The 72,089-nt window shown below is 41.7% G+C and overlaps 2 protein-coding genes across 3 annotated transcripts in view; both read left to right on the top strand.

The window, feature by feature from the left end:
- LOC117442435 (histidine N-acetyltransferase-like) overlaps window positions 1-19,804 on the top strand; it is a 36,239-nt gene extending 16,435 nt beyond the window's left edge. For both annotated transcript variants that reach the window (XM_034078431.2, XM_071202418.1), the window contains 3 exons: window positions 17,177-17,398; window positions 17,534-17,871; window positions 18,533-19,804. In XM_034078431.2, coding sequence (XP_033934322.1) covers window positions 17,177-17,398; window positions 17,534-17,871; window positions 18,533-18,809 — 837 coding nt within the window. In that variant the 3' untranslated portion in view covers window positions 18,810-19,804. The remainder of the gene's footprint in view (window positions 1-17,176; window positions 17,399-17,533; window positions 17,872-18,532) is intronic.
- A 17,492-nt stretch (window positions 19,805-37,296) lies between these two features.
- On the top strand, window positions 37,297-69,946 carry LOC117442436 (histidine N-acetyltransferase-like). The gene is made up of 6 exons (XM_034078432.2): window positions 37,297-37,419; window positions 38,940-39,023; window positions 64,516-64,741; window positions 66,864-67,085; window positions 67,221-67,558; window positions 69,670-69,946. Exons 3-6 carry the CDS (start codon window positions 64,550-64,552, stop codon window positions 69,944-69,946), a joined length of 1,029 nt encoding a protein of 342 aa, XP_033934323.1. The 5' UTR covers window positions 37,297-37,419; window positions 38,940-39,023; window positions 64,516-64,549.
- Window positions 69,947-72,089: the final 2,143 nt, after the last annotated feature.

Below are 72,089 nucleotides of genomic sequence, written 5' to 3'. Positions count from 1 at the left end.
GTTGGCATTGATATTACAGGATGGTTGAATATGCCTCAACCTCCATCTACTCCACCCGAGTCTCCAGGGGAATCAACAGTAGTAGGCGTTGATATGCCATGCTCTACTTGTGTTCCAGAGATTGGCGTTGATATGCCATGCTTTCCTTGTGCTCCCGAGGGTGATGCTACAGAACGTGCTAGGACATCGGCATTCCTGAATACGGTAAAAGCAGTTGTAGTTCATCTGTTGGATAGAGTCGTATACCTTTACAGAAAGGGAACATGTAACGGATGTCAAGTCAATCACCCCAGTCAGATGCAGCACGAGTGTTTATTCCCTACCGGTGAATACTATCTGGATCGAAACTATGATGAAGTGGTAAAGAGACTATGGACCGTTCGTTTCATTCCAGCCATTCGGGACACTCTGCACCAGAACCACCTTCATGTGTCGGAGAGGAGAGTCTTTGGAGCTACCGAGGCGATTCTGTACAACCTCAGAAACACCAGACTCTTTGAGGCTAAAATCGAGAAGCTATACGAACAGCTTGTAGAGAACGACGAGACCCTACTGAAGATTACAAGAGCAGCTTGGGCCTTCTGGCAGCATTAGGAAGAGTTTTTATTTATTTTTGATACTTTTTCATTGAAGTATGTTTTATTTTAATTTTACTTGATATAGTGTGTCCTTCCTTTTATTATTCTCTGCTTGGAGAAATGTTGTATATACATATCAATAAAATGCATTGTAAGAAAAACTGTTGTACTCATTACCTCATCGGGCTGTAACAGGAAACATGTCTGAGAAACGTGTTATGCATAGGGTGTATTACACTCCATCTAATCCAGGGAGTTTAGGAGGTGTGGATAAACTCCATAGAGCTGTACAGAATGAAATGGGTAAACAAGTAAATGTAGAGAAAGTCAGAGATTATTTATCGGAGCAGGATGCATATACTTTGCATAAGCCGGCACGGGTGCATTTTGTAAGAAACAGAGTTTTTGTACTCAGACCGCTACAACAATTTCAAGCAGATCTCTGCGATATGCAGTCGCTGTCCGAATATAATGATGGTTTTAATTATTTGTTAACAGTCGTAGACGTATTTTCGAAAAAAGCCTATGCTCAAGCATTAAAGAAAAAGACGGGTATTGAGGTTGCCAAAGCCTTTGATACCATTTTAACACACAGTGAGATCCCTAAAAAGTTACAAACAGATGCGGGGAAAGAATTCTTTAATAAAGTTTTTCAAAACTTATTGAAGAAAAGAGGTATACAACATTATGCAACCGCCAGTGATATGAAGGCATGTGTGGCAGAGAGATTTAACCGTACGCTGAAAACTAAAATGTGGAGGTATTTTACAGCTAAAAACACTCATAGATATATAGACGTCTTACCCGAACTACTTGAAAGTTACAATAATAGTTATCACCGAAGTATTAAAATGAACCCACTGCAGGTAACCAAGGAAAATGAGGCTCAAGTGTTTCGGAATCTATATAACCCCTCCAGCCTTCGTAAAAAAGCTGCTGTCAAAATGAGCTTTAAGGAGGGGGAGCTTGTAAGGATATCCAAATTGAGAGGAGTATTCGGAAAAAAATATGAGCAGAGTTATACGGACGAATTATTTACGGTGTCTGAAGGCTTACCTCGGCAGCCACCTGTTTACAAGCTCAAAGATTATGATGGAGAAGAGATCAAGGGGACTTTTTATGAGAAAAAGTTACAAAAAGTGAAGATAGCCAATGACAAGGCTTTTCAAGTCGAGAAAATTCTAAAAAGGCGTGTGGTGAGAGGGAAAAAACAAATGTTTGTATCGTGGCATAATTGGCCCGAAAAAGTCAACAGCTGGGTTGATGCAGACAAAATCAAAGATGTATAAAAGCAAACAGAATCAACGCTCAGTCCTTCATTACAGCCATGGCAAAATTATTTCAGGTGACTCTGGCTTTATTAGGAAAACAAACATGGGTTAGGGGTTAAATGTAATCATCGTGGACTTAATAGTCTAACAAAATACTTTTATCTGAATACATTTGTTGTTTTTAAGAGCACTTTTTGAAATTATTTATTAATTATTTCAGTGGACCAATCCAGTTTTTGTTAACATTAACGCTTTCTTCTCTTTTTCTTGTGTTACTAAGATACTTTTAAACACACTTTGGTGTATGCAACACTTGTTCAGATAAACAAGGTTTTTTCTTTTCTGATAAACTTACATATTTTAGTTATTTTATGTTACCAAGATACTTTGAGATACACCCTGATGTACGCAACACTTAACAAAGGGTATAATATGAAGTAGTTGGTAAGGAAGGGTTTTTCTTTAAGGGTGCAAAACTTTAGAACAGGGTAAAATATTCATTAATTTGTATTGAATTGAGTTTTCTTTTTTTTGATTTTCAACATACTATATGACTTTTCCATATTTCTGACATACTATACTTTTTTGACTTTTTTCTGTAGAATCTTGACAAAACTATTACTTGTTCTTAAATGATGACCTATTGCTGGAGATGAGATGAAAAAGCTACAACGCTTAAAGAACTTTTTTCTAAAAACTCTCAATTCTATAATTGACTACCACCATTCAACGCAATAAGCCCCACCCTCCACTCAGCAAATCATCTAAAACGAAGGACCTCGCTAAGACGACCGTTGTAAACTAGCCATGGAGCAGAGAAAAGCCAAGACTCCCCCCGCGAGTTGCAGCCAGGAACAGACTACTGGACTACCATCATCACCACCAAGGGGGAAACCCAAATCTTGCAATACTACTGATGCTGATTTTGCTCCTTGGGCCAAAACGTCTCTGTTTATAGACACAGTGAAAGCGGTGTTGGTTGATATTGTGGAGAGGGTGATACATCGGTACAGAGAAGAAATATGCAACGGGTGCCGAGTCAGTCACCCCGGCCAGAGGCAACACGATTTTCTGAATGACATGTCCGATTTTTACTTCAGAAACAATTACAACGTGTTAATGAAAAGACTCTGGCTCACCGACTTCATTACTGAAATCGACCAGACTCTTAAGGATAAAGACATTTTCACGGATGATTGGAGGATCCAAGGCGCTTCGGAGGCTTTTCTTCACAATCTCAAAAATTGCAGACGCCTCAAGGAGAGACTTGAAAAGATCCATGCCGAGTTGGATGGAGAAGAAGAAGACTAACAACCAGCAGTTGGATGGAGAAGCCAGGGACTTGTTCGATACATTGACTTTTTTCTTTAAGTAAAATAAAAATGGGAAACTACTATGCAAAACGCTCTGTATATATTGATCATAATGTAGTCATTACCCTTTTAATAAGTGTGGTGATGGGGACGATTGAAAACAGAACGAGTAGTGACCCCTGTGTAAAAAGAATGGCCGAAGTTTGTAAACTGGAAGACATTTTGGATATCGTTCGTTCTGGCAGTACTATTCCGGGTCATTGGGAAACGATTGTAAACGAAACATTTAAAGTGGTCCTGGAATCTTCATTTTCCGAAACATTCTGTAACATCAGCTTTTAAATACAAAAGTGTATCTTTCGGTAACCTTCTTGAGAGAATTAAGCATAAATCTGTCAAAGATTCTTAACGAAATCTACTGACACAAAGTAATTCATCATCTACTTTTCAGCTTTTATACACAAGAAACACATAGAAACAGTATCTCATACCACTCGCCAAGATCGCAAACGACAATTAGCAGAAAAGAATAGAAAAAGTAAAGAAAAACGAAGAAAAAGAAAAAGCAACATGAAAAGGAGAAGAACAATTAAAAGCAAACGCAGAATGCGAATGAAAAGAAAAGGGACCATAGGACGGAAAACTAAAAAGACAAAAAGAAGGAAGGTGAAAAGAAAAAGAAACAAAGTGAAGACATTTAAACTAGAGGATGGTGTTGTAGAGCCATTACCGGATCATAATAATCTTATAGATCATCTCCCGCTAACCGACTGCTGCGAATGTGTTGAACAAATACCAAAAGCAATGTCAAAAAACAGAGCATTCACACAGCCCAAGTAGATGTTTAGGGGTCTCTTGGAAGTATACGAATGCATTTTTTATATCAGATAAATGCATTAACATCACATGCAAATTCTCTATCCTTTCACCCGCAACGATTATAATCTGCTTTGCTTCTTCTTCGGTTTCTCCATTATTAGCTCTGAATGTAATCCTTTCTGGGACTTTTTGTGCTTCTTGTGGTCTGTTGAATACCTGGCGTAGGATTTGTTTAGCTGTAAGGACAGGTACCATATAATTGTCTTCAAAAAGCTTTGTCTATGTCGTCACACGTTTTGGCGTATCCTTCGCTGTAATGACAACCGACACTATAATAGACCGACACTACCAACAGTCTTTTAATACATATTCTGGCACTGTCGCCAATTTGGGCAATTCCACAGTATCGCGCTTTTTCTCTCATTATACTGAAGCAAAGCTCTGCCATTGCTTTTGGTATTTGTTCAACACATTCGCAGCAGTCGGTTAGCGGGAGATGATCTATACGATTATTATGATATGATCTCTGGTAAAGTTACTGAAAGATACACTTTGTGTATAAAAGCTGAAAAGTAGATAATGAAGTACTTTGTGTCAGTAGATTTGGTTAAGAATCTGACTCTTAATGGCAGTTTGTCATTTTGAGGGTATTTCAGTGAAACAAGGCTGTTTTGAACATTTGACAGATTTATGCTTAAATTCTCTGAGAAAGTTACCGAAAGATACACTTTTCTTTTTAAAAAAGCTGGAAAGTAGATAATGAAGTGTGCTTTGTGTGTACAGACACACAGAAAATACTGAAAAACACAACAAGAAGGACTGTAATACACATGTATCAGTACGCTCCCCTTGCTATGATGATGACAACAGTTTTTAGATGTAAAAAAAACACTTTTTTTATTTTTTTCACACACAAAATCAGTAGTTATACTGATTGTAGCATCCCCAGGACAGTCTCCAGCTTAGAATTCCCCATATTACTGGAGATATCGTGATGGAGTTTTTTCACTTCAGTCAAAATATTCACGTGTATGCTGTTTTCGACGCAAAGATGCATTACATCTACAAACAGAGCATACAATGAGAGCACATGATACACTTTTGATGTTTGTTTCATTTCTGAGATAATGTTACAGAATGTTTCGGAAAATGAAGATTCCAGGACCACTTTAAATGTTTCGTTTACAATCGTTTCCCAATGACCCGGAATAGTACTGCCAGAACAAACGATATCCAAAATGTCTTCCAGTTTACAAACTTCGGCCATTCTTTTTACACAGGGGTCACTACTCGTTCTGTTTTCAATCGTCCCCATCACCACACTTATTAAAAGGGTAATGACTACATTATGATCAATATATACAGAGCGTTTTGCATAGTAGTTTCCCATTTTTATTTTACTTAAAGAAAAAAGTCAATGTATCGAACAAGTCCCTGGCTTCTCCATCCAACTGCTGGTTGTTAGTCTTCTTCTTCTCCATCCAACTCGGCATGGATCTTTTCAAGTCTCTCCTTGAGGCGTCTGCAATTTTTGAGATTGTGAAGAAAAGCCTCCGAAGCGCCTTGGATCCTCCAATCATCCGTGAAAATGTCTTTATCATTAAGAGTCTGGTCGATCTCAGTAATGAAGTCGGTGAGCCAGAGTCTTTTCATTAACGCGTTGTAATTGTTTCTGAAGTAAAAATCGGACATGTCATTAAGAAAATCGTGTTGCCTCTGGCCGGGGTGACTGACTCGGCACCCGTTGCATATTTCTTCTCTGTACCGATGTATCACCCTCTCCACAATATCAACCAACACCGCTTTCACTGTGTCTATAAACAGAGACGTTTTGGCCCAAGGAGCAAAATCAGCATCAGTAGTATTGCAAGATTCGGGTTTCCCCCTTGGTGGTGATGATGGTAGTCCAGTAGTCTGTTCCTGGCTGCAACTCGCGGGGGGAGTCTTGGCTTTTCTCTGCTCCATGGCTAGTTTACAACGGTCGTCTTAGCGAGGTCCTTCGTTTTAGATGATTTGCTGAGTGGACGGTGGGGCTTATTGCGTTGAATGGTGGTAGTCAATTATAGAATTGAGAGTTTTTAGAAAAAAGTTCTTTAAGCGTTGTAGCTTTTTCATCTCATCTCCAGCAATAGGTCATCATTTAAGAACAAGTAATAGTTTTGTCAAGATTCTACAGAAAAAAGTCAAAAAAGTATAGTATGTCAGAAATATGGAAAAGTCATATAGTATGTTGAAAATCAAAAAAAAGAAAACTCAATTCAATACAAATTAATGAATATTTTACCCTGTTCTAAAGTTTTGCACCCTTAAAGAAAAACCCTTCCTTACCAACTACTTCATATTATACCCTTTGTTAAGTGTTGCGTACATCAGGGTGTATCTCAAAGTATCTTGGTAACATAAAATAACTAAAATATGTAAGTTTATCAGAAAAGAAAAAACCTTGTTTATCTGAACAAGTGTTGCATACACCAAAGTGTGTCTAAAAGTATCTTAGTAACACAAGAAAAAGAGAAGAAAGCGTTAATGTTAACAAAAACTGGATTGGTCCACTGAAATAATTAATAAATAATTTCAAAAAGTGCTCTTAAAAACAACAAATGTATTCAGATAAAAGTATTTTGTTAGACTATTAAGTCCACGATGATTACATTGAACCCCTAACCCATTTGTATTATATGTTTGTTTTCCTAATAAAGCCAGAGTCACCTGAAATAATTTTGCCATGGCTGTAATGAAGGACTGAGCATTGATTCTGTTTGCTTTTATACATCTTTGATTTCGTCTGCATCAACCCAGCTGTTGAATTTTTAGGGCCAATTATGCCAAGATACAAACATTTGTTTTTTCCCTCTCACCACACGCCTTTTTAGAATTTTCTCGACTTGAAAAGCCTTGTCATTGGCTATTTTCACTTTTTGTAACTTTTTCTCATAAAAAGTCCCCTTGATCTCTTCTCCATCATAATCTTTGAGCTTGTAAACAGGTGGCTGCCGAGGTAAGCCTTCAGACACCGTAAATAATTCGTCCGTATAACTCTGCTGATATTTTTTTCCGAATACTCCTCTCAATTTGGATATCCTTACAAGCTCCCCCTCCTTAAAGTTCATTTTGACAGCAGCTTTTTTACGAAGGCTGGAGGGGTTATATAGATTCCGAAACACTTGAGCCTCATTTTCCTTGGTTACCTGCAGTGGGTTCATTTTAATACTTCGGTGATAACTATTATTGTAACTTTCAAGTAGTTCGGGTAAGACGTCTATATATCTATGAGTGTTTTTAGCTGTAAAATACCTCCACATTTTAGTTTTCAGCGTACGGTTAAATCTCTCTGCCACACATGCCTTCATATCACTGGCGGTTGCATAATGTTGTATACCTCTTTTCTTCAATAAGTTTTGAAAAACTTTATTAAAGAATTCTTTCCCCGCATCTGTTTGTAACTTTTTAGGGATCTCACTGTGTGTTAAAATTGTATCAAAGGCTTTAGCAACCTCAATACCCATCTTTTTCTTTAATGCTTGAGCATAGGCTTTTTTTTCGAAAATACGTCTACGACTGTTAACAAATAATTAAAACCATCATTATATTCGGACAGCGACTGCATATCGCAGAGATCTGCTTGAAATTGTTGTAGCGGTCTGAGTACAAAAACTCTGTTTCTTACAAAATGCACCCGTGCCGGATTATGCAAGGTATATGCATCCTGCTCCGATAAATATTCTCTGACTTTCTCTACATTTACTTGTTTACCCATTTCATTCTGTACAGCTCTATGGAGTTTATCCACACCTCCTAAACTCCCTGGATTAGATGGAGTGTAATACACCCTATGCATAACACGTTTCTCAGACATGTTTCCTTTTACAGCCCGATGAGGTAATGAGTACAACAGTTTTTCTTACAATGCATTTTATTGATATGTATATACAACATTTCTCCAAGCAGAGAATAATAAAAGGAAGGACACACTATATCAAGTAAAATTAAAATAAAACATACTTTAATGAAAAAGTATCAAAAATAAATAAAAACTCTTCCTAATGCTGCCAGAAGGCGCAAGCTGCTCTTGTAATCTTCAGTAGGGTCTCGTCGTTCTCTACAAGCTGTTTGTATAGCTTCTCGATTTTAGCCTCAAAGAGTCTGGTGTTTCTGAGGTTGTACAGAATCGCCTCGGTAGCTCCAAAGACTCTCCTCTCCGACACATGAATGGGGCGAAGCCTGCGAGCTAGTTCAGGCAGTCAACTCGAGCACTTATGCTGCATTCATACATAACGCCCCCTTGCCGCTCTACAACCAACCAAACAGAGTCTCCTTAATATGCCGCTCTATTTAACCTGCCAGATCTCTCTCCATGCATTGCTTGCTGCTGCTATTGCTGCAGCTACGTCGCTGCTGCTTGCTGCGTTCACTTGCTATTGCTGCGTTCATTTGCTATTGCTGCGTTCATGTTCGTGCTGCTGTGTTTCATGTTGCTGCTGCTTGCCTGCCGGTGCTGTCCTTGCAAATGTCTATTGCAATCTCCGACTCCGGAACCGAATCATCATACGCAAGAAGCCGTAAGAAATGCCTCATTCACGAAACACAGGCTAGCTCAGAGCATGGTTCAGACGCCGCTGGAACGAGCCACAGCTCCCGCACGACACACATTCAGGTGTCCCTTCCGTCCTGATCTGGAGTAACTTTTAATATCCTTTGGGCCAGAGGAAGTCCCGAGTTCTACGCCAGCTCTGGTAACAACCCTTCTCTTGTGTGTCAGCTAAGAGTCGCACTGTCTCTCGGTCGGTGGGTATTTAAACACCAAAAAAGGCAGGAGCAAGCTGACTCCTGCATTCCCAAAGTACCTGCCATCCTGTCCTACCTTCTCGAAGTAAAATCAGCGCTTGAAGCCTTTAATTGCACGATATATTCCCGTGAACAAACTCGATTTCCCCTACCTGCAATGTAAACAAATGTTTCTACTTCCGCGTTCAACCACGTTGTGCCGCTGACGTCACACTCCCGGGGAGGCTGGGAATTGGAGTCCCAGATCCAGCCACGAGTTCTTGCCTCCTGACAGGTATATAATACTATTCTGCATAAGCAATGTTTTATTATGGAAATATTTGGCCTGCAGTAAGTCATATTTGAGGCAATTATACAGAAATTCATTGTATATAAGTATTTATACTAGGCCTACTATAAATCAATGAAATTAAAAACGGAAATAAATTAATAATTTCCATCACGTGAATATGAAGGGAAGCTCGATACATTTTTGACCATCATTTTAGACTTCAATCTCCTACAGTGTATTTTCTATGAATACCATGAATCATTCTCTGCCAAGCGGCCATGTACATTTAATCACCTACCAAAGAAGAGTTTTTCCTCACAGGAATTAAGCTCTACCTGCAATATCTGCCCCTCGCTGGGTGTGCCTCAGGAGGCGTCATGCTGCAAATCGTTTCCAAGCTCTTCCTAATCACAGATGTTCGTCAAATTACCTTATCACAGGCTTAAATCAAGGTTTCTTAGCAAGTTATGCTGGCTCCCAGGGACCCATGTCTGTTGAAACCTGCACTCAAGACTGAAGTTTGCACTGAAGGAGCCAGGAGTATTACACGTGCTGCTATTTAAACGTTTAAAAACACAACAGGCCCCTAGCCTAGTGCTAGGAGGAATTATTCTAGCAACGTTTCTTTATTGAGCCGTTAGTTCCTCACAATTATTCTGTTAAGAGTATTAACTACTAAAATTGTTCCCGTTTCTTTGCTCTGTAGATGACATGGCAGGGAAAGCAGACATCCCATATGCCTTCTGTGGCATATATATTTTAAGGTTTTACAATCAAATGTGCATTTGGTTGCCATAGTAGCCCACGTTTCTTTGACACCAGAAGCATTATGCTGGATTCTCTACGACACATATACATTGTCATCTCATTTAGAAACACCGGAAAAGTCTGCGAGAGTGTGATTTGAGCTTAAGAAGCAGTCCTGAAGAACCATCATCGCAGGGGAAAAAAAAAAAAACATATTTCGTCGAGCAGATTGTCTGTGTCAAGGTAACCGGTAATTGTTTGAGCAACACATCCGAACCTTTGCAGGGGATGCCCACCGCGGGTGGCAGAACAGACCTGAATCCAGTAGACTTCTCAGAATGACTAGAGATCTTCTCATAGTCCAAAACAGTTAACAGGCACAGCAGAATCCCGATATGGGCCATTTTCCCAGACCAGCAGACAGTATCCGTGATGTTCCTGGAGCAAATCAGCACAGCAGCAAAGGACAGGCGAAAACAGCAGCGTGGAAGCGCTCCGGTCCCTCCGTGGTATCCCCGGGGTGAAAGCAGGCCTCTGCAACAGCAGAACCAGGACAGGTGGAAAGCAGGCCCCAGCGGTGGTAAAATCCTCCTCCGCACAGCAGCACACGCCCGGTGGAAGCAGGCCAAGCCCGAAGCGTGGATCCACTCCGTCTCTCCGCGACGACTCCGAGGTAAAAACCTCTCCAGTACAGCCGTATTCTACAGGTGGGAACAGGCTTCCGTAGATCGCAGATCGCAGGCAGCAACAGGTGGAGCCGCTCCGTCTCTTCGCTCCGTCTCCGGAGGTAAAACACCTCAGTACAGCCGGCCTCGGCAGATCGCAGACAACTAAAACTACTTGTATAAGCAGGGATGGCTAAAAGTTTGTAAGCAGGAGAGCTAGATGCTAACAGATGCCAGATGCTAACGGGTAGTGCGAGCCTGTAGAAATTGCGACTGCCTCCAATGACGTGATGACCTTAAGGCACCATAGTCTTAGGTCACGTTCACACCTGCTTGGTTAGTACTATTGAATCGGTCCCTGTAGCGTTAACCCCTTGATGCGGTTCGTTGGATTGGTGTGGAAGCAGTCCGATACCTCTGCTCCGCCTAAAAGAGGTGGTCTCGGGTCGCTCGCTAGTAAACTCTGGAGAGGTTCATTGCTGGTGTGACGTAGTCCGCATCAAAACATGGGAAACAACTATTTGCGCGTCATCGCTTGTTTTGCTATCTATGCTGTGAACATACAGTAACCTTTAGGGTCATGCATGCTTTCTGGTGACTGCTTACCTCACTGGTCCCCTGTGTACAGAGAAAAGGCAGTGGTACAATTTCATCAGAGCCACCTGTCATCGGTGAAACCTCCTCACTGCATAACGTCTCATTATGTGTTATAATGTTTTTAATGCACGTTGTCTGATTTATAATCCTATGCGCCGGCCGCAGAGTCTGTTGATGTGCTCTCCAGATTAACAGCAGTATGAAAATAACCTGCCAATGCTCCATGATGCAGGCTACTGTATGAATTGCTGGCATCTGCATTTTATCCGCTTAATGTCCCGCCAATTGTTGAAAAAGCATCTCCGTACAATGACTTTAGTTTACAGTTCATAGTCTGTTTGAGGTTGCCTGGGTGAACGCAAACCCAACCTTCTGCAAATGAAACGATGTAATACACTTGCGTCTGGTGTAAAGACGCGGACTATTCGGCATGAATGCAATCTTAGAGATGGCTATTGCTCAGATCTTTGGTCTTAGCCCCTCTGCGACGAGTGGAAGGTTATGTTCCTTCTTTTATAATGACCTTGCGGTGTCCTCAGATCCTCTCTAGTTACTTACAGATGATGCGCCTTCTGCTGGTTCGGGGGATTTCACAATGCAGTGGTTTGCCCCACCAGCTTGCCATGCCCTCGTTCAACCAAACGACTCTGGATCTACACGTCAAGCCCTCAAGGATTTCCCATATTCTGCCTCCAACCAAGAGCATGATTCAAAGCATACAATCAGCTTGGTACTTTATCTTCTGTCCCAACCTCCTCTGTGTACTTATACAATAGATATAATAGTTGTTCATGCATTAATTGTATTTTCATTCGAATCCTACAATCTTCAAGTGCTAAGTATTAAGCCACGCTAGAGTTAATTAATTTGCTCCTCAAGGGCCTTAAGAAGGCACGTCCTCCACGCAATGATAAAGACTGCCTCTTAACTTTGCACCCGTGCAAAGGTTAATGTATAAATTCAGGCTAAGTGGTTTCACTATACATTGATAAACGTCAGATGCAGTTGTTACAGCTTTCTATTGGTTTCTCAGGTGGCGAATACACAGACCTCTCACCTTTTAATCCTCAGCATAATCTCTCCCTTACTGAATTAACTTTGGAGATCAAATATACACACTTTTTTGAAACATTCAATGTCTGACATTTCTGATTGGGGAGTCAAGGAACCCCGAATAATCATTGCTAAAACTAACACCGTTTTCTTTGTCCTTTATCTTCCATGCTGAACTTCTCGCATCATTGCCCTCTGACACATGCGTCGGCACCCATGTGTATTCGATGGCTGCAAACCCAACGACGAGGGTTCTCCTCCAAGCTGCGTGATCTCTGCCTAAGCTGCGACCTGCCCCCAGATCGCTATTCCCACTGTTTAAGAATCTGCACAGCCACAACCGCAGCTCTATATCCGCCTACCTCAACCCTGAGTGTCCTGGGCCGTCGGTCATCTTCTGCCCACCAGCGCTATATCATGCCTCACATGAATGAGATCCTTTCAGCACAAACAACCATGAGCTCTTGCACTACTCGATGATGAGTAACGTTCAAAGATGTATATCTGTAGAATCTTGTTATTGCATACCAGGTGGTTGCTGGGTTAGATTATATTTATTTCATTATAGTATATTCCCCTCATAGCTGCATGCTTGGGGGGGAAAGCTCATTGTCGCTGCCTCAAAGACCTAGACACAGCAGTCTTGATAGGTAGTATATTCCCCTCAAAGCCGCGGTGCTGGGGGGGGGTCGGCACTGGTCACTTCCAGGCCTACACATAGCAGTCTCGCTAGGTAGTATATTCCCCTCAAAGCCGCGGTGCTTAAGGGGGGTGGCTTTTCGGGCTGTTCCCGGGCCTTCACATAGCAGTCACTAGGTAGTATATTCCCCTGAAAGCCGCGGTGCTTAAGGGGGATGGCTTTTCGGGCTGTTCCCGGGCCTTCACATAGCAGTTTCATTAGGTAGCATATATAGGTAGTATTCCTCTCAAAGCCGCTGTGCTCAGGGAAGAATCGGCTCTGGGCTATCCCTCAGGCCTACACATAGCAGTCTCACTCGGTAGTATATTCCCCTTAAAGCCGCTGTGCTTAGGGGGAATGGCCACATGGCAGCTCGCCAGGCCCTCTACTTATCAGTCTCACATCACCAGCGTCAGGCTCGGGCTACGCAGTTTTGGGGGATAGTATCTAATCTCCACGCAGTTTTGGGGGTTAGTTATTTAATCATCACTCATCGTGCTATGTATATCTATGGAGTGATGATGCCCGAGCCTAGTCGCCAAACTCAACTATATGCTGCTTCTAATAAACATGTTAAAAGAACACGTGAGTTGTCTGACTGAAATGGGGCGAAGCCTGCGAGCTAGTTCAGGCAGTCAACTCGAGCACTTATGCTGCATTCATACATAACGCCCCCTTGCCGCTCTACAACCAACCAAACAGAGTCTCCTTAATATGCCGCTCTATTTAACCTGCCAGATCTCTCTCCATGCATTGCTTGCTGCTGCTATTGCTGCAGCTACGTCGCTGCTGCTTGCTGCGTTCATTTGCTATTGCTGCGTTCATTTGCTATTGCTGCGTTCATGTTCGTGCTGCTGTGTTTCATGTTGCTGCTGCTTGCCTGCCCCACCACCACCCCAGCTTCCACCTGTAGGCTCGGGGGTTAGTTATTTAATCATCACTCACCGTGCTATGTATATCTATGGAGTGATGATGCCCGAGCCTAGTCGCCAAACTCAACTATATGCTGCTTCTAATAAACATGTTAAAGGAACACGTGAGTTGTCTGACTGAAAGGTGGTTCTGGTGCAGAGCGTCCCGAATGGCTGGAATGAAACGAACGGTCCATAGTCTCTTTACCACTTCATCATAGTTTCGATCCAGATAGTATTCACCGGTAGGGAATACACACTCGTGCTGCATCTGACTGGGGTGATCGACTTGACATCCGTTACATGTTTCCTTTCTGTAAAGGTATACAACTCTATCCAACAGATGAACTACAACTGCTTTTACCGTATTCAGGAATGCCGATGTCCTAGCACGTTCTGTAGCATCACCCTCTGGAGCACAAGGAAAGCATGGCATATCAACGCCAATCTCTGGAACACAAGTAGAGCATGGCATATCAACGCCTACTACTGTTGATTCCCCTGGAGACTCGGGTGGAGTAGATGGAGGTTGAGGCATATTCAACCATCCTGTAATATCAATGCCAGCCATAGCGCTGTCCAGATCTGGTGTCCAAATTGTAGGTGAGGATGGAGGTCCTCCAGACGTTTGCTCCAGGCTGCAGATCGTGGGGAGAGACTTGGTTTTTCTCAGATCCATGCTGCTCTCTAAAATGTCCTTGAAGGGTTCTCATTTTTAAATGATCTGGTGAGGAAAGGTGGGGCTTGTTATGTTGAGTGGTAGGCGGAGCCCATTGGAGAAAAGTCAGAGTCGTTTGCAGTCAAACTATGTAGCTTTTAAAACTCAGTGATGCATAATACAGAAAACTCCTTCATTTTACTTGAGGGCTTCAACATGTATTTTGTACTTAGAAGGATACTTCATTAAAAGCTTCTAAATAATTACAATCTAGGGCTGTTATATAATAGAAAAAACAACAGATGCATAGAGGTTCTTTAACACACATCAAGCAGCATTAAGTAACTACATGATATTATAACATAAAAAAATAAAAGTACTTACCAGATATCTGTGCCTGATGGGGGAAAAGCAAAGAGAGGCTGTCTAGATGGTTCGGATCTTACTTATAGGCAACGCAATATGTAAATGACTCTAAAAAGCAGCCAATAGGGTTATTCCTGTCTGTTTAACAAATTAGCATTATATTGTACTTGGTTTTTATGGCAGAGCAAATACTTGTTTAGGTCTATATATCTATGAGTGTTTTTAGCTGTAAAATACCTCCACATTTTAGTTTTCAGTGTACGGTTAAATCTCTCTGCCACACATGCCTTCATATCACTGGCGGTTGCATAATGTTGTATACCTCTTTTCTTCAATACGTTTTGAAAAACTTTATTAAAGAATTCTTTCCCCGCATCTGTTTGTAACTTTTTAGGGATCTCACTGTGTGTTAAAATTGTATCAAAGGCTTTGGCAACCTCAATACCCGTCTTTTTCTTTAATGCTTGAGCATAGGCTTTTTTCGAAAATACATCTACGACTGTTAACAAATAATTAAAACCATCATTATACTTGGACAACGACTGCATATCGCAGAGATCTGCTTGAAATTGCTGCAGCGGTCTGAGTATGAAAACTCTGTTTCTTACAAAATGCACCCTAGCAGGCTTGTGCAAAGTATATGCGTCCTGCTCAGATAAATATTCTCTGACTTTCTCTACATGAGTACGTATATTACCCCTCTCCTTTCGGCCACCATATGGTCATCTCCATAGGGGGTTTATGGTTTCTCCCCCCCCCTGTCCTGACTTGTCTCAGACTACTCGCAAAAAAAGGCTGACTTTTTTTAAATATATGTTTTTTAGATGCTTTACTTTGATTGGAGCACCCAACGGATGGCTGTAAGTTGTCACCGGTGTCTCGCTGATTAAACTCATATCAAGACGTCTCTTGGCCATTTTCTCTCGACTTGAAAAATATTGAAGAGTGACCAAAAGACGCTGGCTTTTATTTAGCCAACCTCTAACGGGAGAGGGGTGAGGGGCGGGGAAAGTGTGTGTGTGTGTGTTCCCCCCTCCCCTCGGTCGCCATATGGTCTCTCCCCTCATGTCCTGACTTGTCTCAGACTGTTCGCAAAAACAGAGAGGCTGACTTTTTTTTAAATATATGGTTTTTTAGATGCTTTACTTTGATTAATTTCATGTTATTTGCAAGTATTTGTAAGTTACATTCAATACTGTATACAGGATTAGGGGCACAGGAAGTGGTTAGGAGGCGGGACATATATCCTATGCATACTAATTGATTGAAACAACGGCATTTTATTTTTCTCATTTTTTTAATTTTAATTTAATTTAAATATATTTTTTTATTTTGTAAACCGGAAGCGGGGGCGGGACATCCGCCGGAAGTGGGGGCGGGGCTTCCGATCAAATGGGCGGGACTTCCGGTCAAAAGGGGCGGGGCGACCTGTCACATTCCATGCATACTAATGTGATGAAAGTGGCATTTGTATACTACTCATATAATTAAAGGTGGGGTAGGTAAGTTTCAGAAACCGGCTCGAGATAACCTTTTTGTTATATTCCATGGAATGCTCTTAATATCCCGATAGCAATGAATATCTTAAGTGCTTTGACAAAAAATCCATAAAAAAATTTCATCTGTAGAAGCCGTAATACTGTAAAAAGTACAACCAATCCGTTTAGCCGGGCCGGATTGCGCCCATTGAGAAATAAAGGAGACGGAACGAGGGCCTGTCAGCCTTCCATCGGGGCACAAACTTATCTCGTGCCCTCATTGGTTATGTGCGCGTTCGTGTGTGTTGGAGGAGGGGCTCTGTAAGGAAGTGGCAGATTTTCTCCGGTTGTGTATTTTCAAATTCTAGCGATCTCGAGCCGGTTTCTCAAACTTACCTACCCCACCTTTAATGCTACTGAAAATATGCTATTAATGACCAGAAACACATTATCTACAGTTTTTATATCCCACATGCAGTTCACTGTAAAGCCACTTGGTGGAGGTGTTGGTTCATCAAACACAGTTTTAAGAAAGAAAAAAACAAAGACCAGTTCTGAGAATACAAATTCCTGGTACAGTGGTAGATATCCAGGTTGATACATAATATTATTTTCCACACTGAAGATTACGGAGGTATTGATCAGTCTTCTCATATTTTTAGGCCTCAATTTCTCCCCCCCCCCCCCAGAAGTCATCATTTAAGGGGTCATTTCTCCAAAAAAGATTCCACCCTTTTTTGGTTTGGTCACTGTCAACAGCCGCACCTAAAAAAATCCACCAGCGGCCACTGTCTGCTGCCATTGCCACACAGAACTTGGCTCATGTTTCATGCTCTGATTAGCATGTTCTTGTTTCCCAAATCTCTTAGACATTTAAGATCATTCATCATTTGTCAGTTATGCTGCTCCAGACCAGCTTCAGAAATGGTTCTAAAAAGGACATGTCAATGATTTTCTTCACATTTTTTCTTTTTCTACTCAACAGATTGCTATGGAGTCAGTGTTTGTGATTGACGATGGGGAGACTATGCTGGTGCAAGCACTACGTGTCGCCCCTCAGGAAAGGGGTAAGGGTGTGGTTGGGGTTCTGCAGCGCTTTTGCTCTGATCTGGTCAAATCCAAGTTCCCTGATGTCAAAGTAACCCGCTTGACCCGTGATCTGCTCTTACCAAAGGATTTCCAGAAATATCGCCTCATAACCAAGCAGGTACAAGCAACAAGCCTTTCTATGTATCGGCTTGTGCTTTATAAGCCTCCATTTAAGTCCGTTGGTTACAATATTGATGTAAATATGTACGATATAGTCCATGGTCAGCTCATGCATTGGCTCTCTTCTCTATAGGGTATTCTCCTGGTGCGCTTCAGGGCTGAAGAACTCAAGCTGCGTCTGTCCGATCTTGGTCTTGGAGATATTCAATCTTCTTTGTCCACCTCCTTCAAACCTCCTCCAGTGCGTCTCGACAATACAGCCGTCCGCCAGCTGTATCTGACCTCTGATCGGATGCATGGGGTCCTTCCTAACGCCACCATCATTCAAGATTCTCAGCCATTCAAGCTTCTACCCAGTAACATGGCTATTCTACTGAAGAAGGACATCGACTGGATGGTCGACGATGTGGCCAACCCTACTGTGACCAGCCTCTGTACATTCCCTTACAGGGTGCCCATTGGAGATGACTGGTAACTCTTCTTTCTTTCTTTCTTTCTTCTTATAATAATTTCAATTCAGGGACAACTAGTGTGCAGACAAATATGCAATAATGTTGTCTTACAATAATACCATTGGTGCCAGATTTGATCATTTGTTATATACATAGTGGTTTTAACCCTCCTGTCATGTTCGGATCAAATTGGAATGATTACTTCTTTCCTCAATCATAAATATTGTGTTTTATATTTGATTGCATCAAGACCTTAGGATATCCTCCACAGTCGGCATTTGAACATATAAAGTTGCTGATCACCACTTTCTTTCAATTTTAAGTGGTTTAGTTAACTTTGTAACAATGATGGTGTTCCCAGTCAAAAATGACCACCATAGGAGATGAATGGGTAACTCTAGAGTCTGTTCATCCATCAGATAGACACACCCATTGATGTAAACCAGAAGTCTGAGACATTGGTTGCATCTTAACAGGGTGTTAAATAAAATGTGATGATTTCTAATGGTTTTTGTTTCAATGTAAGATAAGTTAAAGTTACAGAACGGTAACACATTCCCCCGGGAACACCAAAGTAAGGGGGAGAAACAGACACGACAGGAAGGTTAACATTTCCAGAAGTTAATTTAGAACAAGAAAGTATGTTCACTGAATTGACCAGTACACTTCTTTTCAACCAGGTATTCCCTGAACATTAACATGTTCGGTACGGAGCTGGATCCTATCCGGCAGCAGTTCCTGTGCCACCTGCAGCGCCACACTGCCACTCTGAAGGGTCACGTGATGTGCCAGGTGTTCCTGGACCCCCCACTCTGGAAGCCCATGGTGGAATTCTGCCGCAACACCCTGAACGTGGAGCTGGTGAAGGAGTACACCCAGCAATGCGTGGTGGAGTCAGACGTCATCTCGGGAGGTGGAAGGAGAGGAGTAGGAGACGTTGGAGCCAGAAAGGAATAAGGACAAGGGGCAAAACAACAAGGAGTGGACACAACTCAATGACACCAAAAACACAACCGTTTGTAATGAGGAGGTAGAAACCAGGCAAACAAAATGTAGGTTCTACAAAACAAAACTGGTAGCGCAGTTTCATTTAACGATACCTAAATTCTGATCGGATATGATAATAATTCATTGTCAAGCCAAAAAGGCAACCCGATATCACAGCAAGACGTGAACATGTGACGATTTACCATGCTGGGAGACGTGAAGATGTCACGATTTCGTCCCTTCAAACGTGACAGTTACACGGTATAGTTAACCCATGTTAAGGCAGTGGAGAAATAACTGGAAATGCCAAGCAAATGCTACCCCGACCCAATGATTTATTTTTTAATAGTCACACTCGATTAGGCCAATATTCTTGTTGCCCCAGCTGGTCGACACCTCTTTTAGCAGAAACAAAGGCTACATTAATGTATTCAATCGATGTTAATCCATGCGTGTGGATGTGGAACCGGAAACAGACATAGGCAAGACCCTCTGCTCGTTGATTGGATGGTGAATGCATGCTGGGATTTGGTGTTTATGTGATGTGAAATCTGAAAACGTTTTTTAAAAATAAAATAATACTTTATTCCGAGTGTGCTTGCTTTTCTCTTTGAAAGTCATCACATAACGGCATTGTAATACACGGTTCGGCTGCATTAAATATTACATATCTGCCGTAGTTCTCTATTTAGAGAGCCCTGCTGAGAAGACTTCTAGACAAACATGAGGAACTGAAAACGTGACGTGGATCATAAATATATCAGCAATTAAACGACATCTTACATTTCTTTTCACACAATACGTCTCCTTGCAGTATCAACACTAATTCGGCTGATTTTTATATTTGATCCAATTGGTAGATAGGCTGTATTTACACCATAACGGTGCACAGCTGATAGAAAGGGACACCTGGTGGTTAAAGCACCTTATTGAATTGTATTATTTTATTATTAATAAGGCAGATGTGAAGCACACCTTCAATAAAAACTGAATTTTTCTTTGTACTTGTGTATTGTATGTTTTTGATTGTATATTGGTACTGGTACATGTTCTGTATTCTACGCACATTGGCATTTTATACAGATATAGACCATACTTATTTCTGAAATCTTCCAGTTGCTTCTTTTTTGTTGGCCGTTAACATTTTACTTTTGGTGATATTACTTTGATATTATATCAACAATACTTTGGATAACTAATAATAATAATAATTCCTTACAATTATTATAGCGCTTTTCCAGTGCTCAAAGCGCTTTACAGATACACATTACACATATTTTGTTGATACATGCACTGTGGACAATACCCACAGGAGCAAGTTCAGGTGAAGTGTCTTGCCCAAGGACACACCGGCTTTACAGACGCAGCAGCGGCGGGTTTCACCCCTTGATCTGATGATCATTGCACAGCACACTGCGCCACACCGTCCATGTGTTTCCACACCGTGTCTCTCCTCTCGCTTAGCTTCTGTTCGTTCAGGCCCAGAGTGCAGAGTCTATAAAACCTTTCCCATTCAGCATGTGGAAGTCTGCATGGAGTCTGTGTTTGAGTCCATCCTGGTCTGCTAAAACCCCAATGTCCGGAAAAGGGTCCCCTTCGTCAGGGGTTTCCTTCCTGTTGGAATACTCCCGCAGCATCTCCATCTCATCATCAGATAGCCTTTGAACCCACTCGTTCAGGATGGTTCTGGTGTGGCGGGCCGACTTCAGGCCGAGCAGAGAGGCCACGGCCTCGGTGCTGTGGAGTCCAGGACCTGCAGCATCCACGATGTTCCTCAGCTTCACGACCCCAACTTCCAGCCGGGCCCCCCACACCAGAGGCTCTTCCAGGAGCCAGAACAGAGATGCTGCGGGACCCACTCTGGCCCATTTAAAAAGTGTCCATACTTTAAAGGGTCCTTTGTAAAACGGAGGCAAAACACACACACGAGTAAAATCACAGTTTGTTAAAAACAATGACGCATCCAAACCCAGGCCTGCTACCCCCCTTAAAATGGTGCTGGCTCCCGGCCCCCAGACGACATCATCGCTTCCTGTCAGGTATCTTTGTAAAAACTGGAGTTTAAAAGCAGCTGCTCGACTCTCCAGGTGCACCAACCCTTGCCCCCTTCTTCCTTTGGCAGGTACAGTGTGCACTGAGGAACCCAGTGCAACGTGCACTGAGGAACCCAGTGCAACGTGCACTGAGGAACCCAGTACAGCGTGCACTGAGGAACCCAGTGCAACTTATCCCAAAAGACATTTAAAATAATGCCTTGCAGCTTTTTTAAAAGACCAGCAGGGGGCTCTACACACCTTAACTTATGCCAGAGGCTGGATGCTACCAGGTTGTTGATGACTAGCACCCTGCCTCTGTAGGACATGTGGGGAAGCAACCAGCGCCACTTGTTGAGCTTCCCCTCCACCTTTTCTAAAACCCCTTCCCAGTTTTTCTCCAGTGTGACCTCATCTCCAAGATGGACCCCCAGATACTTTAGACCCCCCCCTCTTCCATGTCAACCCACCTGGGAGTTGAGGGAGGCCACCAGTCCACTCCCCCACTGCTAGGGCCTCACTCTCAGCCCAGTTGACCTTTGCAGAGGAGATCTTTTGGAAAGTATCCACCACCTGCCCTAGCTTTAAAACATCCTGTTGATTTTTTATAAAAACAATGATGTCGTCTGCATAGGCCGATAAAATAAAACGTGCATTAAAACCAGGTAAAACCAGGCCCTCATTAAAAGAACGGATATTATAACGGACAGGGCCCTGGACAGCAGCTTGTAGTCAGGGCACAGCAGAGAGACGGGCCTCCAGTTCTTTATTTCCTGTAAGTCACCTTTTTTCGGAAGGAGTGTTAAAACGGCTCTTGGCGATAAAGCCCGGGCTGAGGCCGAACCTCTCCAGCACCTTCCACAGGTAACGGTGCTCAACCCGGTCGAAAGTCTTTTCCTGGTCTAATGAAACCAGACCAGTGTCGAAACCCAAAGAACCAGAGACTTCCAAAATATCTCGAATTAGTGACACATTGTCAACAATTGACCTGCCGGGCACACAGTAGGTCTGGGTCCGGTCTACCACCTGGTCCATCACCTTCCTCAGCCTGGAGGACAAGGCCCTGGACAGCAGCTTGTAGTCGGTGCACAGCAGAGAGACGGGCCTCCAGTTCTTTATTTCCTGGACGTCACCTTTTTTCGGAAGGAGTGTTAAAACGGCTCTTCTGCAGCTCAGAGGGAGGAAAGAGTCATTCAAACTTTCATTAAAAAGGTCCATTAGATCCTCTTTTAGAAAGTCCCAAAATGTATTGTAGAACTCTGGGGGGAGGCCATCTATTCCAGGGGCCTTCCCCCCCTGCATGCTCTTGAGTGCTGCACACAGTTCCTCCTCCCGTCCAGCTCTTTGTTCGTCTCCTCAGACACTGTTGGTAGGCCCCTGCAGAACAGATGAAACCCTCCATCGTCTTCAGTGTACTCACTGGTAAAGAGGTCGCAGTAGAAGTCCACCGCTCTCTGCCGGATCTGGCTGTTCTCCGTCAGCTGCTGTCCTCCTGCTGGCCTCAGAGTGTGGATCAGCCTGCCCTGCCCGTTCTTCTTCTCCAGACTGAAGAAGTACTTTGTGGGCGAATCCATCATGGAAGCGCTCTGGAATCGGGACCGGACCAGCGCCCCCTGTGCTCTAGAACCCAGCAGGTCTGCCAAAATGGCTTTTTTAGATTTGAGGTCTTCAATACAACCTGGATTTCCTGTGGACTCTGCAAAGCTCTGCAGTTCCACTATTTCCATCTCCAGATCTCTCATAGACTTGGTGATGTCACGAGAAACATTGAGAGTGTACTGAAGACAAAGCTGCTTGATGTCGGCTTTCCCACAATCCCACCACTGCTTCAAAGAGTTAAAATCCCCCTTCCTTTCTCTAAGACCTTTCCAAAAATAAATAAAAACCTCTCTGAGATGTGTGTCTAAAAGCAGAGCAGTGTTAAAATGCCAATACGCGGGTTCCGGTTATGGCGTTGGAGTGATCGGTCGCATTGGCGTTTGCTCCCTAATCCTTTTTCGCTTTTACACATATACAACCAGACATCTGCTACTTTTCTTACTTGATTAGTCATTAGTAGTGCCTCAGTAACTTTTTCGTTGTTGAAATGAGTAAAACTCAAGGCAGTCGTGGCAAAAGTCAGCAACAAACTAAACTCTTCAGCTCGCAAGATAAAGAGGCCATGAACACCATGAACACCGCCCTGGCCCCAATCCAAGCCTCTCTAGATCACAGACACCGTGGCTACACATACTGCCACCATCACCGGAATGGAAACGGCTCTCAGCGCTCATTCAGATGGAATCACTACTCTGGAGCGAGAGGTGGCCGTATTGAAATCCAAGTTGGAGACCACTAATCAGGTGAATGACAGATTGCAGCTGGCGGTGGAAGACCTGGTTTCACGTTCCAAACGACAGAATCTCCGTGTGATTGGCATTCCAGAAGGAATGGAGGGGGATGATGCTCGTCTCTTCATGACTACACTGTTCAAGAAGATGGTCGGAGACCCTCAGCTGGATACCTTGGAGCTAGACCGTGCACATCGCAGTCTGGCTCCGAAACCACCGCAAGGTTCCCGGCCCCTCATTGTCCACTTCCATAAATATGCCCTGAAGGAACGTGTGCTGCTGTCGGCTAGGAAATCCCGGGATGTCTCGTACCAAGGTCATCCCATCAGGATCTTTGAAGATTTCAGCGCCACACTCGCCAAGAAGCGGGCCGCCTTTAACAAAGTGAAGTCGCAGCTCTACAAGGAGGGAATACGCTTCGGCTTACTCTACCCAGCCCGCCTGCGTGTTACTATTAACGGACAGACTCGCATTTTTGACTCCGCGGAAGAGGCAGAGCGTTTCTACCAGGTTCATAGCAGTAAGTGAATGATCAGGACTCTGTCCACATACCCCCTCTGAATCTTGTTTTTCACTTAAGTTATTTTTATTTCTATAACCGAGCTGAAGCTACACGGACATGAACGTTAAATTAGACATTGCTTGCAGCTCCCTGCTAGGCCAATAGAGGTCACTGCTGTCTCGTTTATGGGGGTGTGGACTGGGGAATGACTGCAAATCAGATGGGGTTGTATGTGATAATTATACATTTTGAAGGGAAGCCAACTACACCGTAGTTAACCGGAGGTGTGCAGAACATTTCCTGCGTGCTCATCTACGTTACAGGATGAGTTTAGGACAAGGTTGTAGGGATTTGTTAGAGATTCAGACATCTGATCTCGTTGGGTTGTGTTTTTTGTGTGTGTTTTTTCTTTCTCTTTCTTTCTCTTTCTTCTCAATACGGGAGGAACTTTTTTCTTTGGTGCCCATCTTTATAACACATTTGAAGTTCTTACCTTACTCTGTGTTGTAGCCTACTGGCTAATTCATAATTTCATCATATTATTCCAAAGGCTGATATTGTGGCTCATGCTCTATGGATGATATAAGACAGAGAGCAATGCAAGGATCAATCAGGTTTACAAGCTGGAATGTCAGAGGACTTGGCGGGCCTACTAAAAGAGCCAGAGTATTCTCACATCTTAAGGATATGACGACGGACATTGCTTTTCTGCAGGAGACCCACCTGCGTGTCTGTGACCACACCAGACTGCGGAAACCCTGGGTCGGACAAGTGTTCCACTCCAGCTTCAATAGCCGTTCCAGAGGTACAGCAATTTTACTACACAAACGACTGCAGTTCTCTTTAGAAAAGTGTATTTCTGATACAAATGGGCGTTACATTATAGTCGTGGGTGTATTGCTCCAAATTCCTGTTATTATGGTTTGCGTCTATGCCCCTAATTGGAGTTGTCCTAATTTTATGACATCCTTATTCTCATTAATCCCATGCCTGGATTCACACCACCTTATTTTGGGGGGAGATCTTAATTTGGTTGTTAATCCTGCCCTTGATTTATCCAAGCCAAAAAACCTAACCCCATCTAGTACGGCTAGAGCTCTTATGTCACTTGTGGACCAAATCGGTTGTGTGGATACGTGCAGATTCAGCCACCCAACAGCAAAAGAGTTTTCATTCTACTCCCATGTTCATCAAACATATTCTCGCATTGATTATTTTTTTTTAGACAAAATACTCATTCCTTCAGTGAAATTATGTGAATATTCAGCAATAGTCATATCAGACCATGCCCCCCTTTTATTAGACTTGGAATTGCTTCCTAAAAGTAGACTGCGCTCAAATTGGAGATTGAACACTGGGTTATTATCTTCTAATAAATTCTGCGAATTTATTTCTGAGAAAATTAGACTCTTTATCCTAAATAACAAATCTGACTCGACTTCTCCTTCCCTCCTGTGGGAAACCTGTAAAGCGGTAATTCGTGGTGAGATTATCTCTTACAGTGCCAGGGAACAGAAGCAGCAAATACAGAGACAACTTGAGCTGATGGAAGCAATTCGACAAATTGGCAGACAGAACCCCTCTTCTCCTAGTCCCGCTCTTCAGACGGAGAGACTCAAGCTCCAAACTGAATTTGATCTTATTTCCACAAACAAAGCAGAGTTTGTTTTAAGGCGCACAAAGAGTACCTATTATGAATATGGGGACAAGGCCAGCCGACTGCTAGCGTTACAACTAAAGCGTCAATCTGCCTCACAAATTCGCAAATCCCCCCATACAATAGTTACAGACCCAAAGGAGATAAATAATGTTTTCGCTTCGTACTATTCTAATCTTTACCAATCAGAGGCTCCACCTGACAACATCTTAATGAAACCATTTTTGGATAATTTGGACTTCCCTACGATCAACGAAACAAGTAAAAGGAATCTAGATGCTCCACTCAGTTTAAAGGAGGTTACAGACAGTCTCAGATTAATACAGAATGGCAAGGCACCGGGCCCGGACGGCTTCCCAGCTGGCTTTTTAAAGAAATTCTCTGATCAACTGGCTCCCTTGCTATTGGACATGTTCAACGACTCCTTAGAGCGTGGGTCCCTTCCTCCATCCGTAACTCAAGCATCAATTTCACTCATTCCAAAAAAAAACAAAGATCCAGCAGAATGTAGCAGCTGGAGAGCTGTTGGTTTGCTCAACTCTGACATAAAGCTATTAGCTAAGACCCTGGCTAGCCGTCTGGACCCCTGTCTACCAAACATTATTTCGGGTAATCAAACTGGCTTCATAAGGGGTAGACAATTGTCCTCAAATATTCGTCGCCTCCTTAATATTATAATGTCTAAGTCTAGCACACAAGAGGCTGAAATGGTAATCTCTATGGATGCGGAGAAGGCTTTTGACCGAGTGGAGTGGGGTTATTTATTTTCAGCTCTTGACAAGTTTGGTTTTGGTCAAAGATATATTTCATGGATTCAATTATTGTATAGTGCTCCTACAGCTAGTGTGACTACCAACTCCACTCAATCCAAATTGTTCCCCTTACAACGCGGTTGCCGCCAAGGCTGTCCCCTGTCGCCTTTACTGTTTGCAATTGCAATCGAGCCACTTTCCATCGTTCTCAGAAACTCACCAGCTTTTACAGGTATCTATAGGAATGGGGATGAACACAGGGTTTCGCTGTACGCAGATGATTTGCTGCTCTATGTCTCGAACCCTACGGCCAGTATTAACGGGATTCTTGACGTTTTACAAACGTTTGGTTCCTTTTCGGGATACAAGTTGAACATCAGTAAGAGCGAATGTTTCCCTCTTAATCTTGCGGCAAAACAGATTCCGGCCCAGAGTCTGCCTTTTCATTTGGCCTCCTCTGGTTTCCGGTACCTGGGCATTAATATTTCACATAGTCTCCCCTCACTTCATCAGCATAACGTTTTGAAGTTGGTGAAGGAGGTTAAATCTGACCTACAGCGCTGGAACTCTCTCCCTCTGTCGATTGTAGGTAGAATCAATTCAATCAAAATGAATGTGCTTCCAAGATTCTCATTCCTTTTTCAATGTTTACCATTATTCCTCCCCAAATCATTTTTTAAGGACTTAGACAAGACTATTTCATCTTTTATTTGGGCAGGAAAGACCCCAAGGGTAAAATATTCTGTCCTACAAAGGGCTAAAGAAGATGGTGGCCTTGCTCTACCTAACCTTCTGGCATACTATTGGGCGGCCAATATTCAAAGGATTCACACTTGGCACAACTCCCCCGTTACAGACTGGTGCCAGATGGAAGCGCGGACTTGTGGCTCTATCTCTTTATCGTCGTTAATTTGTGCCCCCCTAAAATCATATCCTGCTAAATGCGTATCCAACCCAATTGTACAATCTACTGTAAAGATTTGGAGGCAATTTAGACGCCACTTTAAAATGGTTTTCCTTTCCCTGCTAATGCCCATTTGTAATAATCATATTTGTCTTCCTTCATCTCTTGACCCAGTTTTCTCTTTGTGGAAGGAGAAAGGGTTGGTTTATTTCAAACAACTTTTTGTTGATAACATTTTTGTCTCCTTCGATATTCTCAAGACTAAATTTGACCTTCCAAACTCTCAGTTATTTAGATATTTTCAAATCCGAGACTTTGCTCGTTGTAACTTCCCCAATTTTCCTCATCAACCACCTAATTCTCTCGTTGATACAATTCTATTGACCCCTGTACGTGGAGTAATTTCAGCCGTGGGGAAGTTAATCTTATCAGCACTATCATCTCCTTTAGCGACTAGGAACATCTGGGAGAAGGAGCTTGGGGCTACCTTTTCAGATGAATGGTGGCAGGGGGCCCTAGACAGAGTCAACTCTACTTCATCCTGCGCCAGACTGACACTGATACAGTTTAAGGTCCTACACAGATCACACCTGACCAAGTTAGACTCAGCAAACTGTTTGACACAAGTGAGATGTGTGATAGATGCTCTCTCTCTCCGGCCAACCACACACGCATGTTTTTCTCCTGTCCAAAGCTGGGTTCATTCTGGTCCTCTTTTTATGATACACTCTCAAAGGCCTTCAATAAGCCGGTGGTTCCTAGCCCTTTAATTTCTATTTTTGGTGTCCCTGAGGAATTCTCTAGTTTCACTAACAAGGAGAGAAATGTTATTGCTTTTGCTTCACTTGTAGCCCGCAGACGTATTTCACTGCAGTGGAAGGACCAGAAACCTCCATCTTCTCAGTCGTGGTTGAAGGACTTAATGTCTTTCTTATACTTAGAGAAGATTAAGTATAGTATAAGGGGATGCTCTGATAAATTTAGTAAAACCTGGGATCCTATTCTCTCTTTTGTCAATTCGATTCCTTCTTTAGGGGATTAGACAATTCTATTACTCATTAATGTACGTCGTAGCTACTATTGAGACTGGACAGTTATAATGCAATGATAAGTGATTGTCTCCTTTAGCGTGTGAATGGTCATGCAGCCCAATGTGCACGGTGCAACACAGTGTTTCTTTGTATTTCTGTGCTTTTGTGATATCCTTTTTTTTTTGTATTTACTTATTTTTGCTCCTCTTTTATATCGTATTGTGACGCTTTTCGGTTTTGTTTTGTAGGGGGGTGGGGGGATGGTTACTATGCCATGTTTGTTGTAAAAAAAAAAGTAAAATCGGGTGATCTTATGTCAACAATGTGTATGTTTTAAGATTGATGGCCCAATATAAATACTTGTGAAAAAAAAAAAAGTACAATATAAGTAGTAGTAACCTTATAGGTTTACATTAATGCTGCTGTTAAATGTTTCTAGGAGATTAACCCTTAATTATCATGCACAGCAGAGCAGTACATTGATTTAGCTCATTTGAATTTACCACTTGTAGAATAATCCCAAGAAGAGACAGGATAAGAAAAGAAAAACAAAGAGACAGCAAGCAGCCCGGGGAAGCAGCTCTCTGCTCTCCTGGGTAAAGCAGCCTGAGCCTAGCAGCAAGGAAGATGAGGATGCAGATGTGCCTGATGAACCCTTACCCATCATCAATGATGAAGATGAAGAAGAAAGGTCAGAGTCATGTTAAAGGAATGCTCCACTCATTAGATAATTAATCAAAACGTCAGTATTTAGTGAAACGTTATGTTTAAACCATACCCTGAAGAAATCAGCGATATTCCCCGGTAAATAATGATTTTATAGCTCTTTTTTATCAAGACCTGTATATTCCGTCTGGCCGCCGCCATTTTTGCCATTTTCAGTAGTCACGTGATGGTCGTGACGTCATCCATGCGTTCACTTTGTCAACACACGGAAACATGGTGGAGTATTTGAGTTCGGACTCGTCAGCAGAGGAAGAAGTTTTGACCAATGTGAAGAGATTGGATGGGGGAATTCAGCCATACATATCAGTATGACAATACGACACCCTCTGTCCTTAGACCCTCTGTCCTTAGACCCTCTGTCCTCAGACCCTCTGTCCTCAGACCCTCTGTCCTTAGACCCTCTGTCCTTAGACCCTCACATCGTACAAGGAAAAACCTCCGAAGAAAACCCCCAGTTTAAAGGGAACATGGGAGAAACCTCAGGGAGAGCAACAGAGGAGGGATCCCTCTCCCAGGACGGACAGACTTGCAATAGATGCCGTGTATAAATTGAAAAGATAATACATTTGCAACATAGGTAGTCCAAATGTTTGGAAATGCATGTGTGTATAATGGGAAGATGATATAAGATACTATATGTATGCATGTAGTACCACCCTTGCTAGCGATTCCCTCTCTAGTTTAGCATACTCAGCTTCGTTGTCCCTGGCCATAGAATCACGATTTTATGGGGCCGGAAAAAACTGGGGTAAAATACACACTAGCCGGTACTACGCTATATGGAAAGGCCACCAAAAACTGTCCTGGCCTGGACGCTAAAGGACGTTAAAACGGGGCTAGCCGCTGCAATGGAAATGCGCTATAACATACCTTATTCTTACTCCGAGCACTACTTCTGCTCCTCCGTCGCTTCACACTTGCAGAGGGCGATTTCTCAACTGGCCGAACTGGTGTCCTGGTCGGTGATGACACCAGAAAGACCGATGGTACTGCATCTCCATTAAGTAATGGTTGTTCCATAAATCCCATGTTATGTTTTATCATACTCTCAGAGTAGTCGTCCGGAAACTTGAAATGTTCGCTGCATACATGAGCCTGTGAATCTCTCGGTTCGGGCCGGCCACATTTCGCTAGCCACTGCCTCCGAATGTACTTCTTACGCTTACCTTTTGGCAACAGATGGACCCGAGCATTCCGTGGATTGTTCCTATCAGAATTGTGGCAATATTTGGCGATACAGTGAGGCATATTTGAAGAGAGAAACTACAGTAAATAACATGGAGATCAACGTGTCTTCGAAAACCAAACGCATGGTTTACGTCACGTCCGGAAAATGGCGGCGCCCACAGTGTTGATGTTATTTCGGTATATAATCAGTTTAAAATCACTGATAATGTCATCGGATTAAAAAAAAAAAAGAAAGACTGGCAGAGACTGGTCTGTTTTATCGGATGATAATTATTTAAAAATGAGTGTCATGAGCATACCATTCCTTTAAGGACAATTGAATTGGCTTATGTCTAATGTCTGATAATAATAATTTCATCTCACTATTTGTATGAACTTGTGAATGACAATCGTTTTTACAGCAGTATTTTGGTTGGAACAGTAGCTCCTATGGAAGCAAATAAGTGCCATCATGTTTTGAATTTTAAAAGGCATTGAACACATTATATCGTAATTTATTGCAATATTTTGTTTCGAAAACCATGCATCTGAATTCATTGGTTGTGACATTACCACTTTGAAATTACTAAATGTTTTTTTTCAATGTAAGAAAATGTGGATCCAAAAATGCAAGCTTTATAAATAAAAAAAAGCTATATTCAGGTTGCTCAAATTCCAACAGTGAAATTCAGATCCAAAGATTCAAGTAAAAAAAATTCAGATAGCAATATCCGGGACACCGAGGATAGGATAAGCAATCGAGGAGGAATGCAATTGAACCAACTGCAGACAAAAACATGGTGGCGCAACCCGGGCATACCGGTTGGTAGAAATACTAAGCGCTATTGTTATATGATATATAGCCTACACTGTTCACAGTTTCCACCATGGCACAGGTACAAGTAACAATAAAGTGTTTATGTCATTGATTGGTTTATTTGTATTGAATAGTTTGCCTTACTTTAATTATTATCCATCTGGAGTCACATTTTAGCATGGTAGTCAGAAAAAAAGACTTGTGAACATCTCTGCCGCTGGTGAACAGCTGTTAGAACGGGGCGTTCAGGCGTTCAGAGCAGAGCTCCCTGTCGGAGCGCAGAGTGTGATGTGCACTGACATGTTTTTCTGTCGCAATATTATTTAATGAATCGTTGAGCGAGCTAGCTGGCATCCATTATCACTATCTGCTAACGTTAGCTTTAGCCTTCGTTTTCTAATAGTTTTTTTCATAGACTATAAACGGAGGTGGTATAAGTATAGATCTTGTACTTGAGTAAAAGTAGAAGTACTCAGATCTTGTGCTTGAGTAAAAGTAGAAGTACACAGATCTTGTACTTGAGTGAAAGTAGAAGTACTCAGATCTTGTACTTGAGTAAAAGTAGAAGTACCAGAGTGTAGGAATACTCTGTTACAGTGAAAGTCCTGCAATCAAAATGTTCCTCAAGTGAAAGTAGAAAAGTATTCTCATCAAAATATAGTGAAATACAGTAAAAGTAGTCGTTGTGCAGATTGGTCCATTTCAGAATAATATATATGATGTGTTTTATAATGATTGATCATGAAAGTGTTCTCAAAGCTGGTGAAGGTGCAGCTAGTCTGAAGTACTTTGTAGACTGCAGGGTAGCTGGTGAAGGAGCAGCTAGTCTGAAGGACTTTGTAGACTGCAGGGTAGCTGGTGAAGGTGCAGCTAGTCTGAAGTACTTTGTAGACTGCAGGGTAGCTGGTGGATTTACTCCAGGTGGAACTAGAGTCTGATTCAACACTTGATTAGATTTACCATCATTCATCCACCTCTGTGAAGTAACTGAAGGGATTAAATACATGTAGAGGAGGAAAGTACACCATGTACCTCTGAAATGTAGTGGAGTAGAAGTACACAGTAGCTTAACATTGAAGTATCCCAACATTGTACCCAAGTATAGTACTTGTTGAGTTGATGAACTTAGTTACTTCACACCAGTGGCTTTACAGACAGAAAGACTCAGCCTTGCAGAGGCATGAAAATACATTTTCAAAATGCTCAACAGCCAAAATGATAAACTGACTGCTACACAATTAAAATAAATGCTTTTATATATTTCTATTAGATGTCACTCTTTGGCGTTTCTGTTATTATTAACGGCTGCTTTAGTTGCTCTGACGGCTAACATCCTGTTATTCCTCATTTTAAAGCCGATATTCCGTGGGGTCGGGGGGATCGGATCCTTGTCACCTTTTTCATACCTGATGAGTTTGCATCCCTGTTCATACTTTGCAAGTTTAACGGGCCCACTAGGTGGCAGTGTCGCATTCAGTAATCCAGAATGTAGCCTCCAGAAAACCGTAGAAAAAGCACAGGCACGGAAACTACCCTTTATGTTCCGCGAAAGTAAAAACAGAGAGATGAAGGTTGCTCCTATGCTTTTCATATTTTCTTATATCAAATAAAGTTTATTTATAGAGCACGTTTAAAACAAGCAGAGCTGAGTACATTCCCATACATACAGTGTATCAAACAATACAGAAAACAGTTGTAACATGTACAGCCTTAGCACAATTATAAGGTGTCGAAGTTTTATGGATAATCATAGCCTAAACCGAAGAAGAGTAATCAAGTTAGTTGTTGTTATTGTCAATATAGAAATACAGTTTAAATGTTTGGCGAGGCACTCTCTTCCCACTGTAACAAATGAAAACGTTTCCTCATGTTCATTGAGACTAAGCATTGTAAAGCGTACAAATATACATTTTATATTATAGTAAGGGAAACTTCTGTTGAAATGGAAAGGAAGGACTCAGAGAGACACGGGATGAGCAGGAGTTCTGAATGTCAAACAAAATACATGGTCTGTATATCCATAAGGAGTGGCCTATATTCCCGCGCTTCCATCTAATCAATACCAGACATTAGGAACAAAGACATCTCTATATGCAACTCTGCATGGTCCACACTTCCCCCACAGGAAAGGCATCGGGCCTCTTGACCATTGTCCTCTTCAAATTACAGACAGAGCACATGCAAGAAGAACTGAGAATCTTAAAACACAAAGAGATATCCTAAAAATATTCTCTGACAGTTCCTTCCTTTTTATCAATTTATGATAACCAATTAACATTAGTCTTAGAATATTTCAGTCCCTTAATCAATAAGCGTCTTCAGAGTTGTGTGGGCTCACATACATCAATTACATCAAAAGTAAAACAAGATTGAAAACATTTCAATCACCATGAATGAACACAGTCAATCATAATAGAAAAATCATCTCTCTTCAGTGTTTGACTTCTTTTGTCAAAAAGCACAATAATAAACACATGAAATACAAAAATATAATAGTAAAATATATGTTTCAAAAATAAGATCTTTTATCATTTATCACTCAATTAATCTCATTCATCAAACACAAATTCAGCTTACATCTCAAAGATTTACTTCAAGGCAATTACTTATTAAAACACAATTAGAATGTAGGATTATAAGAAATCCAATTGAGGTATGAAATCAGAATCATGAGAGATCCAGCTAAAATTCCCAGTTAAGGTATAAATTCACAGTGATGAATCGATCAATCTGTAATCTGTAAAGTTACAGAGTCCTCAATCTTTAACATTACTTTACGTTTACTTCAGTACGCTTATTCAAGAGTAAGGCACTTAGTAGTACATATATTTAATTCAAATAAATGTGTTCAAAGGAAGAATCAGACATTTTATTGTATAGCATCCTGAAAAGGAAAAATCAAAACACCTGTTCTTTATTCAGAGTGTCAACTGTGTAGGGGGCTAGCCTACGGGTATTGGCTGCGTACAGTCGTGTATTTTAACCTCAACGGAGTCCACTGTTCTGGAGCCAAACCAGGGAACAACTGTTACCAAGAATTCAATCAACAAAGATAGCGTGTGGTTGAGGTGAACATGTTGGATTTGTAGAGTTTAGCCGAACAATTAGGCTATTAGCTAGAGCTAACTGGAATCTGTATTCAAAAGCTAGGTTAATGTATTTCTTCACATATATTAATTTTAAAAACATCAATCGTTTGAAACCGTCAGGCAGGTAATTTTGTATTTACTGTATCAACAATGAGAGCGACTAAGCCCTCGTACTGTAAAGGTTGCTCGTTTAAAAGGAGTGATTAAGGCCTTTTTTTTTTTTTAAATCTACATCACCTGCTGAGTATTTAAGTGGAGTGGATAGAACATTTGTTTTTTCTATCTGGTCCAGAAAATGTGCATGCAGTAGCACCTGGAGTGGGAACCTGGTAATCTGGTTTCCTCGTTGAACATTTTACCTGGTAATGATTAAGGATAGTAACATTGTCTGTTATAATATTAGAAATATGTTATTGTTTAATACCTTATAAATCTGAAAATATCAATTAATTTATTTTGTTTAGTGTGAAAGTGTAATCTGATCTGACAATTAATTTATTTTGTTTAGTGTGAAAGTGTAATCTGATCTGACAAAATATATTTGTCACCACTATTTAACACGTATCTGTTCATCGGAAATATAAAAACAATCATTAATTGTACATCTGTAATCATCTGGTCATTCAATTAAAATGTTATCTTTGTACAAGAGCTAGAAGAACATGTCCTACTGAGTCGTTCTCCTCCTTTCTTTATGACACAGAATGTCTGGTGTGTGAAGGCATCCTGATACTGTAGATTAGCACTGAGGTGCTGATTGGCTCAAAACTCTTCTTCCCCAGAGCACCATATTTCAAACCCCCAATTGCTCTACTTTTGTGGCTCATTCAGTGAGCACTTTATGATCTCCCAGTGAACCAGCGGCTCATCTGCCTGCATTCCTTCTGCTATCTGCTTGAGAGCAGAGCCTATTCTAAGTGGCACATCCAGATGCCCCGCCCCGTGATGGGAGAGGTTAGGAAGACATCTGCCCCTCCAAGAAACATGGAACCTCTGAAGCCATCGCTCGTCCTGCAGAGTTGTCTGAGCAGAAAGATGAAGAAGCATCCCATCCCATCAGAAAGTTGAAGATTAGAATCCTCTCATCTCGAAATACCTCGTGCCTCCTTGCCCGTGGCTGGGGGTGCCCTCTGCAGCCGGAGGGTGTGACCCTCTCTCTCTGACCCTTGGCCTTCAGAGCTGTCCTAGTTATTGGGTTAACACTTGATAGAGATGATTTCCTGAGTGCAGACAACTCAAGGTAATGGATTAGCACATTATCATTCAATTACAAAAATAGGCTAGGCCCCTCAGAGCCTTCCTGACACATGCACATGCATAAATGTAAGGTTTGTGTTAGTCATTTAACATGCAAGAATCACATACTCATCAGTCCAAAGCAGAGACATTTTATTTTAAGTTAAAGGTGAGCTAGTCCCTGTGGATATAACCCGTTCTCAATGATTCTAAATGTTATATTAATTCACCATTTACCGTTTGATAAAAGATTAGTTTATCAGGAGTACATTTCCTCTTCCATAAAACATAGGTTTGAGAAATGAATGTTTCAATATGAGATCAATTACTCAAATATAATTGAATCTCCCCTCCCTTTTCTTACATATGTCACATAATGTAATAACAACGTAGAGGTCTATTTAAACATGGTATTGTCTATAAGCTATTAATCGAGAAAACTCAGTATCAGCTGTGCGCAACTAACAAAAACAATTGTGAGAAGCATACCTTTGTTGAAAAAACAAAGCATAGCCGATTTGGGAGGAAAAGCTTCACCCCTTTAACATCTGAGTCACCACTGAAGGCATAGCATGAATGATAGTGGGCGTCTGAAGGTGTCTTTACTGAGAAATGTCAAACAAATTCAAAACCTTACATTTGAAAACAGGTTTGCATTCCTCCACTTAAGGTGACGTTATCCTTGGAAACAATAAAAACGAACTATTTTGATATAGAATCTATAAATTGAATCGTTAGAGCAGAACAGAATGGTTGTATTTGTTAGCCTAAGCTCCGTGCAGCCTCTCGTTTCACCAGGTGGAAACATGGTCTATATAATGTAAATACATGTAGAAGTAGACAGTAAGAGGCCCTTGACATCAGGCCTATACCAAAAATAGTAGGGGCTTTTCACAGCTTGCCAATCTTACAGGCATCCTCTGCATAGCAGTAAGAATAGCCTTAAAAAACAAACAAACCACTCCGTGGTAACGAGAGTCATATTTCTGACCCTTATACCCTAAGTGAAGCCGTTAGTCTCATCTGACTGACCCAAGGGTTTGGTGCTGGTGTGACAGTTCCAAGTGTTCAGAGCAGACGTCAAGCTTTCAGTTCATGGCTCGGTGGGGGGGAGCAGACCCACGTGAGACAGTATCAACGGCTGTAAAGTTGTAAATGTCATTCTCTCTGAGAGCAGGAAATGGTGTCCATTCTCGGACCAGACCATTAATGTCATGTAGAGCAGCCATAGCATCTCTGTGACTGCACTCAGCCGGACTGCAGCAGAGCATAACTGAGTGACTTTTTAGTGAAGCCGTCCGAGGCCAGAGACAAAGTGGAACCACGTACCAACAAAAGGGACACAGGGTCATCAATGTCTCTCTTTACCATTGGCTCAATCATAAAACAAATTAGTGGGAACATTTCATTTCATTATTTGATGATTTATATCTATGTGTCAAGACACAGACAGTCTGTGGTTTGTACTTGTTTAACTTTAGTCCAGTTTCTGAGGAGCTGTGAGCTTTGTGTGCTAACAGCTAACAGCTAACAGCTAACAGCTAACGGCTGATGTTTTGGTTTTGTGGTTCAACGTCAGTGACGGCACGCTGAGATCCTCACCGCTGATTGGCTTCCTGGAGATTGCGTCACGCGAATTTGACGCTCGAGTTGAACAAATGTAACTCGAGCGGTTGTTGCGGCCCTCCCCAAGCGCCTGAATCGCGCCGTCGGAGCGAATTTGCGTCTGTCCGCGTCTCTGCATTGACCTTACATGTAATCGCGGCGCCCCGAAACATCGCATCGCGTCCGGTGAGAATGCACCATAAGACAATCCTCACCCTCTCTCTCTCCGTCTCTCTCCCTCTCTCTCTCGTCAGTTCAGACTTGTGTACTGACGTTCCTGCGTGGCTGACTTTGGCTGTAGATTGTATTGACAGTGGTTACATATTGTTCATATTGAGTCACACCCATGCACGTCACAGGAGTGATCCGGTCCATCTTCTTGTTGTGTTCAGAGCTTTGACGCCACGCCATCAGATAAAGGTGAACAGTTTATCAGAGACAGCATTTGTGATACTGATGTGGTGTTTGGATACTAGGACCCCAAAGCTATAAAGTTGTGTGCCTCACCCGCAGCCGGGAGAATACCAGCCACACCCCTGGCACACACCAGCCCTGCAGAGGAGGAGAGACAGAGTAGTGAGGGGTAAAAGGAGCAAACAGGAAACAACACAACAACCAAAAAACCTCACGCATAAACATAACTCCTGAGTCTCCTGCTCCGTGTCTCTCCGTGTCTCTCTGAAGGAGAATCAACGATCTCACTCTTTTCTCAGCAAACAGCAGCATCTCTGGTGAGTTTCCTACAAACCTCAAACAGACTGAATACTTCTGTGAGAACCACCATCTGATCTAAAGAGATCTCAAGGTAGCACTACTCTTTAAGGAAAACCAGAACTGGGATCTCGTCTAACGTCACGGAGTGCACTTCATTTGTCTTTGTGCTTGTGTATTGTATGTTTTTGATTGGATATTGGTACTGGTTGGTACATCTTATACATCTTATCTTTTCAATTTACACACGGCATCTATTGCACGTCTGTCCGTCCTGGGAGAGGGATCCCTCCTCTGCTGCTCTCCCTGAGGTTTCTCCCATGTTCCCTTTAAACTGGGTTTTCTTCGGAAGTTTTTCCTTGTACGATGTGAGGGTCTAAGGACAGAGGGTCTAAGGACAGAGGGTCTGAGGACAGAGGGTCTACGGACAGAGGGTCTAAGGACAGAGGGTCTAAGGACAGAGGGTCTGAGGACAGAGGGTCTGAGGACAGAGGGTGTCGTATTGTCATACTGATATTCTGTACACACTGTGAAGTCCACTGAGACAAATGTAACACTTGTGATATTGGGCTATATAAATAAACATTGATTGATTTATGGTACATGTTCTGTATTCTACGTACGTTGGTATACAGATATCATACTTCTTTCTGAAATCTCCCAGTTGCTTCTTTTTTGTTGACCCATAACATTTAGCTTTTGGTGATATTACTTTGATATGATGTCAACAATGCTTTTGATAACTCTCCCTAGTTACAGTGGCGCAGGGTTTCTGATCAATGTCGTAGAACACAATGTGAAGAGATCAAGGACACAGGAAGAGCCAACACGCTGAATCCTTTGCTGGTTTTAGAACTCATTCCTGCGCCACCTTTTGGCATATTTGATATTCAAGAAGACGTTGACCTTGTTCTTATATAACAGAAACTTAGACTGTGAGGAGGATCAGACAAAAAGTATTCAGTCTTTACTTCAGTAAACATACCAATACCATTAATGTCAAATACTCCTTTCACAAGTAAATGCATTTAAAACCACACTTAAAGGTGGGGTAGGTACGTTTGAGAAACCGGCTCGAGATACACTTGTTGTTATATTCCATGGAATGCTCTTAACATCCCAATAGCAATGAATATCTGCTTTAAAGCCGTGGCGCTGTAAAAAGCACGACCAATCATCTGAGCCGGCCCGGCTAAAGTAACTGGACGGCCTACCTGCCTGTCAGCCTTCCATCTGGGCACACACTGATCTCGTGCCCTCATTGGTCGTGTGCGCGTTCGTGTGTGTTGGGGGAGGGGCTCTGAGAGGAAGGGGCAGATTTTCTCCGGCTGTGTATTTTCTAGCACTCGAGCTGCTTTCTCCAAAATGACCTACCCCACCTTTAAACTCACTTTTAAAGTATCAAAAGTAAGGGGACTAATTTAGCAGGAAAATGGATTTCATATGTGCTCTATTATAATATATGACATTATTGATTGTTAATATTGTTGTAACAGTTAGCATTTTACGTCAGTTACTTATTGCTTGTTGTAATCGACAGGTGACACACACTGCTCCTCTTCGTGGAGTAAAGCCTGTTCCCTTCCTACCTGCTCTCACACGCAGCCAGCTGCTCTCTCTCCAGGTATGTGATGGCTCCCTGCCCTATATCTTTAGGGCAAACAACATGCTGGTAACTGCAGAGGCTGCTTCCTCCTTCAGTGCATCAACCTGGTTAACTCGTTTTTTTAGACATCGTGTGTGAAGTAATGTGTATATCACTAGACTGAGCCAACACTTTTACTTTGCTCAGAGAGCTTTCTGTCACTGCAGTGAGTGCTGTGTTGACTGTTGGGTTGTTCATTGTTGAATCATTACATTACATTACATTACATTACATTACATTACATTGAGCTGACGCTTTTATCCAAAGCGTTCGACCAACAAAATACAAACTTGTAGAAAACAGAATCATATAAGTACATCAGGTTTCATAGAGCAAAACATTTCAAGTGCTCCTCAACTGGCTTTAGAGGAGCCAGTCCTTTGTTAGTATATAAGTGCTTTGTTAGTAGTTCTCTCCTCGAGGTGGAGTCGAAAGAGATGAGTTTTCAGTCTGGAAGGTGTGTGAGCTTTCTGCTGTCCTAATGTCAATGGGAGCTCATTCCACCATCTTGGAGCCAGGATAGCAAACCCACGTGTTTCTGCTGATGGGAACTTGGGTCCCCCTCGCAGCGATGGTGCAGCGAGTCGTTTGATTGATGCAGAGCGTAGTGCACGTGCTGGGGTGTACGATTTAACCATGTCCTGGATGTAGGAAGGGCCATCCTCCTGATGGTGTAGAGCGTGTATCTGCAGCAGCGGGTTGCAGCAGCGATGTTTGCAGTGAAGGACAGGTTGTTATCTAGGATCACACCCAGAGTCCTTGCAGTCTGAGTCGGGGAAACAACAGAGGTGCCGATGTTGATAGTCAGGTCAAGAGTGGGACAATCTTTTCCCGGAAGAAAAAGCAGTTCAGTCTTGTCAAGGTTGAGCTTGAGGTGATGAGCGGACATCCACTGAGAGATGTCAGCTAGACGAGCAGAGATGCGTGCGACGACCTGGGTCTCTGAGCGGGGAAAGGACAGGATTAGTTGGGTGTCGTCAGCGTAGCAGTGGTGTGAAAAACCATGCGGGCTAATGACTGATCCGAGCGAGTTTGTGTACAGGGAGAAGAGGAGGGGACCGAGAACAGAGCCCTGAGGGACCCCTGTAGTTAATTGACAAGGGTCGGACTCCGACCCTCTCCAAGTTACCCTGTAGGTGCGGTCTTTGAGGTATGAGGTGAGGAGGGAAAGTGCAGAGCCTGAAACTCCAAGTTCTTGGAGAGTGAAGGAGGATCTGATGATTCACCGTGTCGAATGCAGCAGACAGGTCCAACAGGATGATGACAGAGGAGAGGGAGGCTGCTTTAGCCGTGTGCAGTTCCTCAGTGACAGCAATGAGAGCAGTTTCTGTGGAGTGACCTGCCTTGAAACCAGACTGGTGCGGATCCAGAAGGTTGTTCTGATGGAGATAACAGGAGAGTTGTTTAAAGACAGCGCGTTCAAGTGTTTTAGACAGGAACGGGAGGAGAGAGACAGGCCTGTAGTTTATAACATCAGACGGGTTGAGAGTGGGTTTCTTCAGGAGAGGGTTTACTCTTGCCTCCTTGAGACTGTTTGGAAAGTGACCAGAAGTTAGAGAAGTGTTGATGAAATGGGTGAGAAACGGTAGAATATCAGGAGCGATAGTCTGAAGGAGGTTTGAAGGGATAGGGTCCAGAGGACAGGTGGTAGGGCGGCAGAGGTAATGAGGGTAAGAACCTCACTTGGAGAGAGAGGGGAAAAGGAGGTCAGTGTGTGGGTGGAAGGAGGGTCTGGTGACCCAGCGGTGAGTAGAGGTGAGTCAGAAGAAGAAGAGCGAATATCGTCAACCTTTTTTTCAAAGTGGTTAACAAAGTCGCTTGACAGAAGTGAGGAGGGGGGAGGGGCTTTGGGGGGGTCCAGGAGGGAGGAGGGGGAAGGGGCTTTGGGGGGGTCCAAGAGGGAGGAGGGGCTTTGGGGGGGTCCAGGAGGGAGGAGGGGGAAGGGGCTTTGGGGGGGTCCAAGAGGGAGGAGGGGCTTTGGGGGGGTCCAGGAGGGAGGAGGGGGAAGGGGCTTTGGGGGGGTCTAACAGGGTGGAGAAGATGGAAAATATATTTATGGGGCTGGAATAGGAAGATTGGATATTATCTTGAAAGAAAGTGCTTTTTGCCTGAGAGATGGAAGCAGAGAAAGAGGAGAGGAGAGCCTGATAGGTTAGGAGGTCGTCATGGTGTTAGGATTTCCACCGTTTCCGCTCTGCTGCCCGAAGGACGGTTCTATTAGCACGCAGTGCGTCATTTAGCCAGGGAGCAGGAGGGGACTGACGAGCCTGCCGAGATGTGAGAGGACAGAGAGAGTCCAGAGAGGATGAGAGAGGACAGAGAGAGTCCAGAGAGGATGTGAGAGGACAGAGAGAGTCCAGAGAGGATGAGAGAGGACAGAGAGAGTCCAGAGAGGATGTGAGAGGACAGAGAGAGTCCAGAGAGGATGAGAGAGTAGAAAGGAGAGTTTCTGCAGCAGAGTTTGGAGGCAGGAGTTGGAACAAGTCAGAGGAAGGGAGGGCTGAGAGCACCGAGGAGGCAAAGGTAGAGGGGGAGAGGGAACGGAGGTTACGGCGGACAGGTGCAGGATGAGAAGAGATTAGTTTGTTATGTTTGGAAAGGGGTAAAGAGAATGAGATGAAGAAGTGATCGGAGGTGTGGAGCGGGTTTACATAGAGGTTAGAAGTAGTGCAGTTCCTTGAGAATATGAGATCAAGGACACTGCCAGCTTTATGAGTTGGTGGGGACGGAGACAGTGAGAAGGCAAAGGTGGTTAACAGAGATGTTAGTTCGTCTATCTTCCCCGTCTGGAGGTTGAAGTCTCCGAGAAGTACAGCGGGGGCGAGCCAGTTTCAGAGATGTGTGAGAGGAGATGATCTAATTCATCCAAGAAGTCCCCCAAGGCGCCTGGTGGACGGTAGAGAACAACAAGGGTTCATTGTATAGGATGGGTTACTGTGACGGCATGGAATTCAAAGGTGAAAGGAGTGAAGTTAGGTAGCTTGAAGAGAGAGAAGCTCCATGTGGGAGAGAGCAGGAGACCAGTGCCACCTCCTCTGCCAGTGGGTCTGGGTGTATGGGAGAAGGAATATGCTGTGGAGAGAGCTGCTGGGGTGGATGTGTTGGATGGAGTAATCCACGTCTCAGTGAGAGCAAGGAAATCCAGAGACTGCAGGGAGGCGGAGCCAGAGATGAAGTCAGCCTTAGGAACAGCTGACTGGCAGTTCCACAGGCCGCCTGGAACTAGATGTTGGATCTCAGTGGAGCACGTGGGATAGACGAGAGCAGGCCGGTTATAGCGATTAGGAGATACACGGGGCCAGTGATAATTGCGAGAAGACACATGAACAGGAATGGAGAAAATACACATGATTATAGCCTGAGGGGCTAAACAACCAAATAAAATAAAACACCAGCGATACTTAACCACTAGATTCAGTGAGGTTTATCTCACCGATCTCCATTCAGAGAACACGCATGTTAAAAGGTTTTCTCTGCCGTCTGTCTGCAGACTTGTCAAAGCATAAATTCATGGTTTTTACTAACTGGTATCAGTATGTTGTTACTTCGGCATCATCGAAACGTGTATTACAATTAAATCACGGTCAAATATGTTCATCTTGTTGTAGTTGGAGCCCCCCCCCCCCCCTTGCCAGCGATTCTCTCTGACCATTCAGCAGTCGAGAGTGTTTACGTCACTAGTTTAGCATACTCAGCCCGGTTGTTGGCCCGGTAAGAACCTCGATTTTGGAGGGCCAGAAAAAAGATGAAAAAGTAGCCCTGAGCCGGAACTAGCCCTAAAAAAGCGTGAATATTGACTTTCTGTCATCAGACTGTTCATTGAAAAACATATTGATGACGGTAACAAGTGCATGTAACCTAGATCAGATGATGAATCAACCAACCAGGGTCATTACCAATAGCTCTGGAGTAACATCATCCAAATGCATTGATCACACAAACGCAAGTGAACTGTGCTCAAAAGCGGTATCAGTACCAATTGGCTTCAGCGATCATAACCTTGTAGCAACATGTAGGAAAGCCAAAGTCCCAAAAGCAGGACCGAAAATAGTGCTGAAGAGATCATATAAAGGGTTTTGCTGTGATTCATATGTGGAGTATGTTGGTCTAATGTTTTTAAAGAGAGTGACACAAATGCGGCACTGGATGTTTTCATGAACTTGTTGTTACCAGTGATGGATAAACATGCACCTGTGAAGAAGTTAACCGTTACAACAGTAAAGGCACCATGGATTGACGAGGAGCTAAATAAATGTATGGCTGATGGAGACAGAACAAAAAGGGCAGCAATGCCCTTTTTGTTCTGTCTCCATTGTGCCGCTCCTCACACCGCGTATCGCCGCTCCTCTTGCCGCTCCTCTTGCTGCTCCTCTCGCCGCTACTCACACCGCGTATCGCCGCTCCTCTCCGAGCCTGTGCTACCGGCGGAGATGTAAAGTGGATTAAATAGCCGGTGTAACGCGGTGGGATTACCTTCTCTACTCTGCTGTTCTGCTGTAGCTGAGGCCTGGTTTCACCTGCTCTGCTCTGCTGTGCTGCCGCCCGCTGAGGCCTGGTTCCACCTGCTCTGCTCTGCTCTGCTGTGCTGCTGTAGCTGAGGCCTGGTTCCACCTGCTCTGCTCTGCTGTGCTGCCGCCCGCTGAGGCCTGGTTCCACCTGCTCTGCTCTGCTGTGCTGCCGCCCGCTGAGGCCTGGTTCCACCTGCTCTGCTCTACTCTGCTGTGCTGTGCTGCTGTAGCTGAGGCCTGGTTCCACCTGCTCTGCTCTGCTGTGCTGCCGCCCGCTGAGGCCTGGTTCCACCTGCTCTGCTCTGCTCTGCTGTGCTGTGCTGCTGTAGCTGAGGCCTGCTCCACCTTGCTCCGGGAACAGCGTGGATACTGTTGTGCTGGACTGGGAGAATGGCGGGTGTCGTGTTTCTGCTGTGCCTTTTCTTGGCTGTGCTGGACAAGGAGAAGATCGCTAGTCGTCCTGAACAATCTACTGGATTCGGGTATGTTCTGCCGCCCCAGTGGACATCCCCTGTACAGTTTCGGAGGTGTTGCACAAACAATTGCTGGTTGCACTGTCGCGGACATTCATTTCGGAAAATGTTTGTCTTTCTCACATGCCTGCCACGATGGTCCTTCAGAATTGTTTTTTAAACTCTAATCTCACTTTCGCGAAGTTTGCTGGTGACTCTAGAACAGCTGACAATGTATGTGTGTTGATTAAGAGGAAAAGGTGCTTGGTATTTTTATTGTTGTTACTATCAGGAAATGTACAGCCAGGTCCACCGAGCAGTATTAGTCAAATAGCTACTCCTGCTGATTTTATATCTAGATCTGGGCTAGGTTTAATTCATTTAAATGTGCATAGTCTGTTACCTAAATTAGATTTTGTCCGTATTTGGGCGAGTTCTACTGATGCTGATGTCATTGTCTTATCAGAAACATGGCTAGATAAATCCATTTTGGCCTCTGACATTTACATAAATGGTTACAGAGTATATCGTACTGACCGGCCTAAAAAAGGTGGTGGCGTTGCCATTTATGTGAAAAATAAGTTTTGTGTAACTAATATGGTTTCCAAATCTGTTGGTAAACAGCTAGAATTTTTAGCCGTGAATATTGAGGTAACAAAGGGTCAACAGCTCATGGTGGTGGGCTGCTACAGGGCCCCTTCGGCTGTCAAGGACTCTTTATCGTCATTGGCAAAACTGTTATCTCAACTTTCCTACAAGGAAATAGTGCTGCTTGGTGATTTTAATTGGGACTGGTTAACTTCTGTGTCAGAGGATTTTAAAAACCTGTGTACCTCTTTGAATTTTACCCAGATTATAGACAGTCCTACTCGCCCAAATATTAAGTCCCCAAATAAATCCTCCTTAATTGATCTAATTTTAACAAATGTTCCACATAAATACTCATCTGTGGGAGTATTTGCTAATGATGTGAGTGACCACTGTGTTGTAGCCACCATTAGGGACACTAAGGTCCAAAAGGTTAAACCACGTGTCATCACAAAGAGAGACAAAAAACACTTTGTGGAGCAGGGTTTTTTACATGATCTGTTTGATTTTGATTGGGGTAGAATCAATTTGTGTGCTGATGTAGAAACTGCATGGTCTTATTTTTATCTTGGTTTTATGAAAATTATAGATAGACATGCACCTCTGCGTACATTTAGAGTGAAGGGACGAGACCATCCCTGGTTTTCTGCTGAGCTGTCCAGTCTCCTTCATGAGAGAAATAATGCTTGGGCTAAGGCTAGGAAATCAGGCTCAGAGGTAGAATGGCTACGTTTTAGGCAGCTAAGAAATAGCTTCACATCCCAAATAAAAAGTGCTAAATCAAAGTACTATTTGTCGGTTACCACAGAAAACCTGAATAATCCTAGGAAATTTTGGAAAGCCATAAAATCGATTTCCACTGGTGATATCCCAAATGAGCTACCTCCGTGCCTCACCACAGCATCTGGCACTATATCAGACAGGGCTACTATGCTAAATTGTTTTAATAAGCATTTTGTGTCTTGTGGCTCTCTGTTTGGCTGTGTGGCTCCTGTGAACGCTCCAATCCTTGACTCTGAACAATGTGGTCTGGAAAACCCTTTCAGTTTTACTCCTTTAACTATTGGTATTGTTCATGAAGCATTATCCAAGTTAGATCCTAGGAAACCGGCTGGCCCGGACAACGTAGAACCTTTCTTTTTAAAGATAGCTGCAGATTTTATTGCTCCACCTCTTACTTCTCTTTTTAACCTCTCCCTCAGCACGAACACAATTCCTAAAGTATGGAAGTCTGCTTATGTCTTGCCTTTACTGAAAGGAGGGGAGGCAACTATTTTAAATAACTATAGGCCAATCTCTAAATTGTCAGTTCTGGCTAAGGTGCTTGAACGCTTAGTGAGTGAACAAGTAAAGGAGTTTTTATGTATAAATGATATCCTGTCTAAGCATCAGTCAGGATTCAGAAAGAAACACAGCACCATCACTGCCACGATGAAAGTGGTAAATGACATTACTAGTATTTTAGATAATAAGCAGAGTTGTGCAGCTCTGTTTATTGACCTTTCCAAAGTGTTTGACACCGTTGATCATCGCATTTTAAAGCAGAGGCTACTCAGTATTGGCATATCCAGCCATGCAGTGGGGTGGTTTGTGAACTACCTCTCTGAAAGGTCCCAATGTGTTCACTTTGATGGGCTGTCTTCTGAGTGGTTAAACATTTCTAATGGTGTACCACAAGGTTCTGTTTTAGGACCACTTTTATTCTCCATATATATTAACAGCGTAGGTGATGATGTGGATGAAGCTACTTTACATTTTTATGCGGACGATACTGTAATGTATTGTGCAGGTCCCTCCATTAAAGAGGCTGTTGTTAAATTACAAGCTGTTTTTAACACTATTCAGACTCAGCTCTCTGAACTAAAGCTTCTTTTAAATGTTGAGAAAACCAAGGTAATGCTCTTTCCTAAAGCTAAAAAGACTCCAGAGCCTGTTTTAGATATTGTAACTACGCAAGGAACAAAACTTGAAGTTGTTGCCTGTTACAAATACCTGGGTATCTGGCTTGATGATTGTCTCTCTTTTAAACTTCATGTCAATAACCTGCTAAAAAAACTGAGGGTTAGGCTAGGTTTCTTTTTCAGAAACAAGTCCTGTTTCTCGCTTGAGGCCAGGAAAAGGCTCTGTGACCTTTTTACCTGTGCTGGACTATGGGGATTTGTTGTATATGAATGCACCTGCCAATTACCTGAGCAAATTGGATGCTGCGTATCACAGTGCTCTGAGATTTGTCACAAATTGTAAAGCGCTTACACATCACTGTACACTGTATACCAAGGCAGGTTTACCATCTCTCTCTGTACGGAGGCTCAGTCACTGGTACACTTTTATCTATAAAGCTTTGTTGGGTAAACTCCCGTATTATATCTGCTCGCTGATAACACAGAGAGTTGCAAGCAGCTATTGTCTGAGGTCACATGATGTGGTCTTGTTAGATGTGCCAAGAGCAAGGACTGTCTCAGGTAAGACAGCTTTTATGTGCGCAGCTCCACTTGCTTGGAACAATCTTCAGCAAGAATTGAAACTGAGCAATCTCATTCCTCTGCATGTTTTTAAAGCTAGGGTAAATGAAATGCTTGCCGATACAATGGGCACTTGTAAATGTCTATAACTATGTATCCTGTAAATATAATGTATAATGTCCTTTATTGTTTTATGTTTCATGTGGAACCTATATGCTGCAGGTCTCCCTTGAAAAAGAGATCTATGATCTCAATGGGACCAATCTGGTTAAATAAAGGTTTGAAATGAAATGAAATGAATGAATTCCGGCAATCATTCTGAGTGGCAGTTATATTGCAAAATAAGAAATAATGTGACAAAACTGAACAGAAAGAAGAAGAAAATGTATTATGAGATTAAGATAAATGATATAAAGCATGATGGCTTTCTTCCAAACCACAGCACTGAGACTGCTCTTGTAAAGGTCTTTAACGACATCCACTTAAACACAGAGACAGTGGCAGAACTTCAGTGTTAGTATTATTAGATCTCAGTGCTGCGTTTGACGCTGTTGACCACAGCATATTACTGGACCGACTGGAAAACTGGGTGGGACTTTCGGAAACAGTTCTAAATTGGTTTGAATCCTACTTAAAGGACAAAAACAACTTTGTTTCTATAGGTACATACACATCTGAGTTGACAAATATAACATGTGGGGTTCCTCAAGGCTCCATCTTGGGGCCTCTTCTCTTTAACATCTACATGCTACCACTGGCTCAGATAATGAAAAACAACAAAATAAGTTACCATAGCTATGCGGATGACACACACATTTACGTAACAATTTCCCCAGGAGACTATGCTCCAATTCAAACACTGAGTAAGTGCATTGAACAAATCAATGACTGGATGTGTCAGAACTTTCTCCAAATAAACAAAGATAAAACTGAGGTAATGGTTTTTGGAGCCAAGTCAGAACGTATAAAAGTTAGCGCTGAGCTTCAGTCTGCAATGTTCAAACCAACAGATAAAGCCAGAAATCTAGGTGTCGTCATGGACTCTGACCTGAGTTTCAACAGTCACATTAAAACAGTTACTAAATCAGCCTGCTATCACCTAAAGAACATATCTAGGATTAAAAGACTAATGTCACAGCAGGATCTGGAGAAACTTGTCCATGCCTTTATCTTCAGTAGACTCGACTACTGCAATGGTGTCTTCACAGGTCTCACTAAAACATCTATGAGGAAGCTGCAGCTGATTCAGAACGCCGCTGCTCGAGTCCTCACTGACACTAAGAAAGTGGATCACATCACTCCTGTTCTGAAGTCTTCACACTGGCTTCCTGTGTGTCAAAGAATAGATTTCAAAATACTGCTGCTGGTTTATAAAGCACTGAATGGTTTAGGCCCAGAATACATTACTGACCTCCTGCTAAATGATGAACCATCCAGATCTCTCAGGTCTTCAGGGACTGGTCAGCTTTCTGTCCCCAGAGTCAGAACTAAACATGGAGAAGCAGCGTTCAGTTATTATGCTCCAAGTATCTGGAACAAACTCCCAGAAACCTGCAGGTCCGCTGCAACTCTGACTACTTTCAAATCCAGCAAGAAGACTTTTCTCTTTGTCGCTGCTTTTAATTGAACTATTCATATCTTAGACTGCACTGTAACTTTTATCCATGTACTTTTCTTTTGATGTTTATTTTATTAGCTTTTCTTTTTTAATGCTTAATGTCTTTCATTTTTTGTAAAGCACTTTGAATTGCCTTGTGTTGAAAAGGGCTATATAAATAAACTTGACTTGCCTTGCCTTGCCTTGCCTTTCCTTACTAGAACAAATTGTATTCAATCAAATACAATGCTATCTTTCTGTTAACAGTCTGATGAGTGAGTATCAACATGCGTATAGAGAGGGTCACTCAACAGCCACAGCATTAACACAAATGACAGATCAATGGATGAAAGAGATTGATGTGAAGAAAATGGTGGGAGCAGTACTATTAGATTATAGCGCTGCCTTTGATTTGATAGACCATAGAATTTTACTTGACAAATTGGAGTGCTATGGTTTTGCTCCAAAGGCGATATCATGGCTCGAAAGCTATCTATATAACAGAACTCAAAGTGTATACTTTAATGGCAGTATCTCTAGTGCTAGATGTGTTGCAAGTGGAATTCCACAAGGAAGTTCACTAGGTCCTTTACTCTTCTCAATCTTTACAAATGATTTTCCATTAGCTCTTGAAAAAGCACAAGTCTCCATGTACTCGGATGACACCACAATATATACACAGGCTCCCACAATCGGTGAGATAACTGATATTCTGAACAAAGAACTGAAAACAGTAATGGAATGGGTGACCAGCAACAAATTAGTGCTCAACATTCAAAAAACTAAAAGTATTGTATTTGGCACAAATGACGTACTAAGGTCTAAACCGCAGTTGAATCTGATGCTGAATAATGTGGAGGTTGAGCAGGTGGAGGAAACAAAGCTCCTGGGACTCATCCTAGTGAACAAGTTATCATGGACGAAACACATAGAGTCAGTGGTGGCAAAGATGGGGAGGAATACATCTGTCATCAAGAGGTGCTCAGTGTTTTTACCACCGCAACTGACAAAACAAGTCATTGAGACTCTAGTCCTTTCACAACTGGACTACTGCTCAATGATCTGGTCAGGGGCAAACAAGAGGGACCTGGGGGCAAACCAGAGGGACCTGGGAAAGCTGCAAATGGTTCAGACAGAGCAGCTCGGCTTGCCCTTAGGTGGACACCAAGACATCATGTAAACCAGGGGTGTCAAACTCAAGGCCCGGGGGCCAAATCCGGCCCGCGACTTCATTTCATGTGGCCCCGCATGAGCTTGCAAAGAATATAATACGCTTATTGTACGGTTACATGCCACTTTACAGAAGCAGGTTGCCCATAAACTACATGTCCCACAATGCATCTCGTTTTGTGACATGCGCACTGAAGAGACTTGCAATCATTTGACTTCTGCTTTCAGACGTAGTTAATTACTAAGTTATTATCCTATCCGATAATAATCCAATTCAGAGGCAATAATGTAATATAATACATTATTTTATATATATATATATTATATATTTGTATAGTCACAACCGGCCCTTTGAGTGCAACCTTTATGCGAATGTGGCCCGCGATGAAATTGAGTTTGACACCCCTGATGTAAACACAATGCATGTCAAGCTCTCCTGGACATTAGTCACGGAGAGGCTGATGGTATCACTCCTTGTCTTTCTGAGAAACATAAATGAGCTGAAGCATCCAACCTGTCTATATAAGCAGCTTACACCTAGCTCTAACATCCATACATATAAAACGAGACATGCCACAAGAGGTTGCTATCAAATCCCTAAAGCCAAAGCAGAGTCTATGAAGAGCACAGTGCTGTATCGAGCCATGGCTGCATGGAACACACTGCCAGATCAGATTTATAAAGAAACAACTAAAGCAAACTTCAAAAGACGATTGAAGAGGCATCTAGAAGCCCAAAGACTGTAAATTACACAAGCAGCAGACAGGTTATGGTAAACATACAGCAGCACACCGATTCATATAGGTTTTTTAAACACATGCAGGAATATGGTACTTTCGCTAACATAGACACACACACAGCCTTTCACAGTTATGAGGATTGTATTTGTTTAGTTAGTTTCTACTCTAAAAGAAGCGACGGGAGACATTTGTAAAATCACTATTATTATTCTTTTTTTTTTTTTTTTTTCTTTCCAAGGAAATGGGGAATCAAACAATAAGGAGCAATTTCCACAGACCCCCATGTTAAAATGCCCAATTTTACAGCAGAAAAAAACATGTTTCTACCCCTGGCTCCATACATTTTTATTATCGATATAGTTATCCTTCATGATTATGGATCTGTGAGTGAATTGTTTTCTAACGCGACCCTTTTATTTATATTAGGTCTTAAAGTTTGTGCATAAATTAGGGCGTGGTCACATTGAGTGACGGCTCTGTAAAGTGCCTGCTGCTGTTAACTTCTTGTCTCTCTGCTAGCTGCTCCGTGAAGCTAGCTACAGAGACTCTGCCTGCTCAGCTCATCCAGGAAACACAACTTGTAGCCGGCCGTGGTTGTTTGTTCTTCATGCTTATATATCGGACTATTGTGACTCGCTCTGCGGTTAAAACAGACGGTGCATGAATGCGGTAAGTAAAATGCGAGTGCTTTATTTATGTGTTAATGATTTTAATCAGCTAAGTAATGAATAGTAAGGCTTGGGTTAGCATGTAAGCTAGTGGTAGCTACATCGGTGCTAACGATGCTAATCGTAGCCTCCAAGTTAAAATCATAGACTGTATATATAAAGGTTAAAACGAAATAGACAAGTGTTAAGCGTTAAGTGGGATAATACTGTTGAACAAACGGCTTCTGTTTGAGGTTGATAAAATAAGGTTACATCCTTGTAACTTAGAGATATTTTATTATGTAGGAGGGACTGTATGCATCTAAGGTTAATTTAAATTGGCTATGCTCAAGTATGTAGACAAGCTAACGTCGAAGTAGTGTATGTGAAATCAACCTCACAATAAGATGTGTGTATTACAATTATTAATGTCATATTTCAAGATGATTACTTAGATATTACAATATGGTTGGTTGAGCTGGAGTTCATTATCGAGCTTACACGTTAACGTCACAGTCATCTGAAGAACGAACCCAAACCTTGTTGTTTTTATTAATTGCATTACCAAATGGGTATGAAATAAACAGTAAGCATTGGTAACACAACTTCCAAAGTTACAGTAAAATAAAAAGGACCCTGACTCGGACAATACACAATCCAACATGTTCAACAGAAGAGAATCAGTTATATTGTTTGTACACATGGTACTTTACATATATATATATATTAGGGCCGGGACTTTAACGCGTTAATTAAGATGAATTAATTACACAAAAATGAACGCGCTAAAAAAATTAACGCATTTTAATCGCACTTTAATCGCACTTATTTTTGCACAGCGGAACGTTTCTCACTGGATGAGTTTCAGGCGTACCGATTATACTGGAGCACCAACTAACGTTCATGACTTCAGCATGGTACTTCAAACAACAACAAACCACGGTGAACAATAGTCAAACATGAACGAACAAGCTGATGAGACGCTTTGGTCGGCCCCGTGGATGGGACATTTTGTTTTAAAAAATGGACGGATGGAAGCGTCGATAAGAGCACGGTTGTGTGCAAATTATGCAAAAAAGAATTTGCATATCACCGCAGCACATCAAGCCTAAAGTATCCCCTAAATGCAAAGCATGTAGCAGCTAGCGTGGACGTTAGCCCGACTCCGAGTGCAGGGAACCACACCCTGACCCAACCCACACTCAACCAGATGACTGGTTTCAGGGCCAAGATAAGTAAGTCCACGTCTGAGAAAATAACCAACTCCCTGGCTCACTGGATTGCACTCGACTGTAGACCACCTGGAGTCACATCCATGTGGAAAACTGCTTCTCACTGTTCTCAGGTCAAATGTGTATATTTGATTAAAAATGCGATTAATTTCGATTAATTAATTACAAAGCCTCTAATTAATTAGATTCATTTTTTTAATCGAGTCCCGGCTCTAATATATATCTGTTTGTTTAAGGTGTCCAGGTGATGCAGACAGGCTGGACCAGAGAGTGAGAGACAGAACTGGACTCCTCACAGCAGTGAACTTCAGCTCAGGTACAAAGACTCTTTTTTCATACTGTACAAAGAATCAAGAAATGTATTGGTTTAAATGAATGAAGTATTGACTTGAATACACGGATATACATTCCATTAAACAATACTAAATACTAGATCAGTTATTCTTTCAGTGAGACAACAGAGCAAGCTTCTATAGTTGCACTACGTTTTGTAACAGTTCAATATTATTTTGATAATAACATATATTTCAATGTTGATGAACTTCATACTGTTCATTCATAATCTGATTGTCTTTGTAGCTCACTGTTAAAATAAAATAAAAACATGACAATTACAAAATAATGATATCTACAGCCCCTAAACTCACAAACACACCGCTTTCATAAATAACACACTTGTTCTGCAATAATATGTTTTATGTTTCCTGTCATTTTTGTTAGGAAAGGACATGCCTGAAAGACACGACATGTTCTCCTTCTCTGAGGGTCAAGAAGAACATCCAAGAGGATCATTAAAAGCTGATGTTATGAGATTTTAAGACCAGTACAGGACATTCACTAAGAAACTACTTTTATTGTGAAAACAGTCAGCTGATCGAATGCAGCTATTTCCACATCTACACTCCATCCGCTGATTATTTCTATTCGCCTCACTTTATGAGCTTCACATTGCTTGTGCCTTGTACCGCAGAGTTTGCAACGTCACAAATAAATGGAGCCAATCTTCAGTCAGATGTGAATGTGTAATCTAACATTTTCAGTAAGAATAATGGACAAAGGAGTGCAAATACAATTTATTGAAATGTGAACCAAAAGTTAATCAAATGTTTTAAATAAAAAGCACATATGGACAGAAGGTGTAAACCTATTAAAGGTATAAGTAAACACATTTAGTCAAATAACGTGACAGACTAGGCCTGTTCAGTTGGTATCAGCTTTGCCCAGCATGGGCTCCTCCATCAGGCCTGGGGCTCCTCCATCAGGCCTGGTCCTCCTCCATCAGGCCTGGTCCTCCTCGCTGAGGAAAGACTCTCAGTCCTCTCCAAACCAACAGACAGGACGTCCATCACACGGAGGTTTCTCCCTGAAGTCTCTGCCGCTCTCTGGACACCATGCTGTCTCAATCCGTCCACACTGAATATGAGAGGGGGAAAATGAAAATAATAAATGCTTTAGACCAGTGGTTCCCAAACTGTTTGTGCCCAAGGCACCAAAGGACAAGTAAAAATCTCAAGGCACACCTATTGTGCAAAATAGCCCTTATAACACGTGTTATCACTCATATCATGTAAAATATCTGTAAATGTGCATAATTATTTACTAATGCCAAATAAAATGTGACAAAGCCAACTATATTACTCATGAAATATTTATTAATGAAATATTTCAGAAATTAATTTGAAACTTTATCAAATTAGGCTTCATCAAAAAAGCAACACACTCATTTAAACCAGACAGGTCACAACATTAAAAATGAGGCAAAGGAAACTCAGCAGAAACTCAGCACAGAGAACTGTCAATGCAAGGAATCTGCATTGTCCATGGTCCTGAACTACAAATTATAAATGTAACATTTCAGCAATCAGCATTGAAACATGTGCTATTGTAAATATTTTTGCCGACTTACAAATTAGTGAGATACATGTGCCTGTCGGGCGCGCAGAATTTTTTAATCTTTGGTGGCACTGAGGAGAGGGCCACTCGCAAGGCCTGTTCAACAGAGAGCCGTGGCCTCCTGCTGTTCTTCATGTAAACCAGAGTAGAGAACGCCAACTCCAGAGATGGGGTCGTTACAAATTGTTTTTAATATATTACATATTACTTTTAAAAAAAAAAAAAGTAATATATTACACTATTTTGTTACTATCTACATAAACGCGTTACTTTACTCGCCGAGCAAGTACGAACTGTGCATGCGTGAGTGGCAATAACTTTCCTTACCAGCAGGCGGCGGTAGTGTGTATTTGTCATTCAAAACAGGCAACAGCCGGAAGACAGAGAAGAAGAACAGACTACGTGATAAACAAACAACAAATAGCGTGTGCGTTAGCTTCACCTTAGCATGTGTTCTTTGCAGGTGCTTGTTGAGGTTTGACGTGGTGTTTACAGCAGTGGATAACAGCTTCTGGCCTGGACACAGTTTGCACCTCACCGTCACATTCCTGTCTATTCTTCGGACGAACTCAAAGTAAAGGGCATACCTCCACCCCTCGAAAGTTATCGCTGACTCAGCCATGTTTATGCAGCACTGCACGTGGAGATGTGGACGCAGATTACGTACATATACACCTACAAAGTACTGATATAGTAAATTAAATAATTTTTTTTGTGTATTATATTGCAATAATAACGTATGGTGGTCACAAAATCCCACGGCACACCCGGACTTGCCTCACGGCACACCAGTGTGCCGCGGCACACCGTTTGGGAACCACTGCTTTAGACAATAAGAAACATAAAGTTGACTGTTGAGTTGCTCAGTTTTTTTAGATTGTCAATACTATTACTGTATAACTAATATCTCAGGTTAAGAGGCACATTCAAATAAAGATTGGTCTTTAAATACATTTTGTCTTTTGAATTGTTTGTCTAAAGTCAAGGATCTAGAACTGGTACTTAGTTTTAATGATACAGTCTGGTTATTATGCTGTTTGGAGGAGGCCTCACAGGTAAGAGCACTAACTAACTAACTAACCATTACATGCACCTGAGCTTGACTTAAATGTATTAAACGTATAGTTAAGTGATATCAAAATATAAATAACTAATATCATGCAAACGTTAATATTTGCTTGATTCCAGTGTTGAATTTAGCACAATTGCATACAAACGTCAAGGGGTTTTAAGATTCTGTAGTATTATGCTAAAAACTCAATAACTTAGATTATTATTTATAGTTCTGCTGAATAGTTTCATGTCCGCTTAGCTTAGAAACGTACAATGCGACGGCAGTGTGCAGATGGGGAGCATGTTAGCTTAGCTTGGTAGCTTCAGCTAGCTCTGGAACTTCCAGCTGGGTGGCAGCAGGTCCCGCCTCGGCTCCGCCTCTTTGCCCTTATTTGGAGCAGGCTGGAGCAGGCGGGAGTTGAACTCTGACGTCACTGTTGAGCCGTTAGTGGCCGACTCCGCCCACTAAGGGCTTCACGGCAACTCTGCAGAATCCTATGGGTGACGTCACGGACCCTACGTCCATTTATATATACAGTCTATGATTGTCATTCACATATTTATACATTTTGCTCTCGTGCACATTCATTCAATGTTTACATTTAAAATTATAAATAATATATGCATGTCTGAAGACAATATATGTATGCAAGAGAAGAAAGGGAAGGAGTATGGTTGAAACGGAAGGCAGGTCATTATCGCGCTGTGATTGGCTCAGAAGGTCGAGAGGGGCGGGCTCATGTTCAGAACTTCGGATTCAAATCAACACGATGGAGGGAGATGAATCCGTGTATCTACGGACCATTTGTTTTTCTTTATTCAACAAGTAAACGGAAAAGCGTCTGCGAAGTGCTTTTGTTTGTTACCTTACTAAATGGTAAAATGTGTGGGGGACACTTCTGTGTAGCAGCAATGCAGCGGGAGTCACCGACTCATGGAGGAGACACGGGAAGAGCAGGAGTTTTGATGTCAAACACTGATGGCTTATTTTGGAGTTTCGGCCGGAGAATTCACATCACAAGGCACAGCAGCCACGAAACTCACGGATGTAATTTCTTGAGTGGCCTCTCAGTTCAACTATGCATTTGTATACAGTAGCTCACCTACGATCTTTCTGGATCATTTTGCATTATAAGCCCTAATGAACATTTGAGTGATGCCCGATACATTGCCTGGCATGTATCCTTTGATGTTCTTATCAAAATAGTGTCGAATTTCGAGGTATCTATAGAAATCCTGCTGGGCAAGGCCATATCTTTCTGACATCGTTTTAGTGCTGTAATTCCTTGCCTCAACCATTGAATGAACCTCGTGTCATTAACAGCTGGTTTGAAATCTGGGTCGTGAGTCGGCCACATTAAGAATCGTATTTATTTTTTAATGTTGAGTTGTTTCATTTGCCGGACCAGATCTCCAGAGAAAACCGAACCCACCGACTCGGGATTTCATATTGTTTAGCAGCTAGTGGGCATCCTAGCAAACTCTGTAAGGGCCTGTCTAGCATTGACAGCTCCATGTGTTTCCATTTTGCAAAAAATATTCTTTATTACACCAGAGCATCAGTGGCCTTATCCGTGCCGCTTTACGGTTGGGTAAGCCCATCCCTCCGCTTTGCTTTGGCAGCTGTAGAGTTTTGTATCTCACCCGAGGGGGTTTGCCGTTCCATATTAATCGTGATATCATTTTGTCCCATTCTCTAAATGTAGTATCCGGAATAAGAATGGGTAATGACAAAAACAAGTAAAGAAGTCTGGGTAATATATTAGTTTTTACTGACATAATTGTGTTTCCAAGATCCAGGGGCAAAGAGGCCCATCTATCTAGATCCTCTTTTATCTGTGAATCTCTATGTTCATACACTGAACAGAAATATAAATGCAACACTTTTGTTTTTGCTCCCATTTTTCATGAGATGAACTCAAAGATCTAAAACATTTTCTATTTACACAAAATAACCATTTCCCTCAAATATTGTTCACAAATCTGAACAAATGTGTGATAGTGAGCACTTCTCCTTTGCCGAGATAACCCATCCCACCTCACAGGTGTGGCATATCAAGATGCTGATTAGACAGCATGATTATTGCACAGGTGTGCCTTCGGCTGGCCACAATAAAAGCTTTCCTCCCTAAGACAGTCCTAGCACTTGGCATATTTAATAAAACCACAGCATGCGATCTCAGGCAATAAGTACTTTCAATTCGCAGAGAGATCAGGGAGAGATATAAGATGGTAGTTTATCCAACATGGCTTTGTAAATGAAAAAGTACCAGTGACTGAGCCTCCGTACAGTTAGTGAAGGCAAAACCGCCTTGGTATACAGTGTGATGCGTAAGCGCTTTACAATTTGTCAAAAATCTCAGTGCACTGTGATACGCAGCATCTAACTTGTTCAGGCAATGGGCAGGTGCATTCATATAGATCAGTCACCAGAATCCAGCACAGGTCAAAAGGTCACAGAGCCTAGCCTTTTCCTGGCCTCAAGCGAGAAACAGGACGTGTTTCTGTAGAAGAAACCTAGGCTGAAGTCGAATAGTCCATTTAGCTTAGGAACCTTCCTGACGGAGTGAAATGACCCGGAAGTCCCTCAGTGGCAGCCATGATAAGTGCCGTTCGAATTCTCTAGAATGATGAGAATGATAGGAAAGGAGGTTTCAAGCTTCCTTTATAACCTCCTTTAGCTTAGGAACCACTGGACCTCCCTAACCGACAGGAGAAGCGAAAATGCTGCCCCACAATGCCTTGCAGCCGCAGCATTTGCCGTCACTCAACAGTCGGCCGTTCACGGAAAAAAACGATTATGACGGAGAAATTATATCATGAAAGTTACGGTGCTTATTAAGCTTTTTAAAACATAGGTGGTAAGTTGCCAAAGTGCTTTGTTTTGAACGTTCATCAGTATTATAATCAAAGAGAGAAATATGAACGTTAGTTTTTACTGAAATGATCAAATAAAGTCAACATTTCAGTCTTCAATGAGCTGTGTGGGGTTTGTTCAACTTTTAAAAGATGTTTGAATGGTGATATACACAGAGATAGATGTTAAGGACTAACGTTTATAATAAATACATCTGTATTGATTTAAGATCTTTAGTTCATCAATCATACGTATTGGGATCATTGGTATTAATGTGGACCGGAGGGAGAGGGGGACGAGCAGAAGTTTCACTTTCCTTTTTTATTTCAATTCCAACTTTGGTCATGAAGAATATGTTTCGCTGTTGTCCACGTTCATAAAGCAAAGCAGCAGCATCAGAGCACGGAGCAGAGTCTCTAGATGAGTTCACAGTAGTCCCTCGTTCTTATTAAACATCCATGTTGTAGTCCGCTGTATAGGAAACTGTGGTTTCCATGGTTTCCCCACAGCAGCAAACGCACACAATGACGTCCGCTGGCGCATCATAAACACGTTGGATAATGAAAGTGCATTCGGATTCTCTAAAGTACCGCAGTCTCTTCTCCTAAGTCCTTTTTAATTCTCCTATCCACTATCCCTTAACCCCGTGACGTTTCACTCAGAGGTCAAGGAATAGACGATAGGGTTAGAACTTAGGAGCTGATTTTTAAACTATCCGACTGCAGCCCTAGCCTAACCCTGAGCTTTTTAAGCAGGTTATTGACATGAAGTTTAAAAGTGAGACAATCATCAAGCCAGATACCAAGGTATTTGTAACAGGTAACCACTTCAAGTTTTATTCCTTGCGTAGTTACAATATCTAAAACAGGCTCTGGTGTCTTTTTAGCTTTAGAAAAGAGCATTACCTTGGTTTGATCCACATTTAAAAGAAGCTTTAGTTCAGAGAGCTGAGTCTGAATAGTGTTAAAAACAGCCTGTAATTTAACAACAGCCTCTTTAATGGCAGGACCTGCACAGAACATCACGGTATCATCCGCAAAGAAAAGTAAAGTAGCTCCATCCACATTTTCACCTAAACTGTTGATGTAGATGGAGAATAAAAGTGGACCTAAAACAGAACCTTGAGGAACACCATTTGTAATGTTCAACCACTCAGAAGACAGCCCATCAAAGTGAACACATTGGGACCTTTCAGAGAGGTAGTTTACAAACCACCCACTGCATGGCTGGACATGCCGATACTGGCTAGCCTCTTTGTCTTTGTCTTTATTAGGATCCCCATTAGCACTAGCATTGAGCATTGGCTATTCTTCCTGGGGTCCTCACACACTCAAAACATACATACACATACAACAAAATTAAAACAAAACAAAACGGCTCATAATTTCATGTTATTTACAGTGAAATGAAGTGAAACTAAAACGGTCATCCAATTATCGCCATCCTAAGGCCAAACAAAAGTAAATACAAATAAGTGTACATAATAATATATGCATACATAGCCACAGGCACAGTTCAAATGTACTTTGTAATACTTTTTTAGCAACCTTTTCAAATGTACTTGAGAATTTTCCTGAATGATGTGAACCGGTAAAGAGTTCCAGCTGATCACGGCTCTGGACATGACTGCTCTCTGTCCCATGTTTGATTTAGATTTGGGTAATACAAACCTTCCTTCTATTGTATGTCGTGTTTGATAGTTATGTTGTGCATATTGCGCGATAAACCTTTGTGGTAATATATCTGGTGAGTGAGTTACTGTAATATTTCTGACAAAATGTAATAAAATATAAGTTGACCTCTGTCTGACAGTTAACCATTTCAGTGTCTCCAGCATCTCAGTGACTCTGTTCTGTAGGAGCACTGCAGTGCACATCGTGCTGCCTTATTTTGTGCTACTTGTAGTTTGTTTAAATCTTTTTCAGCAGCACTAGACCATATAACCAAACAATAATCAAGCTGCGACAGAACCAAAGCATCCAACACGTGTCTACTGACATCCATAGGCAAATATTTTACAATTCTTTTTACAAGTGACACACCCCTTCCCATTTTACATACAACATTATCAATTTGTTTAGACCAAGATAATTTATGATCCAGGGTTATACCTAGCAATTGTGTCTCCTTGACCTGTTCAATTTCAATATGGTTTAAATGTAGTTGCAATTTTGGTTCACCTTTTAACTGATGATTTGATCCTATTAATAACGATTTTGTTTTTCCGGCATTAAGTACCAACTTATTATTTATGACCCACTCTGATATCAGTTGTAGATCTTTATTCATAACATTTGTCAACTCTCTTGTAGTTGATGTTGCATAATATATTGTTGAGTCATCTGCATACATTACAATTTTAGCTTTTTCTAACACTAATGGTAGGTCATTTGTAAAAATAGAAAATAAAAGTGGTCCCAAACAACTACCCTGAGGTACTCCACAAGTGACTGTTTTCATCTTTGAGAGACTTCCATTAAAAAAAACAGTTTGACTTCAATTTGTCAGGTAACTTTCTAACCACCTCAGCGTTTCAAAATGAAAACCATATTGTTCCAGCTTGTGTAACAACAAAGAATGGTCAATGACATCAAAAGCAGAACTAAAATAGAGTAGTACTGCACCCACTAACTTCCTATTATCTAGTTCGCCCTTCCAGTCATCTGTCATTTGTGTTAAAGCGGTGCATGTGGAATGGCCAGATCTATAAGCATGTTGATACACAGTATTACGTTTGTTACCTTCAAAGTATTTTTGTATTTGATTGAAAATTATTCTCTCCATTATCTTTGCTAACGCTGGTAATAAATGTATTGGACGGCTATTTGTACCAGAAAATGGTCCAGCTGGATTTTTTGCAAGTGGAATAATTTTTGCTATTTTCCATGCCTGTGGGCAAATACATTTATCAATACTCAAATTTATAATATGACAGATAGGCTCTGCAACAAAATTAGCAACATATCTAAGAAATGTACCAACCAAATTATCTACACATTTACCTAGTAGACATTCAACATCTGTAATTGTCACTTTTTCTATTTTAAATGTACACTTCTTATTTTTCATAATTAAATCCTTTATTAGAAATGTGGAGTTACTATTTATAGTTTGATTCATATTTCTCCTCAAATGTTTTACTTTATCAAGAAAATAATCATTCAGATGATTAGCAATTTGTACTGGTTTTGTCAAAAATGTCCCACCTCAAGATATGTTGAGGTGGATTTCGGCTTACGGCCCATCATGCCATTCACTAAGCTCCACAGTTTTTTTTTGTCATCCTTTATCTCTTTCATTTTATTTCCATAATACAACTGTTTTTTCTTTTATTTAATGCTGTAACATAATTCCTTAACCTTCTATAAATTTGCCCATCTGACTCATAACTTGATGAGAGAGCTACATTTTTTGCATCATCTCTTTGTTTCATTAGATCCCTTAATTCCTCATCCAACCAGGGTGCTCTAACGTTCCTTACAGTCTGTTTTCTAAGTGGAGCCTGTTTATCAATCACCTGCATGAATAACACATGAAAGACATCGAGAGCATCATCTGGATCGACTTTCTCAAAAACATGTTCCCAACATATCTTTTGAACATCCTGTATAAATGACGCTTCACTCAAATACTTCATTGATCTCCTCACAATGACTTTTGGTCCAGCTTTTGGCACCTTTGTCTTTCTCACGATAATTATTAAATTATGATCAGAACACCCTACTGGAACTGATGAACCTGAGAACATACATGGCTACAATTAGTAAATATATGATCAATACAAGTTGCACCTATTGACCCATCTTTCTTTATGCATATCCTGTAGGTTTAGTCACCATTTGTACCAAGTTACATGTATTAGTTATTGTCTGCAGCTTGTTGTTAAGGGCACAGTGAAACATATTCCAGTCAATATTTAAATCTCCGATAAAATAAATCTCTCTGTCAAGATCACAAACTTTGTCTAACATTTCACATAATTTGTCTAAATAAATTAAGTTTGCATTTGGAGGTCTGTAACAACATCCTACCAACAAAGGTTTCAAGTGAGGTAAGTTAATTTGCAACCAAAGTACTTCAATATCAGCAGACATCAAATCCTATCTCACTTTAGCTGGTATTTGCTTTTGAATGTATACTGCCACCCCACCTCCATATGCATTCCTGTCCTTTCTAAATATTCTATATCCATCAATATCCACAGCAGCGTCATTAAATGTGTCATCTAAGTGAGTTTCAGATATTGCTAACAAATGAATACCACATGATAATATTTCCTCTATCTCAGACACTTTATTTCTTAAACTACATATATTTATGTGAGCCAATTTAAACCCTTTACTTGGTAACTTATTCAACATTAAGATGGCAATTTAAATGTTATCTCTTTTTCACTTCCTATCAAAATGAGAGCTGAATTAAAACATACATGTAACACAATTTCAACCGCACACAACATCACATACATAACCCAACATTTATCTGCACATAGATTGCTATAAATGTGCAGACTCACTCGCTCAATTAGACGAGCTTCACGGTAGCTCCCAAACATTTTTAAATAATAGTATGAAATATATTCATGGTAATGTCTCGCAACACTAGATCTAATCAATACATCACAATTACATTTTAGGAAGAATAAACACCAATAGAGACGAGTTGAAATTTGTCTCTATTCAAAATCTAATAAAGATAAATTCATACTCGCAGATGATGAAGTAAATAACTTCAAATAAATGAGTAGATAACTCATAGACCAGTGAATATTGGCCTACAAGAAAATAAAACAATTGTGGAGATCACCAAAACTGCAACAATTTCCATTTTCATAATACAATTAATTTCTTCTCCTATATGTATAATCATACCATCTATCTGGTCATGTCAATCAGTCATTTCCCACCTTCATTTCCGGTTTGAACTGAAACCGGGCTTATCACTGTTTTATAGAAATGCTCAGCTTCACTACCGTCCCTCTTAGCACACTTAGCACAGAGCTCACATTAAAATACCCTTATTACTTATTGTATCTGCACAAACAAGGTATCGATTAGCAAACTGAGATTCCACAGATTATACAGGTATTAGTATCATTACTGACTGATCCGAACTCGCGACATGAGAAGCTAACAAAGACATCAGACCACGTAGCATTAGGTAGCCAACACGGCAATCATTACCTTTGTTGTTTTCTGATCAAAAGTTTTCTTCAATGCCATTAAAACGATAAAAACGCTTCTGAAGGTTAATCCATAGGTTAATCCAATGTTTCTGTGTCACTTTGAAATTATTACTGATAATCCATCAGCAATAAACCTAGTTTTCAGATTTCAGAGCGTAATAATAATAATAATAATAAATGATATTTATATAGCGCCTTTCAAGGGACCCAAGGTCACTGTACATGGTGGACAAATAAAACATACAGACAATCAACGGGCAAACCAAAGAAATAAATAAAGGAAGCCGGGGGACCAGAAAAGGGCGAGGGCCCGAAGGCCATGGTGAACAGGTGTGTTTTTAGTGATGATTTGAAGATGTCCAGGAAGGCAGCATTACGGATCTCGGCAGGAAGTGCATTCCAGAGGGTGGGAGGGTGGGGGCCGCAGCACTGAATGCCCTGTCACCAACGGTTCGGAGGCGAGAGCGGGGGATGGAGAGCAGGCCCGTGTCTGAGGACCGCAGACTCCGAGAAGGGGTGTAGGGATGGAGGTCCGATAAGTACTGGGGGGCGAGGGAATGGAGGGACTTGTACGTGAGGATGAGTGTCAACATCCAGTAAGGGTGGCCAGAGATATGGAAAATCCACCCAAATGGCGCCAGAAGAGGGTTTTTTTGTGCTAAATCTCTCTAAAAAGGTCAAATGTCACTTGTTTTGCATCAATCATGATACAGGGTACTTATTATATGTTGTACTTTGGATTCCTAAAGCTTTTAGTTTACCTTACCATCATCCAAGGGTAGTTTTCACTATAAGTACAAAATATGTTTTGGACGGACACTATAATTTACAGTTTTTTACCATGTTCAATCTGAAATGTCTTTAAAATAAAAAACATCTATATTGATTCTGACTTTTCTACATCCAACTCACAGGTTTATCATTACTTTGAGAAAAAAGATTATTAATGTACCCCTTTTAGAGGATATGGTCATTTGTTCTGGGAATGTCATTTTCGAGCCTGAGACCTGAAAAACAGGCTCGGGGCTGAACAGGTTAAGAAAATAACTAACCATAATAACCTCTCCCCCACTTTGTATCTCATCAGTTATTTCAAGAGGAAGATTGTCACCAGCCTGACCATGCTCCAGCTCCCAGAGGCCCCGTCCCAGGAAGGCCTTCAGTTTTCTGGGGCCACTGAGGAGGACTTTGATGAGATCATGGGCATGAGCCAGGGTATACATGGAGGTCTCGACCACCTGCCCACGATATACATGGACTGGCTGCAGGAGACCAACCGCACCGTCATAGTGGCCCGCAAACAGGGAAAAATAGTAAGTTCAATCAAAATATTTGATTATGAGTAATATAATAACTTATAGATGCATACAAAGCTGAATTCTTCAATTACAGAAGTCGGGAAATAGTTTTCTTATCCAAGACATTTCTCTGTGCAAAAGTAAGAGTTTCATGACTTAAAATTCAAAAGTAAAAAATGTATATTTGTCATAATTAAGGCCATTCCTCGTTGGATTCATTTCTCAGCAACTGCGTTTAATAAGCAGAAATCTACTGGGAACTTTCCATTCTCCAACTATCCAAGAACACAGAATTCAAATTAAACAATTGTGAATTACTGGGAGTCACCTTTGTCCTAATTTGGAGACTAACTGCCATTCTGACAGGTCCCAGACCAGTCTCTCTGAAGTAGAGCCCACCAATGTGATTAACCTTAACATTCAAATTTTCATTCAACAAATCAGTTAATTTTTGCTCATTTCCGCATTCGTATACTTCAACTAGTCCCGCATGAATTCAGAGGACCTTTCCTCACAGGTGGCAGGTACTAGCTTTCAACAAACATCAATTAATTCCGCTCATTCAACAAAGAAATTCACTCCGCATTGAACAAAGAAATTCGAGAGATATTTATCGTGTGCAGGTTTGGAAAATATTGGGATCCTATTAATATCTAATAATAAAAATAATGAAATTCAATAACATGCTTTAACCACTAGGTGTCCCTTTATATCAGCTGTGCACCTTTATGGTGTAAATACAGCCTATCTACCAATTGGATCAAATATAAAAGTGAGCCGAATTAGTGTTGATACTGCAAGGAGACGTATTGTGTGAAAAGAAATGTAAGATGTTGTTTAATGGCTGATATATTTATGATCCACGTCACGTTTTCAGTTCCTCGTGTTTGTCTAGAAGTCTTCTCATCAGGGCTCTATAAATAGAGAACTACAGCAGATATGTAATATTTAATGCAGCCGAACCGTGTATTACAATGCCGGTATATGATGACTTTCAAAGAGAAAAGCAAGCACACTCGGAATAAAATGTTTTCGGTCTGTTTCCGGTATTTGTTAATGACGATGTGCTGTGAGATGTGAGACTGGAATTGCACAGGGGGAAAATAACGTAGGCTATCTTTAGATGCGGATTTTGTTAAACTAATATGTTTGCGCTGTGGACCAACACTACACATTGACGGGGAAGGGGGTAGCAATAAAGATAACACCATTAAACAGTTACACAACATAACAGAAATAATATCGATAGCAGCGTCCCTAGCAACCACCTTGGTAACAATGAAAACGTTGTATAGACACCATTTCCTGAAGTAATCTTCGTAATAACTAGCACACTAAAGATCATGTACATCCACTGCACACACAATCTGAAATAACAACTCATATTTCTCGCATTAAATGACATCAAAACGCATTTTAATGCCAAACTAACCTTTAAATAGGCATTTTCCACCGAGAATAAAACGAAGTTCGGCCATGTTTTTATGGAGTAATTTGAAGATCACATGACGTAGACGCCAGCCATTGGAATGAATGGTGAAAAAAAACGTAGGGATCTTACAATTTCAGAGGCGTTTTTGTAGAAATACTACGTCCTACGTTGTGGACCAACGTAGTTATTACACGTTTTTGTGTGAGACTGGGTTGGCTTATCCGACTCAATGACATTGAAAGTGTTTTAGATAACTTTCAGTGACAGAAGGCAAAGTATCCATTGGGTTCTTCCCAACATACCCTGGGTCATCCCAAGGTATTTTCAGGGCAAATGGATAATGTCTTTAGCTATTCTGAGTTTTGGGGTTCTCCTTCCAGTTGGACATTCCCAGAACACAGGGACAAAAGAAGGTTTCCAGAATAAGATAATTATAAGATGAAGGATCTCAACTGGCTCCTTCTAGCTCCAACGATCAGTGGTTCCAAGCAAAACTTCGTTAACTGTTTACAGATGTTCTGGTTCTGGTGGTATATTAATTAGTCTGCTGCCATTGCCACACAGAACTTGGCTCATGTTTCATGCTCTGATTAGCATGTTCTTGTTTCCCAAATCTCTTAGACATTTAAGATCATTCATCATTTGTCAGTTATGCTGCTACATGTCAATGATTTTCTTCGCATTTTTTCTTTTTCTACACAACAGATTGCTATGGAGTCAGTGTTTGTGATTGACGATGGGGAGACTATGCTGGTGCAAGGTCTACGTGTCGCCCCTCATGAAAGGGGTAAGGGTGTGGCTCGGGTTCTGCAGCGCTTTTGCTCTGATCTGGTCAAATCCAAGTTCCCTGATGTCAAAGTAACCCGCTTGACCCGTGATCTGCTCTTACCAAAGGATTTCCAGAAATATCGCCTCATAACCAAGCAGGTACAAGCAACAAGCCTTTCTATGTATCGGCTTGTGCTTTATAAGCCTCCATTTAAGTCCGTTGGTTACAATATTGATGTAAATATGTACGATATAGTCCATGGTCAGCTCATGCATTGGCTCTCTTCTCTATAGGGTATTCTCCTGGTGCGCTTCAGGGCTGAAGAACTCAAGCTGCGTCTGTCCGATCTTGGTCTTGGAGATATTCAATCTTCTTTGTCCACCTCCTTCAAACCTCCTCCAGTGCGTCTCGACAATACAGCCGTCCGCCAGCTGTATCTGACCTCTGATCGGATGCATGGGGTCCTTCCTAACACCACCATCATTCAAGATTGGCAGCCATTCAAGCTTCTACCCAGTAACATGGCTATTCTACTGAAGAAGGACATCGACTGGATGGTCGACGATGTGGCCAACCCTACTGTGACCAGCCTCTGTACATTCCCTTTCAGGGTGCCCATTGGAGATGACTGGTAACTCTTATAATAATTTCAATTCAGGGACAACTAGTGTGCAGAAAAATAATGTTGTCTTACAATAATACCATTGGTGCCAGATTTGATCATTTGTTATATACATAGTGGTTTTAACCCTCCTGTCATGTTCGGATCAAATTGGAATGATTACTTCTTTCCTCAATCATAAATATTGTGTTTTATATTTGATTGCGTCAAGACCTTAGGATATCCTCCACAGTCGGCATTTGAACATATAAAGTTGCTGATCACCACTTTCTTTCAATTTTGAGTGGTTTAGTTAACTTTGTAACAATGATGGTGTTCCCAGTCAAAAATGACCACCATAGGAGATGAATGGGTAACTCTAGAGCAGTGGTTCTCAAATGGGGGTACGCGGACCCCTAGGGGTATGTTAGAATACTGCAGGGGGTACGTGAGATGTATTTTGTGTTCATAAAACAAAACAACCTAATTAATGCATTTAAACAAATTGCTAATAGTAGATTAACTACTTTCTTCAAAGGTTTACAGAAACTCTGGATAATAAAATGGGAAAAATAAACGGGGTGCTCTCTCCCTCTCCTGACAGCCCGTCAGTCTCGTGCAGCTCGCTGAACCTGTAATGAGTGACCCGACAGTAAAGAATACATATATTTATAACTAGTTTAGCTAGTTCCAGAGTAGATGAGCAAGCTACGTGTGTTAGGTCTAACTCTTGGTGTATTTTTCTCGGCTCAACGGTCTATCCGATCTAGATAGTTCTAGTTAATTATATGACTGCCTGCTTTTCAAAGGACCTAAACAATAAGCAATGTATAGCGCAGCATTATGCATATGTTTATATGAGGGGTCAAAATCCCATGCTCATAAAATGCTCATATATCTTTTTCTCTTCATTCCCCACGCCCCGAAATAAATAAATAAATAAAGGGACGGGTGGCGCAGTGGTCTGTGCATCTGATCATCAGATCAAGGGGGAGTGCTGGGGAACTCCAGTTCGAAACCCGCTCCTGCCGCCACTGCGTCAGGCCGTTGTGTCCTTGGGCAAGACACTTCACCCGGATTTGCTCCTGTACGGATTTGTCCACAGTACATGTATAATACTAATGTATACTTGTAAAAGCGCCTCGATGACCTCGAGGCGTGAAGATGGACGGTGTGGCGCAGTGCGCTGTGCAATCATCAGATCAAGGGGTGAAACCCGCCGCTGCTGCGTCTGTAAAGCCGGTGTGTCCTTGGGCAAGACACTTCACCTGAACTTGCTCCTGTGGGTATTGTCCACAGTGACCATTGCATGTATACAAAATATGTGTAATGTGTGTATGTAAAGCGCTTTGAGCATCTGGAAAAGCGCTATAATAAAATATAAGGAAAAAAAATATATATATATATACCAATTTTAGGAAAAGTAACGAAGTTTGAGCAGTGTGGGTTTTATATGAACAGAGTTACACATATTTCAAAACGCAAAGTGTAATAACTGCAGCTGCCTCCCTGTCAGCATGACGAAGGTCCTCAGTGAAGCACAAGCCCATGTGTCTCTACATTAAGTACAACTTAATAAAAACATCAGTTCAATGCAACTAATGTCGACTCAGTGTTATTGCATGATGTTAAAATTGGTTTGCCATGAATTTAGTGATGGATTTTAAACAATTGAAATGTAGCATTTAAGTGTTTCTCAGTTAGGCTATAAGGTTGTTGTTTTAATAAATCAGACACTGATGGCGCTGTGCTGTACCTCTTTATATAGGCATTTTTTCCTTAACAAATAGTTTTTGCGCTGATCAGGGGGGACGTGGCTGCATTTTTTTTCAAAAGGGGGTTCATTATTGAAAAAAGTTTGAGAACCACTGCTCTAGAATATGTTCATCCATCAGATAGACACACCCATTCATGTAAACCAGAAGTCTGAGACATTGGTTGCATCTTAACAGTTGATGATTTCTAATGGTTTTTGTTTCAATGTAAGATAAGTTAAAGTTACAGAACGGTAACACATTCCCCCGGGAACACCAAAGTAAGGGGGAGAAACAGACACGACAGGAAGGTTAACATTTCCAGAAGTTAATTTAGAACAAGAAAGTATGTTCACTGAATTGACCAGTACACTTCTTTTCAACCAGGTATTATCTGAACATTGACATGTTCGGTACGGAGCTGGATCCTATCCGGCAGCAGTTCCTGTGCCACCTGCAGCGCCACACTGCCACTCTGAAGGGTCACGTGATGTGCCAGGTGTTCCTGGACCCCCCACTCTGGAAGCCCATGGTGGAATTCTGCCGCAACACCCTGAACGTGGAGCTGGTGAAGGAGTACACCGAGCAATGCGTGGTGGAGTCAGACGTCATCTCGGGAGGTGGAAGGAGAGGAGTAGGAGACGTTGGAGCCAGAAAGGAATAAGGACAAGGGGCAAAACAACAAGGAGTGGACACAACTCAATTGGTGCTACATATGGTACAAATGTTTGTCAGCAACTTGAAAATCAAAACTGCTCCACCTGTTAAAAATCTGCTCAAAGATTGTTGGTCCACTTTTATCTTACTGATTGTACTGTTATGTTAAATGTTTGTTGTTTGTGTTTCATGTATTGTGTCTGGATACTTGTCTGTTGATGTTGGACATGGAGCTGCTATCTGACAAATAAAGTAATATTGTATCAATTACACAAAAACACAACCCTTTGTAATGAGGAGGTAGAAACCAGGCAAACAAAATGTAGGTTCCACAAAACAAAACAAGTTTTTGCTGGTAGCGCAGTTTCATTTAACCATTTTCCACGGGGGCAAAACGCAACATCTTGCAAGAAACAGCGTCTGAGGGCTTCTTAACATTTAATAAACTACAAATGTGTCATATCCACTTAATGGGAAGAAACTCAGCTTTCAGACAATATTAACCATTTTAGCGAAACAAAACAAAAGGGTAATATCGAAGGCGCTGAATTAGCCCTGAGCGAAAAAATGCTAACACACTTTGCAAAGAACTTACGGTAAAATACCCTTATTACTTATCGTATCTGCGCAGACAAGATATCGATTAGCAAACTGAGATTCCAAACATCTAAGTATCATCACTGAGCGATCAGAACTCACGACATGGGAAGCAAACACAGACATCAGACAACGTAGCATTACGGAGCAAACACGGGAGAAATTCTTACCTATGCTGCTGTTCTGATCAAAAGTCGTGTTCAATGGCATTAAAACGATAAAAACGCTGCTTAAGGTTAATCCAATGTGTCTGTGTCACTTTGAAATGATTTCTGATAATCCATCTTCATATTTATGTCAATAACGGAGATTTCATATTAGCTACGAGCAGTGATGTACCTGAACGCGTTCATGAACGCGTTCATATTTTGGGCGAACGTGAACTGAACGTACTGTATTTCCGCTAGATGAACGTAATTGAGAACGCGTTCATTCTCAGCGCTGTATAACGGCGTTCAAAAGTGCGTTCATTCTCAGCACTGTATTATAACGGCGTTCAAAAGTGTACCAGATTTCATATGCCTTTCAGCCGAAACCCCAGTTAAAACACACCGTAAACAGGCTTCAAAATAATGCGGAAAACCACCCAATCTGGCAACAGCAAGCTGCCTGTGACGCGTACGCGCCTGTCACCCCTGGCTGTCGCACTAAAATATAAATATACTAAATATATCAGACTCCTCACAACAAACAATGTGGAACCGTGGAACCGGCGAGCATTGCATGAATGAATGAATTAGTATGGACGAAGCCGAGAGCAGCTGCAGCAGCACTCGCTCAGAGTGAGACTCTATGGCGTCGGCGTATGAGCATTTAAAAGAGTTTTACGTTAAAGTCAGTACAGACTCAGACGGAAAAATCAAACGTTTGCCTGTAAACTGTGTCCGCCCGGTTTGAAAAAGCAAGTCCGTACCTCGACGACGTCGACAACAAACCTTAAACGGCACATTGAGAATAAGCACACGACTAGCCTTTCACGGTATGTGCGAGTGGCGAATAAAAAAGAGAGCCACAACTGATCCACTACCACCCAAATCCCATTAACATCGTACAGGAGACAAATAATAGCTCGCAGCAACGTATTGAAAAAATAACTATAAACTATAAATTAGTTCATTTTTAAAACCATGAACTTTAGTTCAACATTTTGAATTATGAACTATGAACTGAACTAGTTCATTTTAAAATGTGTGAACTGTGAACTGAACTAGTTCATGTAGAAAGTGAACTTTCCCAACACTGGCTACGAGTGTGTACAGCTTCCGGTGTTGGGCATTCTGGCTACGCAAAACTCATTCACCAATGGGTAATGTTTAGATGGATTTAAGGAACTGCCTCTCGATTCTATTGGCTCTGACGGTTAGAAAGAGGTGTCAATCATCACAATCGACCAAGGGGGGCCATAGATATGGAAAATCCACCCAAATGACCCCAGAAGTGTTTTTTTTATTTTTCTAAATCTGTCTAAAAAGGTCAAATGTCACTTGTTTTGCATCAATATTGATACAGGGTACTTATTATATGTTATAGTTTGGATTCCTAAAGCTTTTAGT

This window comes from Pseudochaenichthys georgianus, unplaced genomic scaffold (assembly GCF_902827115.2).
Source record: "Pseudochaenichthys georgianus unplaced genomic scaffold, fPseGeo1.2 scaffold_428_arrow_ctg1, whole genome shotgun sequence".
Lineage (NCBI taxonomy): Eukaryota > Metazoa > Chordata > Actinopteri > Perciformes > Channichthyidae > Pseudochaenichthys > Pseudochaenichthys georgianus.
Note: the sequence above shows the minus strand (reverse complement) of the source record. Positions and strands in the feature narration are given on the sequence as shown.

Bases quoted from the DNA above. Each gene is read 5' to 3' on its own strand.
- LOC117442436 (XM_034078432.2), top strand. From the start codon at position 64,550: ATGCTCCAGCTCCCAGAGGCCCCGTCCCAGGAAGGCCTTCAGTTTTCT. The intron at 64,742-66,863 runs GTAAGTTCAATC...TCTACACAACAG, and splicing joins CCCGCAAACAGGGAAAAATA to ATTGCTATGGAGTCAGTGTT. The intron at 67,559-69,669 runs GTAACTCTTATA...CTTTTCAACCAG, and splicing joins GTGCCCATTGGAGATGACTG to GTATTATCTGAACATTGACA.